The following is a 72,089-nucleotide window of genomic DNA, read 5'->3' as shown; positions in this document are numbered from 1 at the left end:
GAGCGGCCACCGAGACCACATAACACCGGTCTCGAAAGATCTACATTGGCTCCCAGTACATTTCCGAGCACAATTCAAAGTGTTGGTGCTGACCTTTAAAGCCCTAAATGGCCTCAGCCCCATATACCTGAAGGAGCGTCTCCACCCCCATTGTTCAACCCAGACACTGAGGTCCAGCGCCAACGGCCTTCTGGCGGTTCCATCACTGCGAGAAGTGAGGTTACAGGGAACCAGGCAGAGGGGCCTTCTTGGCAGTGGCACCCTCCCTGTCGAATGTCCTCCCATCAGATGTCAAGGAGATTATACAACCTTTCGAAGACATCTGAAGGCAGTCCTGTATCGGGAAGTTTTTAATGTTTGATGTTTTTATATGTGTTAGAAGCCACCCAGAGTGGCTGCGGCAACCCAGCCAGATGGGCGGAATATAAAATGGTTGTTGTTGTTGTTCTTTAGATGCTTCAACACACCATGCAAATTGTATACGTAAGCATGCCCATGCTGAGAGTTTTATGGGCATCAGGAAGATTTTGATGCTTGCCTTGCTGAGAACCAGCCCATCCCGAAGAATTACTCGCATGCATCATCTCAGAATATTTTCACGAATGAGTCCCCTAAGCCGTGTAACAGCACATCATGAAAAATTAAGGGAAGGCACTACATTTGCTGTTCAGCTGGCTAGCCGCAAGAATCCTATAAAATGAGCTGAATAAAGGAATGGAGGGGAATACACGAAATAAGGAGCATGGAGATGGTTTATACAGAAAGGCTGGCTTTTTATTACTATACAAGCCAAAAATTACATGCACTATAAAGGGGCCATGTACAGTATGTGTTTGCTGTAATTTCATTTAATATCCAGGTAGATGAAGACACCCTTAAGCATTTATGTCTTGTTACCATTTTTTAACCTTTAGCTAATTACAGGACAATCCTTTACCAGTCATAATGGTCGACATGAAAGGAACTACTAATAAGATGCCTTTTTCTTCCCATTAAAATTGCCAGATGTAAGTTCTGTTAAATCGTTGTACAGAAGCTTGAAAGAAAAGTCATTTTATGGAGAAATGGCCTTGGTCAAATCGGAGGGGTTTTTTTGTTGCTTTTTTTAATAATAAAAAGAAGAAGAAGAAAAGGTTTGTTTTTAAAAATCCTCACTTGCAATACTTAAAATAAATTTATGGTGGATGTTAACATATGTTGTTGGGTGCTTAAGGAAAAAAATACAGCTAGAAGTGTTGTATAAACATAAGTTAAGCTGTTAATTTGCTTCTTGCTAGTTACTGTATGCCCTCTGGGTGGTTTTGGTTTTCGTTACTGAAACAGCCCCTCGGACCGAATCCAAATACGCAACTTTATGCAAAATTATATATCCATCTTAAATATGGCAATTGCTCAAATGGTAAAAATGTGTGCAAAAGAGCCAAATGTACACGGCAAGAAAAACTTGTAAAAAAAGGAGGGGTTAACTCAGGGGCTGAAATAGCACTTACAATAACATTTTCTGATGATGGTGGTGGTGATGATGATTATTATTAATAATAAATAGGATTATGGGTTCCTACAGGGTTGCCATATCTCAAAAAGTGAAAATCCAGACACAAAAGTTGTTGAGGTTTTTCTTTGCAAAGTTGCTGAGGTTTTTATTTGGGGGGGGGAGGGGAACAAAAGTTGTTGAGCTTTCTTTCGTTTGCCCCAAGTTGTTGAGCTGTTTTTGCAAAAAATCTCTCTCCCCCCCCCTCTCTCAAAAAAGGTAGTTTTTGAGTTATTTTTAAGGAAATTCACCAAAATCTAGATTTCCGACATAGGTTGCCATATGTCCGAATTTTCCCAGACATATGAGCAATTTCCACCTGGACACTGTTTCCGACAGCCGAGTATGTCCGGAAAATTCTGGACATATTGCAACCCTAGTTCCTAGCCATTTTAGCAACCCAGAGAACTGTAAAAAAAGAAAAGAAAAAAGGATTGCAGAAATGAAAGCAGAAAACGAGAATGTGAACTTCATATGAACTCTGGTGCTCAAGGATGTAATTGTCAGTGAAGTCCAGATGTTTTCAAAAAAGGAAATGAAGATCTTCTTCTTAAGGATATAGTTGTCAGTAAGGCCTGGATGTTATAGAAACAGGGAATGAAGAAGCTCATGAGCCAGAGCCCACAACATTGAATGCATGAAGTGTAATCCTAATTTAGGAGGCGTATATACTAGGGGAGTGCACTGTGTTCAGATTAATCCCAAGGCAAAGCGAGGCACCTCAGAGGAATTTTTGGCTTCTCAGAGATGAAGAGGGTTCTATACAACATGTCATGAGTTAAAGCAGTGAGCCCTTGAAGTGCTTTGTGGCAAATCAGCAATCCAGGCATCAAAAAACTGCTACAGACAAATATCTGCTGAAAGCAAGAGGAAGTTTTCTCAATTTACCATATAGGGTAGCCATATTTCAAGATATAAAAATTCAGACATGAAAGTTGTTGTTGAGCTTTTTTTGGGGGGGGGGAATCGCCCAAAACATTGCTGAGCTTTTTTGGGGGGAATTTGGCCAAAAAAGGCAGAGAGTGATACTCAAACACACCCAGACATTGTGCTGATTTTTAGAAAAACAACAACCCTAATTTCGCCCTTTGAATTCCAGACATAGGAATCCACATGAATTCTGGACGTATGGCACAATGAGTGCTATGATGCAGGAAGAGAAATAAAACATCAAAGTTGGGAGGTGAGATGGAGAGAGAGCTTCTAAGATGATCATCAGTGGGAATCATAGGTGCCAGCTCCCTGGGGCCCTGGGTGCCTGAGCACCCACAAAATTCCCCATGAAAGGGCAGGACAACCACAAATTTTGGTGCCAGGGCCATGGACGCTGCATGGCACCCACAGCCTTGGGCACCCATAGTCATGGGGCCAAGTTGGCACTCCTGGTGGGAATGACATTTCCAGGAAAATGAATCCCTTTCCATTCCCCTGCCAAAAACCAACTCGGAGCCTAGCAAATAAGCCCTGGACCTATTTGCCTGCAATTTGACAGGTTTCTCTCTGACATTTGCAATTTTCAGAACAGTGGCCTACAAACGCTGGAAAAGTATGAATGATTTGTTTTCTACCCACCCTACAACTGAGGCAGCTGTCCTTGTGGGAAAGCCACTATAGTGATTCTTCTGAAAGCTGGTGAGATTCATGCTCTCCAAAAGGTTGATCTTGCCTGGAAATTTCATCCAATTCCATCCAGAAATTGTGTGTGTGTGTGTGTGTGTGTGTGTGTGTGTCCTTCAAAAACATATATCAATTTTTAAAACTGAAAGCCCATGAACTATTTATCTGTAAGTTTGCAGGCTTTATCCACACTGAAGAGACTAGCACCCCTGCAGATTTTATCCACTTCTGCCAAAAAGGGGACATTTATAGCTTTTTCAAAGTCATTTCTGAATAAAGAATAGGTTGTGGGTGGAAATGAACCCCCCAAAGTCTAGGGAATATACACACGTGGATTAGGGTGGTGGAGAGGATGAGGCCAGAGGAAATAGAATGCAAAAAAAAAGAACAGGATGTGATATGTAAACACACACAAAAAGTATCAGTTGACAAGGTAGTATTGGTGATAACACTAAAATCCTGACATTGGTTAGATAATTATCACACATAGTGTGATTAAAAGCCATAATCCTGATTCAAGCCACAGATGATGGAACCAAATTTCCTGATGATTCGGTGTGGTTTCACTACTTTGAAGTTTCTTTGTTTGAGAACAAAGGCCAGACCTTAAGGTCAGTTACAGAGTGTCCTGGTTTGTTGAAATGTTCTGATACTGGTTTCTGGGCGTTGCCATTTCCGATGTCAGCATTGCTTGCATCCACTTGCTCTTTTGTGCAGCGAATTGCCGGTTTGCCTTACGTAGCACGCAGAAGAGCATTGCTGGTAAATGATGCCAAATGTCACATGACACAATCAGCAGGTGACTGAGCCCATGATGTTGTGGAGAGCAATATTAGGTTCTATCATAAAGGTAAGGTAAAGGTAAAGGACCCCTGGATGGTGAAGTCCAGTCAAAGGCGACTATGGGGTTGCGGTGCTCATCTCCACTTTCAGGCCGAGGGAGCTGGCATTTGTCCACAGACAGCTTTCTAGGTCATGTGGCCAGCATGACTAAACCGCTTCTGGACCAACGGGACACCATGATGGAATCCAGAGCGCACAGAAACACCATTTACCTTCCTGCCACCTATTTATCTACTTGCACTGGCATGCTTTCGAACTGGTAGGTTGTCAGGAGCTGGGACAGAGAAATGGGAACTCACCCCATTGCGGGGATTTGAACCGCTGACCTTCTGATTGGCAAGCCCAAGAGGCTCAGTGGTTTAGACCACATCGCCACCCGCATCCCATATAGATTCTATCATAGTGATGCGTGAATGGGGACAAAGTTGGCATCTGGATTCCTTGCAGGGTCTGGTCCCTTTATTTGTGTCTTTTATGTGGCCAATAATAATGAGGATGAGGATGATAATAATAATAATAATAATAATAATAATAATAATAATAATAATAATAATTCTTGTATCCTGCGCATCTGACTGAGTTGTCCCAGCCACTTTGGGTGGCTTCCAACAGAATATAAATCAGACATTAAAAGCTTCCCAAAAATGCTTCTGCCATGGGCCACTTCATCCAGTATCCGGTTCCGGTATGAAATGGTATATTATTTTTTTTCTTAAAGGAAACATGAAGCACTGGGAAAAAGTCACCCCATCCAAATAAACCACCTTTTGACCTCCCTACCCTGCTCACCAGGACTGCTTGTCTCCCTTTTACCTGCATTCCCTCTTAAAACCTAAATATCTCTCCCACAGTGATGGAATAATGATGAAGCACTCTGACATCTATAAAGTTCAGACCGCAAACAGCAAAAAACAAAACAAAAACCTGCATTAAGAGTAGGTGGACGATTAGCAATCGTTTCCTGTTGTTGACTTCATTTTTTAAAAAAATTAATCCCCCAAAGTGAAGGGAATTCCGGTTTATATATCCATGCATCACACCCAGCCCTTTGTCAAAGTGTGATTTAATTAAATATTTCTTCCAAAATGCAAACATCCTCTTTGTTCTCAGGAATGTTGATTCAATATTTTTCAGCTGGTGTGAAAATGCCACCTCACAACACCTATAGAATATTTCTTTTCTTTTTTAAAAAAGAAAAAGAAAAACGGGAAGATGTGAATTAGCTGGCAACCAGTCCCTTCCAGCAACTAGTGGGATCATTTCAAGAATCTAGAAAAATTCCTTCTGGTTTTGTTTCGTTGCATTGCTGTTGTTGTTGTTTTTAACTTGAGCAGGTAAGTTAGAAATAAGCACTCCTAAGGAATGCAAAGCCTGCCTTTGTTTCATGCCATTTAAAATGCTTTTATCTATAGATTTCCCTTGAACAAAATCCTGTTCAAATGGTATAAAACCCAAAGATAAATCTTTCCTTTCAGATTCTGTGTTTTTTTTTCCAGCTGAACTCTTGTGCGCTGAAGAGAGAGACCAGGATTCTTGCCTGTTTCAAGAAAACTTCTTTGAGTAATCCCTAGAGCTTGCCTGCGGGGCTTAGATTTCCTAATGGATGCTTTGATGACAGGAGATAAGAGCCAAAAGGTACCTTTATTCTCTTAGAAATTGCTCCAAATAAACAACCTTGATGATTAAGGCTAATAGAAATACCTGGAAGATTGATAGCTTGAAAGCACTGCTGAGTGAATGAATAGCTTCCCCCCTTTAGTTTTCAAGAGCTAATATTTGCCCACATTTGCTGTGCTTAAAGAAAGTGCAACTTTTTTTTTTAAAGTACAGAGTATTATTGGTCAGGAACAAACAAGACACCGGGTCAGCTGTTATTTGAATGCTAAACAAAGTTTGGCTACTTCAGTTATTGGACTTGCCCAGGTAGATTTATTGCAATTCAAACAGAGCAGAAGCTGGGCTGTGAAAGTCCGTGAACATGATCCCATTGTAAAGTCTGTAATGACGTGAATGGCTGCAGTTCTGTGGGCATTCTATATGGAGGTTTTAAATTGCACAAAGGAGCTGCAGTTATTCTGTAATTCTGCACTTGAACACATAGGAGCTGAAGCCGCTTCCCCCTTCCCCACACCCTTTCTGGATTTGCAGTGCTGAAGTCTTAACATGCTGCACCTCAACAGCAGTTTTTTTTTTACTTCTGCTCCACGTCCTGATGAAATCACTGTGTGCCCAAATGCCAAAGAAAACGTTTGGCTGTAAGGGCCTGGCAGTTCAACTCCTGGAACCCGTGGCTTTTAACACATCTGTGAGGATGGAATTTGCTGTGCAACCTATAAAAATGGGGCTGGAGAGAGAGAAACTCTCAGTAACACCTCATAACCCAAACAGTGCACAGTGCCAGAGAAGGGGTTTCCAAAAAACGGGGATATCATATCATTCGCGGTTCCCTTTTAGAGCAAAAGCTGGGAGTTTCCAAACAGCTATTTTTATGCAAACAATGTAGCGTCTGAGATTCTAAGAAGGCACCTGGTGGAGATGCGTTGCCCTCACTCACACTCATTCCTTGAATTCAAAAGTTTAAAAGAAATTAAAAATTTGGCTTGTTTTGCATGGAACGAAACACTGAGCCATTCTGAATCACTGCCTAAAGAAGAGAACTCAGCAAGGGCTGCTGCGGCTGCTCTGCCTGTGAGTATTGGGGAGGACCGATCCCCTTTGAAGCCCATTTTCTGCCCCCTATTCCACCACAGCTTTTAAGGCTCCAAGGAGGCCTCGTGTGTGTGTGGTGGGATGGATGTTTAGTTGGGTGTGGGAAGTTGTTTAATTTTGGTGTGTTTGTAACTTTTGCTGTTTCTGGTTTTTATTGGCTGGGGCAGGTTCCAGGGGGAGGGGGGGATGCACTGGGACAACCAATATCAGTGATCACGGGTAGGAGCAGGAGTTACGCTAAGACCAGACTACGTCATTACCGAGGAGGTAGGCTTAGTCGTTGTTTAAGGACTATCCCTGCCTCCGGGTCTGGTCTTCACTGGACGGATACTGGAATCAGCAAGGGATACTCACACAACCTGAAGGATTTTTTGAAATTTAATATTGTGCTGTGTCTGTCCTTTAGCAGGTCTAAAAGGAGCTTTGAAGCAGCAGCTCTGTTTGGACATACAGTGGGAGGAGAGTTAGGCAAACCCATGCAGCATAATGAAAACTCTCCCAGATCATGAAAAATCCATCTTACGCCAACTAAAAGTCAGGTGGTGGTGGTGGGGAGATGCAGCTGGATTATATCTTTGGGCAGCTGGCTGTATTACGTTGGGCTTTCTCAAGGCAAAGTAAAAGGGGCATGAGAAAACATGAACAGGTTGGCTAAATTTTACTCCCAACTGAGCCAGCCAAGTACAGAAGCAAGCCATGCCTGACTTCAAGCACATTTGAATGAAAAATATTGTCTTTATACTGTACAATTTCCGGCTGCCAACTAAAAGTGGGCATGTTTTAAACCAATTAATCCAGCACTGATCAAGACTGAAGCTGCAGAGTCATTGACTAAGGAGCCAGACCGGGTATCTGACACTGAACCTGTTGCTCAAGCCTGATACTGGTGGCTAGCAGACCAATCAACCCAAGGTTGGAGCCCTGGACCTGTTCCCAGAGCACTGGGGCCCATAGAGCCAGGATCCTCATGGGCACTGTCCTCTGGGCCTGAGGAACCAAGTGCATCCCAACCTTCCTCGCCAGTCCAAGAGCACAAGAAGGATACCTGGTGAGAGGCCAGGAAGTGTGGAAGGAGTTCCCATGTGCAGGCCTGGGAGGCACTGGCCCTTTAAGGACTGCAGTTCTCACAAATGGGGTGGAGCTTAAGAGTGGTGGACTGGAGGCAGAAGCTCAAAAGACCCCAGTCCACTTTTAGCTTTTGATGAACAAGTTGCTCACATGGAGCTCTCCATGGTGCTGCAACATCTGCCTTGCCCAGTGGGCTCCTTCAGCAGAACAGTACATCCAGCCTACCCTGAGTCTACCAGGTGTTTTAGACTGTTAGCATCCATCTGTCTCGAGAGACAATGGAGTGTTGGTCTTATCTGCTCCATCTAGGGTTGCCATATTTCTAAAAATGAAAATTTAGATACAAAACTTGTTGAGCTTTTTTTTTTTAACAAAATCTCAAAAACAAAACAAAACACAAAGAATCTATGCTTCTGATGACATGGGTTGCCATACATCCAGATTTTTCCAGACGTTTGAGATATTCCCGCCCAGACACTGCTTAGGGTGACCAATTCTGTTTAGGTCCAGAAAACTCCGGACGTATGGCAACCCTAGCTCAATCTGCCAGAGCCTGTCTTCACGTGCAGACGAAGTCCCAAATCACTGAGGTTTTGAGACCCATTAGCTATGCTCACCTGGTTTAGCCAGCTAGTCAAAGCCAATTCCCAGGGTGTGGCCCTTGTTGCATGCTGTCAGCTTCTATGAGTAGCAGATGAGAGATGAGTGCAGGATGGGGACCAAAGTGGACAAGTTACCCTAGAAGGAGCATAATGTGTTCTCTACCTGAGGTCCTACCCTTCCCCTAACACCCCATACAACCCAGTTTCCGGCTACAGCTCCCATAATCCCCTACCATTGGCCATGGTGTGTAGATGATGCCATCAGTGGCTGGCTCATAGAAAATGGAATGTATACCTTCTGCTTCATTATAAATTACTCTTGACTGCAACAACTCCCCCCCCCACACACACACATCTACCTTGGGGAGGAGGGGACTCAGTCCCAATCAGTCAATCCTAGGAGACCCCAGCTCCCCTTCTACCCTCATCTGGAGCTCCTTATTCCAGGATCTCATTTATTCACCTTCCACCGCTCTTACCAGCAATAAGCTCAGAGGAGCTAACAGTTTAATGATTACATTTCAGCATCCTCAGCAACTGCTGTGTTAAAATGTAGAGGTAATCAAGTGGGTGCTCAGGGTTTCACAACCTGGGAGTCATGAGCTGCTACCAGGATCTTAGAACAAGTGAAGTAATTGCAGGATGTTGTATTTAAAATATTAGTGGTCACAATATAGCTACTGGCCAGGGTTTCGCTCGTTCCACGGAAAGACCACCACCATGAAGAAACAGGAAACATCTTTGAATGCTGACTCGAATGCAGGGCCTCACCATATCTCGGCAAAACATCTGTGAAAGTGGAAAAGTAAAAAAGTCTGTCAGTGGGAAAGTTGCAATTATGCACAGGATGTGGTCTGCGGGTTGCCACTATTGCTACGAAAGGTGTTTAATTTTAGTGCATGGAACATGGAGGAGGCTGACAATGGGAGGGTTTTTTTATTGCACATTAGTAGCTGAGGTGATCAAGATTAAATGCAGCTGGTGGTGCCCGTTTTAAAGAATATCTTAGCTCCAGTTAATGATGCTCCAGTTAATGATGGCCACTCTTTCTAATGCATATAGTCTTGGGCTTCAGCTGGTGAAATCTGGATCCAAACGAGATCTCAGCAATGAATAAACTGAAGGGTTTCAGGCAAAACACTCTCACACACCTTCATTTCCCATGTCGGTTCTCATGTTACGGCTCCCATAACATTAGTTCCCACAGCATGTGGAATATACTTACCTTATATAGATCACTCTGTTCACCTGAGAATCTTCACACCAGGGGCAGCTGCCTTGTGTTGCTGGAACAGACCGTGTTGGCCAGGAGAAGAGGAGAGGGTCCTGGCTTGTGGACCATACAAGGTCTGTAGCTGGGTTTCTTTAAGTAAGAACTTTCTAACAGTAAGAGCTGTTTGACAGTGGAACAGACTCCCTTGGGAGGTAGTGCATGGAACCTTCCTTGGAGGTTTTAAAGCAAAGGTTGTCTGGCCATTAGTCATGGATGCTTTAATTAGGACTCCTGCATGGCAGGGGTTTGGTCTCGATGACCCTATGCACCCTTTCCAACTCTACAATTCTATGATTCTTATATTCACCTCTCCTTCCCCCTCCGCAGCTGCACCCCGGCCACCCATCAGCTGTTTTGCAGGTCAAAAAGGCTTTGGTGTGCTTAATGTGCAATTGCAGTTCCTTTGCTGCCACTCAGTTGTCAGATCGGACATGGCAATCAGAGCATGTGACACCTGTTCTGTACCCATTTCACTAATTGCTGGTGCATTTCCAGGCCCCAAAAGACTGGTTTTAAGCTTTAAAGCCCTGGCCATAAAGGTTATCTGCCTATATCAGGTATAAGACTGCCTGGACATTAAGATCGGCCTCAGAGGCGCTTTTCATGTGTCCACCTCTTGGGTCAGTTCAGCTGGCAAGCAGAAGAGACAGGGCCTTTTGCATGGTAGCCCCCAGAAAAAGGAATTAATGGTCCTTTCTTTTTTGGGGGAAAGAGATCACCGCTCAGTGATAGAGCACATGTGTTGCACACAAATCCCCAGCATTTCCAGTTCTGGAAGATACACCTGTGTGAAACACTTGAAACTTAAGCTACAAAGTGTGCCAGTAGTTCTCAACTACTCTCAGACCTGAGACTCGCCTTTAGCCCAAATATGCATTTGCAAACCAATTTGTTGCTGTCACAGTGGAGGTGGTGGCTACTCTAGAGTAACGGCTCCTCACAGCTCTGCATTTTTATCCTTTTATTTAGTGCAGTCTATTTACAGTGCTGAAACAGTGCTATGTACATGTTGTCAGTCCGGTGCAGAACCTCCGAATGGAGATTCCCGCGTCTTTCTCCAGCAAAGTAGCCTGGGGATACTAAATCTCCGCCCCCGGCGCTTCTTACGCAATTCCGGGGTTGCTGGGATCGGTCTTTGTCCCGCGTTTCCCCTGCTTCCCCCTTCCTTTCCCAAGCGGCGCCGTGGCTCTGCTACCCTGCCTGAGCCCTGGCTTCTGCTTCCTGATTCCCCGCTAGAAACATCCCCCTCCCCACTCCCACTTGCGCTGGGCGAAGAGCTTGTGTTTAAGATGGGAGGGGGCTGCCTATAGCTTCTGTCCCTCACAGTTACCTTAAAAACAAACAAGCACATGTGTTTGTATGGTGATAATGCTTCTGCTGGGACTTGCCTTAGGTCAGGCTGTCAGCCTGTAACACATTCAAATCCATCAATTGAAGACAGAGTGTAACATTACTTATAAGAAACTTATGACTGTGAGTGTAACGTATTAGATTTTCCTTTTGGTGATCACTTACAACCAAGTAAGACTGTCTTCTGTGAATATGGTCTTAACAGTGTGTCCGTAGCCGACTGTGGAGGCCAATTCTAGATCTGCACATCCTTCCACGATGGGGACATAGGTTTCTGGGCGCCAGTGGCGGAACATATGTCTGTGCTGCCCAGGGCGGGCATGCTCCCAAGGGCAGCGGGCGTTCCTAAGGGGGGCAGGGCGCAGAGGGTGCCCTCCCAGGTGCGGGATAGCCACTCAGGTGTACGGAGTGGCGCACGCGCCCTGCGGCCAAGGGCAGAGCGAGCCGCCCACAGGGGTGGATATTTGGCATGCCACCTGCCCGCAACTCCCAAGCCTCCCCCAGCTGTCAAAAGAAAGGGGGAAGGGGGGAATGCCACCGGCAAAGCAGCGCAGCTCCCCCTTCCCCCGACGGCTCAGCAATAACCACAGCAATATTTCTCCAGATTGTGCCATCTAGAAATCTTGCCGGCAGATAAAAAAACAATACACATTAAAGTTGCGAAGTCATATCTCCCAAAACAACATTGAAAATGCATCAGATCTCTTCTTCAAAGAGTTCTGAGTTACCCTGCTGTGCAATCGAGTTTGTAATGAATCATACCAAATGCTCCGGCAGCAGCGTGCAAGTTCAATTAAGGCAAGAAAATTAAAAATAAGCAGTAAAAAAACAAAACAAAAAAACCCAACAGTCTGAGATCTTATCCTTAAGCCACCTTATTATGCAAATAACAACTAAGCGAGAAAAATCCCCGCAGTGCATAAGAATTAACACAATAGATTAATGCCAGAAACACTCTCTCAGACAAGCTTACTTAGTGTAAATAACACTTCCTAAGACATTAAAACATTCCACATGCAGGTGGCAGAACAGTCTGGGGTTGGGCTGCTGGGTTTTTTTATATATATAAAAGATTTTTAAAAAATAATTAACACTTTTCAAAGCTGTCTCAATTGCCTTTAGCTGAAAAATGTGTCGACACCTTTAAAAAAATGTTTAAAATGTGAAAAGACAAGGAGATATTTTTGCTGTTGTTAAAAATGCATTCATTTCTGTTGGAAACTTTCTCTCTAAAGGATAAGATTATCCTGGTAATCTAGGGCTGCCAAACTGCTGGATAAAAAAGAAATGCTTGCATTGAGTTGCCTGGACTTGGGATAGTAAAAACACTGGAAAGAAATTGATGTTCCACTGATTAGCATCATCATCAACATCGTCGTTGTTACCGTCGCCGTACCCTGTCCATCTGACTGGGTTGCTCCAGCCACTCCGAATGGTTTCCAACAGATATAAAAACATAATAAAACATCAAACAATAAAAAAATTCCCGATATAGGGCTGCCATCAGATATCTTCAAAAAGTTGTGATGGGAGGGCATTCCACAGGGTGGGTGCCACTACTGAGAAGGCCCTCTGCCTGGTTCCCTGTAACTTCATTTCTCCTCTGTGGATTCATGCCAGCCTTTATCCACACACAGTTGTGTTCCCTTGTTACACCTCCTGCCATGGAAAGCCCTTTCCCACTGGCTTCTCACTTAGCCTTCAAAGGCATAAATCTAAGAAATGTTCTGTGGCTATGTGCCTTCCTCTTTCTCACGAGAAGTGGGCAGAGTATTGATGCGAATACAAGGGCGTACCCACCATGCGGCAAGTTAGGGCAGCTGCCCTACTCTAGAAGCAGGGCTGGTGGGCAGAGGCGGAGCACAGCCCGGCGGAGCGCGAGTTCGCCATTCCCGCTGCACCGCGCCGCACCCTCCCTCCAGCTCCCCGGCGCGCCCTCAGGCAAGGCCAAGCGCAGTGGGGAACCAGGGAGCGCGGCGCGGCGGGCGGGAACGCCGAACTCGCGCTGGGCTGGGCTCCGCCTCCGCCTACCAGCCCTGCTGCTAGGGAGGGGCACAGCCCGGCGGAGCGCGAGTTCACCGTTCCCGCCCGCCGCGCTGCGCCCTCCCTCCAGCTCCCCGTCGCGCCCTCTGGCAAGGCGAAGCGCGGCGGGGAACCAGAGAGCGCGGCGCGGCGGGCGGGAACGCTGAACTCGCGCTCCGCTGGGCTGGGCTCCGCCTCCGCCTACCAGCCCTGCTGCTAGGGAGGGGCACAGCCCGGCGGAGCGCCGTTCCCGCCCACTTTGTGGCCCCTCCCCTTCCGTGCCTTGGCCCCTCCCCTTGCCCCCCCTAGTTTTGATCCTGGGTACGCCCATGTGCGAATAGAGCAAGCATGAAGGGAGCCCTTGAATTCTGCGGCCCAATCAATCCAGTCCACACCACGCAGAGGCAAGCAGAATCAACCATGATGGTCTTCTGTACACAATGTCCCAATGTCTGTGAACAGTCAGGCCTGCCTGCCAGGTCCTGCCAAACTGCTTCCCTGGCCTGTGCAGGAAAAGTGCCTCTAGAAAACTGAAGAGGAAAGAGAGGCTAGTAGCATGCTCAATTCAGGGAACATAGCTAACTTCTCATGCAGAGTGCAACCCACCAATCCAACATCCCTGAAGGACAACAGTAAAGAAAAGCCTCTCATATTGCACAGTCAAGAGAGGTGGAGACGTCACCAGCCCTCGCCAACACCTGCTGCTCCATTGGCATGTTTGGAAATTCAGAGCTCGCATGAAAAACTAGCCGGTGTTTCAGATTGTTTTGTGTGTTTCCATCACCTGGCGGGCACCTTGCTAGGAAGGAATTATTTGCTGCATCACCTGGAGGAACACAGAAGAAGGCAACTGGACTTTGTTCCATAATGCTTTCTCCGTAGCACTCAGGTGCCCAAGTCTCCCCTAACCAGAACGCAAGGCAAATAATGAAAGGAAAGAGGTTGGGGGATTAAGGACACGGGTTGGACTTTGGCACAGTATTGGCACTAGCCTCCCTCTGAAGCAAAAACTGAAAGCTGTGCCAACACAGGCTGACTTATTAGGCCAATTTGGAGCTGTTGTTTTAAAAAGCCCACCCTAAAGGACTACAATTATTTTAGTCTGCTGACCCACATCTGAACTCTTTTGGCCGTTTAAAGTCTTGGATCAGCCCCAAACGCAGCACATGGCTAGTTCTTATTATGGAGTACTAATAACTTGCATCATTTTGTTTTTAAATCAAAGTATTTTTAAAAAACTTTTTTTTCTAAGTGTTGGGAAAAAATGTCAACGTCTACCATTTGAACAGCTTTAAAAAGCAGGCCGATCCCATTTTTCCTCCTTAAAAAAAAAAAAGTCTGAACCCGCAATGACTGTCTGCCAAGTTTAGAGCTGGAATCCATTTTTACTGCACTTTTAAGCCACTGAAAAACTAGATTTACAATGGAGGTGCTGACAGACCTTTAACTCTCACAGCTATTCTAATAGCTCAGCTGTATTTATTTTTCATTATCCTTAAATATAATTGGCAGAGTCTTAACCATAGTTCAAGCTGATGAGAACCTTTTTCATTTCAGCATCACTTCTGGAAAACTGGTTCCTTTTGGGATGCCCCACTTCTTTTATTGTGTCTTTACTTTCTTGGCTGCATTTCATAACTCCACACTTGTTAGTGTGTCTGCATCACGATGTCGTTCAAAGGAGCACGCCTAGTGAGGTTTTCAGTTGTAAAATCTGCATCGTTCTCTGGTGAGAAGATCCTCATTTTGGAAACAGAAAAAACCAGAAGAAATTACAACTCCCTTAGCAGGCTTTAATTTGAACTGAGACTGGCCAGCGCAATAAGAAAGAGTGTTATTGAGCATATGCAGAAGGCTTTCCCTTCATCTCATGAGTAAATAGAGCCCACAAAGTTCTAGGATTAGGATTAAAGGATTTCTAGATGGAGGATTTGATTTTGAAGCAGGCTTGAGCATTAGCATGTGCCATTTTCCAAACCGGGTCTGTCCACTAACATATTTTCTTTCTGGCAATGACACTCCTGGCTGCTATAAGCATAAACTCATGTCCTGAACAAGCTGGAGTTTGGAGTTTGTATCTTCTCTACACTAGTCTTTTTTAGCATGGATGTCAGGAGGCCTCTTGGAGACCGGACAGCAATGATTGCTGCTTAACCTCTCCTAATGCTTGCTCATACCCTGACATTTGCAAGGAAACAGGTATTCACACATCTCTTCCTAGATTCCACTTGTGAAGAATGGCAACCGTGCGGGAGCAATCTTCTTCTGCTTTTGTGGAGCAAGACATGCCTGCACCAAGCTGCTCCCAATGTCCCAGAACAACTGCTAGGATGGACCACCACCTCTTTCCATATGAACCCACCCTGGACCCAGAGATCATCTTCTGAGGCCCTTCTTTGTGTGTCACCTTCACGAGAGGTCCAGGAGGTGGCAACACAAGGAGGAGCCTTTTCTGCATTGGCTCCCTGTTTGTGGAATGCTCTCCCCAGGGGGGTTCACCTGGCGTCTTCATCATACACCTTTAGGCACCATGCAAAAAACAATGTTCCTCTTCAACCAGGTCTTTTGCTGATTGACACCAGATGCCCTTTTAAAATGTGTTGTGGAGGGGGGAAGGTTATTGAGTTGCTCTTGTTATTGTTTTTATATTGTGTTTTATGTTTTTATATTGTGATTTTATGTTGTTCCAGCTCAGGCCATATCCTCACCATCCTTTTAAAGCACTCTTGTACCATGTTAACAGACAGCCACAGCTTCTCCAAAGGATCCTGAGAACTGTGGTTTGTTAAGGGTATGGAGCTACAGCTCCCAGCACCCTTAACAAACTACAGTCCCCGAGATCCCCAAGTGGTGTGGATGGGACCTCAAAGTCAGGCACTTATCAGCAACGTGTTCCAGGTGCTTTTCACGTACAGGGTCCCCATCCACGTTACTTTTTTTGCCGGAAAACTTTTAAAGCAAATATGGTATGTGCTTCGGGACATGTGTCCACAGCTACGGAAACCTTATGAGGAGAGAGAGAGCAGCAGCACCAGGAGGAGGGATTTTGCTGCTAGAATTGTGGACATTCTAGCCAAGGCAGAAAGAAGGCTGCGGGGGGGGGGGGGGGAGAAACAAGATAAAAAGATCTCTTTTCCTCGCTGGCTTAAAGCCTTGTCAAATATTTTAGGAATGCTGCTCTCCTTCCAGCTGAGCCGATTCACTTTCGTTTCTAGTGGTTCAGTGTCAACACTCTTAGCCGAGAAGGTTGCCATGGCCTATTAGAAAGTGGCTTGCCCACTTTTCCCAGGAAACAAAAGGTGGCCTCTGTGCTCTTCAGATTGGCAGGAAGCCCTTTTTAGTGCAGGGCGATGCTGTAGCTTTGCCCAAATTCCTGCCAGGTCCAAACTTACAGGAACCAAACATCTATTGGCCATTTCCCTCGATGATTGAGGCATCCAGTCCATGTGTGTTCCTCCAGCTTGTTCACTCGCCCTTTTGCTTGTTTATTTGTTTTCGGTCCTGTTTATTTCGCTAACAAAATTGATATGCCGCCTTACTGCAATAAAACTTCCAAGTGGCACAATGGAAGTACTCGAATGACCGAAGTATCAATAAAAGCAGTCCCAAAGAATTGAAAGATACTTTTATAGAATTTTACAATTTTAGCAAAAAAACCACAAACAAAACCCGAAGTCAAAGAGGAGGGGAAGTGACAGCCTCTCAACAAATGCACCTTGAGAAAAAGATACCAAATTGGATGTTAAAAGGCCACTCTAAAGCACTGCAATCTCAGGGACTGAAAAATGGAAACTTTTATAGCAAAATCAATCAAATTCAAACTACAGTAGTACCTCTGGTTGCGGACATGATCCGTTCCGGGGTGCCGTTCGCACCCCGAAAAGTCCACAACCAGAGCGGCTTCTGTGCACGTGTAAAGCACGATAGAGCACTCCTGCGCATGCACGAACCGTGCAGAAAGCTTTTGCGCACGTGCGCACGGCAAAACCCGGAAGTAAACACGCAAGCTAAAAAGACGCAACCTGAAGTGGACGCAACATGCGGTATGACTGTATTTGTTTTCACGTCTTGGGTGGGTAATACATTAACTTGATGTTTTCTACAGTCCACATCACAGGGTATGTGTCGATGTGGTGGAAACTTTTCCTTTTGGGAAGTGAATTTATCACAGGGCACATATTCCACGAGGCTCTAAAAGGGTTAATGCATATGTTTTAAGAAGCAAACCAGCAACAACTAAAGTCCATTATGCAGGTATTGGCAGGGCTGACTCTCTCATTAGGTAAAAGGTAAAGGTAAAAGACCCCTGGACGGTTAAGTCCAGTCAAAGGCAACTATGGGGTGGTGACGCTCCTCTCGCTTTCAGGCAGAGACCGGTGTTTGTCCGCTTTGTGGGTCATGTGGCCAGAATGACTAAACTGCTTGTGGCACCACAGTACACCATGACGGAAACCAGAGCACATGGAAACACCATTTATTTTTCCGCCACAGCGGAAATATTTATCTACTTGCACTGGCATGCTTTCAGACTGCTAGGCTGGCAGGAGCTGGGACAGAGCAACTGGAGCTCAGCCCGTCGTGCAGATTCGAACCGCCGACCTTATGATCATCAAGTCCAAGAGGCTCAAGTCCACAGTCCCAACTGCTCCCTTTGGCCCTCTCATTAGGCAGAGTGCGGTGGCAACCTCAGGTAGCAGACAATGTTGAGCGGCAGGGAGCAGACAGAGCTGTGTGTGTCACATGGCCTAACCTGTGCCCAACTACGCTAGCCAACTGCCATTAGATGCAATGAAAGACACAGCCAGTGTTAAAATAACATCCAGCTGCCAGTTTCAGTGGCATTTTGTACACAGAATAGGAGAAAGTGCCTGTAATGGATGCGGGTAAAGAACTATTTGCTCCCTTCGTTCTTTAGCAGCCAGTCTGCACTCAAAGCTCTCTGGTAGCTGTCACCACAATCCCTCATATTTCCTCTACCCCCAGACAGGAGTGCTTTCTAGGGATCTCAGGCAAATACTTACAAGGCAGAGCAGAGATGGCATGCAGCTTATCTGCCTCTAGTGAAGTGGCTTGCTTTTTTTCTAGATTATAGTGATGAAATGTACTCTTCAGCGTTTAAAAAGACAACATCCAGGAACATTATTTGTTTATTTGCAGGCCAAGCGCTTTTTTCTGGATGCGGAGATCCCCTTATTTTGTTTTGTTTAAATTTTAATGGGAAAGAAGACATGGAGTGGGGAATCACAGGTCGTATTATATGGTCAATCTATGTTCTCTAAGTGCCCAATTAGAAGTTTTACATTCTCTTTAAGGAATGAGTGTTCAAACTACTAGTTCCTCGCAGGGGCACATTTGAAGTAACACAGATGCAGGGCTTAGAAATTGCACAGCAGTAAAGATCTCCTTTTATGTTGTGGGTGTTCTCATAACCAGTGAATGGAAACCGGAGCCCCCCAAAAGCACAACTCATCCTAGAAACTCATTAATCACATCGTAAATAAGTGCTCAAGCAAAGAAAATGCATGCAGTTCAGCCCCGAGGATTAAAATTCCACAGATCCCCCCCCCCCTTCAGGAGAAGTCTTTGAGGGGTTTGAATTCAATCATAATAGGAGGGTCTTAAGGCATATCAAGGAAAATATGTGTTTTGAAGGCCACTGCAGATAGTAGTTTTCAATTTTGTTTTCATCAATTCATCAATTTTGTTTTCATCAATAGAGAAACAATAGATTGTCTGAGGGTGGTTGGAGGATGGATGGCACTTAACGGATTGAGGTTGAATCCTGACAAGACAGAAGCACTGTTTTGGGGAAACAGGGGACGGGCAGGTGTGGAGGACTCCCTGGTTCTGAATGGGGTAACTGTGCCCCTGAAGGACCAGGTGTGCAGCCTGGGAGTCATTTTGGACTCTCGGCGGTCCATGGAGGCGCAGGTCAGTTCTGTGTCCAGGACAGCTGACTACCAGCTCCACCTGGTATGTCGGCTGAGACCCTACCTGCCCTCAGACTGTCTCACCACAGTGGTGCCTGCTCTGGTTATCTCCCACTTGGATTACTGCTAGTTACAGGTAGGTAGCCGTGTTGGTCTGACGTAGTCAAAACAAAATAAAAAAATTCCTTCCAGCAGTAGCTTAGAGACCAACTAAGTTTGTCATTGGTATGAGCTTTCGTGTGCATGCACACTTCTTCAGATACAGTGGAAATTGGAGTTCTTGGAAGAGTCCAGAAATAAATGATAAATTATAAGAACTCAGGCCAAAGAAGGATGATTTCAAAAGTGTATCTTCACAGAGTTTTAATAAGGATAAATTCCAGTAAACATCAACCTCAGGACAAGGCCCTGTTTCAATTATTCTTCATCAGCTGGAATGTAAAAAGTAAAATACCTTAGAATAGTTCTCCTTGTAATGAAAAATCATTGAACTCTCTAAACATAAGTTTTACCATATATAGAGGACAGAGATTGTATTTAAATGAACATAACTTTCATAATTTTCTAAAGACAAAGATATAATACTTGTAATAAACAAAAGTAGCTTACCACGGGTTTACACTGAGGTCCTCCTCCAAGGGTCTTCTCGCAGTTCCCTCATTGTGAGAAGTAAAGTTACAGGGAACCAGACAGAGGGCCTTCTCGGCAGTGGCGTCCTCCCTGTAGAACACCCTCCCTTCAGATGTCAAGGAAATAAAGAACTACCTGACTTTTAGAAGACATCTGAAGGCAGCCCTCTATTGGGAAGTTTTTAATGCTTGATATTTTACTATGTTCTTATAGTCTGCTTGAATCTGCCCCAAGTGGATGGGGCAACCCAAGCAGATGGGTGGGGCATAAATATTATTATTATTATTATTATTATTATTATTAGGGTATGAATGAAGCAGAATATACTTTCTCCCATGGGTGGAGTGATTTCCTAACTTGGGTATAAATTTAACCCTTGCATTCTTCCAGTTTAGCCAAATCATTTGCCTCCCCTGAAGAAAGTGAGCAGCCACATTGAGATTTTTTATCAAAAAGGCTCCAGTGCCAACCGTTTGAAACAGGGGTGGGGCAGAGTTAGAATTCAAACAATAGTTTGCTTCTGAGCATGTTTTGAGCCTAGGATTTCTCTTCTCCTGTCAGTACCAGAACTAAACTGAGATCAGAGTCCTTTCACACTAAAGTCCACTCCCGTTTAGCTTTACCCATTTTTAATGCGCCACTGGGAGGGCCCTAATTCCACCTAGCATGCAGCTATATTGAGGCAGCACTGGGTGTTGATATTTTGCACCCCCTTCCAATTTTGCAATTGGGGCAACCATTCCTGTGCACCCACACCCACACCCAATGCTATACCACTGATATGGCGGCACTTCCTGTTTCTCCCCAAGCAGCGAAACGGGATGCACCACCCCCATCTAAAGGATGTCTGGTTCCAGGGTGAATGGAGTAGCTGGTAGTTGCAAAGATGACAAGTGTAAGCAAGAGTACCAGGTTGGGGGGGGGGGTAATCAGGTCTGAGTTGGCACCAGGCTGGAGGCCTTGAGCATCACCATACCCAGGTCTTACTGAAGTTTGGTGTTTACCTTGGCAAGTGGTAAGCTGCTGCATCTAAGGATGAGGGACGTGCCTATAGAAAAAAGGGCATGAGGGAGAGTGGGGCGGGGGGGGGGAGAGGAGTTTTTTTCTTCTTCATGTGGATATATAGGAAACATGAAAGTGACCTGGACAGCAGTTGCACAGTGAAAATGCCTGTGTGCATAATCTTATTAATTCTCGCTCTGTCTTACCTCAACACCTTTGAGTACTCATTATCGCCCTTGCATTATCAGCCATTGCGTCCAGAGCTGCGGTTTTCTACATGGGAGCTAAACTTCCACCTTTGTCCTAGAAAGCTTTCTGAGAACATTGGAGATTGTGTATGTATATGTGCGTTGTTAGTAACACAATATTCTAAATGCTCTAACAATCATCAGATGGAAGTGGCTGGTTAACTTCATTATCATAACACGATTATGGTAATGTGTTTCGGAAGCTATTCTAAATCATTTGATGCTAAGTACTTATAAACTGGAATAAAGATGTCCCCTTGATGGTTTTTTTTGTGTGTGTGTGTGTTTTTAAAGGAACAAACCAGGTGGTTCCTATTACAGGACCCACTACATCCTTTGATCCAGAATTCTGACATGAACTTCTTTTGAAGTTTTTAATGAGTCTGGTTAATTCCTCCTGCCCCTCCAACCATCTAGCACACCTCTGTGTTTTCGGGAGCATATACAAAAATAACACAAGAAGGAGCCTTCAGAGGCTAGTTTCTCAGGAGCAGGAACCAGGGATGTCTAATGATGAGCTGGTCTGCCTTTTACAGCACAGTGTAAATGGCCTTAGGGCCATTTAGTCATTTTAATATATATTTTTATATCAACCTTCGACTAAAAAATTCTCACCAAGCTTTCTAAGAAACACAACAAAACAGCAATAAGGAAAACAGGACTGATTGACTGCAGTGCTTATAAAAAAAAGGGGCAGAAATGAAATGAAAATACATCAGAAGTTAAATGCCTGGGACTTAAGAAAAGGACTTTGTGCAGTACCTAAAAGGGCAGATGTGTTTGGGAGTGCCTTAAACTGCACATTGCGATGGGTATCAATAATTCTAAAAGAGGGTTTTCCATCTCACACATTTTAGTCCACTGATGCTACATACCGGTATCACCCATTATCTATCACAGTCACTGCATCTATGGTTGTCTGCACACCGTACATTTAAAGCACATCCCACCTACAAAAAAGAATCCTCGTTTGTAGTTTGTTAAGGGCACTGGGAACTGTATCTCTGTGAGAGATAAATTATGGTTTCCAGGATTCCTCTTTGGAGGGTGTGTGTGTGCTTTAAATGCACGGCAGGCTCGCAGCCTATGAGACAATCTCCACATCCCTTTTGTCACTTCGTGACAGGGATGAGCAGCGGTGCTACTGGGTACTTAAATAACAGGGGACATGGGCCCGTGACGCAAATCTGCGTAGATGTTAAAGAGTGCCTATGGGCACATTTGAGCGAGAATGCGGGTGCAGTATTGCTGGCATTCTACTTTGCAACACATTCAGCCACTCTGCAAGCACATCTCTGTAAGTCAGTGGTTTTCAACCAGTGTGCTGTGAATGATGGTTGGGGTGCCGCGGGCAATACTGGCCTCTTCCCCTCTTTCTTTCTTTCCTTCCTTCCTTCCCTCCTCTGATGCCCTCTTGCATCTCTGCCTCCCAAAGGCTTGCATGGCTGTTTGTCACAGTGGTCCTAGCTACAAGTTCCCCAGGTGAATGGTGCCTCGGGGGCTGGCCATGGTGTGCTGGTTACCAGGAGCTGAGGCAGCCTCGGAGCAAGCAAGCAAGTGGGCGAGGGAGCCCAGCCAGCCCGTCTGCCAACCCTTGCTGTTGGGAATGGACAAGCCCCAAGCCCCTGTGGAGCAGTGTGAGGAGGCATCTTTCTTTGGGGTGGGGGTGGGGGGCAGTTCAGAGACCAGGGATGGCAGAAGCAGCTGCCCAGAGGACTCCCTAGGAGAGGAGAGAGGAGAGGATGCTGAGGGAACGCTCCACAAGGGAGGGTATTTGAAAAGGGGTGAGAGGCTGCCAGCTCTGCAGGCAAGGGGGACATAACTGGGCTCCTGAGCCCCACAAGGGAGCTGCAGAAAGAAGGTAGTTGGTCAAGGGAGACTCCAAAAGCTTGAAAACCTCTGCTGTAAGTAATCTCTGCTTAAGAGATGCTCGAGGAATTCAAGCCTTGGAAATCCCAGTAAAAACTGACATGATCCACACCTTCTGGACTAATGTTGGATCCACTGGCTTTCGCGCCTCCTGAGTGTTCCAACACAGTTCTTGGCTTAGGAAACACATCCAAATATTGTAAGTGCAAGTTTTCGTGAGTTCTTTTTTTAAAAAAAAATTAGCTGCATTAAAATGAGGAAACAGGAGAGAACTGGATCTCATGAGCTAACACACGTGAAAGTGACAAGGACCTGAAATAGAGTATGAAATAGACTTTGACTTGGTCACAACTTCTACTTCAAAGTTCCATGGCAACTCACTTGTGACACCTTAGCTTCCCACCATCATGTCTGCTTTGACTCTCAGAAAATTGCATGAGATAAGTCACATGATGTGTGTTGACATCTCTGCCCCTTGGCATGCATCTGGGAAACTCTGAGCTCGGCAGGTCTTTAGCAATGGCTGAGTGGAGACATGCCCAAGGGTGGCACAGATCTCAAGGAGCTTTAAGGGGATCTGCGATGATTCGGGTTAAAGAATAGCCCAGTTGATTAGAGTGTGGTGATGATAATACCAAGGTTGCAGGTGCAATCCCCATAAGGGACAGCTTCATATTATTCCTCCATTGTAAAGGGCAGGACTAGATGGTCCACAGAGTCCCTTCCAACTCTATGATTCTAGGATTCAAGAATGCTTCAAGAGAATACTTGGGTTTTGGGTTCTTCCAGATGGGCATTTCTTGTGGGATGAATGTTCCTCATGCATGAAGATTTTTTTCACAGCATCCACACCACTACATAGTTGGCATCAAACGCATGTATTCTCACCCCACCCTCCCCCAGATTTACCTTTTCTGGGGGAAATCTGATAGACAGACAGACAGACAGACAAGCAAACACCCTGTGGCCAACAGCCCATTTGCCATATCTGTTTACAACCAGTTTACTATATTAAGCCCCTGTCTAGAAGTTATGCAGAAATTATGCAGTTGAGTTTCCTGCATTCGGGGAAGTCACAGTTGTCAGCTCACCCAGAATGCAATAAGTGAGCCTCATCTTGGAAAAACCATGTGATCGTGATCATACATCAAGTGGACAGGGCATGGCTGCCACAGAAATCTCTGAGGAAAGTTAGGGCACATAACCTGGGTTATTTCAGGAGTGTTGAAGCTGGGTTACTGGACTACAGCTCCCATCACCCCTGACCATTGGCTATGCTTGCTGGTGCTGATGGGCATTGAAATTCAACAACTTCTGAAGGGCCAGCGGTTCCCAATCCCTGCTGTATATTAAGGAGATTCACGTCTTTAATATACAGCAGCATGGAGTCTGCTGCTCCAGAGAAGCGGACACGGAGCAATGGATTCAAACTACAAGAAAGAAGATTCCACCTAAACATTAGGAAGAACTTCCTGACAGTAAGAGCTGTTCAGCAGTGGAATTTGCTGCCAATGAGTGTGGTGGAGTCTCCTTCTTTGGAGGTCTTTAAGCAGAGGCTTGACAGCCATCTGTCAGGAATGCTTTGATGGTGTTTCCTGCTTGGCAGGGGGCTGGACTGGATGGCCCTCTTCCAACTCTATGATTCTAAGTCACACACCATAACACAATGTATGAAGGGGTGTGTTTAGGTGCTTTGCCAGTTGGGTGGTGCTGAGCATTGTCTGCTTGTCCTCAGTGAAATAGGTGTTTTCTGCTGCTTGGGATAGTTTCTTAGATTTCCAGATTTCTTAGATTTTTAGATTTTCCTAAAGTATCAAGGACCCCTGCTCCTACTCTTTGTTCAGTTTGGTGTAGAAAAGGAAGACGGTCAGTAGCTCATTTCCTCACTTCGGTGCTTCCTTCCCCCACCCCCCAAATTCTGAAGTGATACATTTTGATGACATTTAAATAGTGCCATTTTGATTAAAATGTCATGTAATTGGATGTCTTTGGAGATTCATCTCAATATCCCTTGTCCTTAGGGTGGAAGGGGTTCCGCTGACTCCCTAAGAATGTGACTGTATTACTGAATAGGGCAGAAGAGCTTTTAAAAAAAGGAAAAGAAAGCTCACTCCTACATTTAATGCGCCTAATAACTCATCGCACAAGATGCCAGGCACAATTACCATTATATCAATTGTTTCCATTTCAGCCTCAGCAGTTCTCCCAGAATCAGTGGCACGAGTCATGTAAAATTAAGTTGGGGCTCATCTGGTTTCACAGGATCGAGATGGCAGTGAGTCTAGACCTCGGCAAATGTCACCCGCAATCAGTGGAATATGGGACGCTGTAGGCTTGGGGAGCGGGTGCTTTATTATAACCGAGGGCCACATTCCTTTCAGAGCAGGCCTGTGGCCAGAGGTGGGTACTGGGATGTACAGGGGCAGGGGTGCCCCTGCCTTCACCCTATGCCAAACCGGGGGAGCAGAAGTGCTACCGCAGGGACATCCCACCTGGAATACCTTAGGTGTCAGCAAACAAGCACTCCAAGGAAGGCACTTACAGGTAATGTTTGAAGGTCATTCATCATAGTTCCATTCTCCAAAAGAGGGACAGCCCCTCTTCACTTCATTCATCTCCTATGCTTCACTTCAGTATCTCCTCTTACTGATCAGTAAAATCTGATTTTACCAGGTCGATTGCGCAATGAAGTCTCTAGATTTAGGGTTGTGCATCTCCTCCTGCACGTTTGCCATCAGCAGAAGAGCTTGGCCTCTGTGAGCCCATGCCCAAATAAGGTAAAGGTAAAGGTCCATTAGGTCTAGCCACGAATGACTCTGGGGTTGGGGCACTCATCTCTCTCTATAGGCCGAGGGAGCTGGCGTTTGTCTGCAGACAGCTTCCGGGTCATGTGGCCAGCATGACTGAGCCGCTTCTGGCGAACCAGAGCTGCACATGGAAACACCGTTTACCTTCCCGCCGGAGCGGTGCCTATTTATCTACTTGTACTTTGACGTGCTTTCAAACTGCTAGGTGGGCAGGAGCTGGGACCGAATAACGGGAGCTCACCCCGTCACGGGGATTCGAACCGCCAACCTTCCGATCGGCAAGCCCTAGGCTCTGTGGTTTAGACCACAGCGCCACACGCGTCCCTATAGCTGCCATGTGCTCTATAGGGTGCCCAGGAAGAGTATGTGCCAGGTAGAGTTCAGGGCACTCTGATTGGAGTTGTTAGGTCTTGAAGAGCTAGGAACAGGTAGTGTGAGTCCAGGAGTTCAAACTCACCAGTCAAAGGCAAGGCAAACAGAGGTTGCTGAACAGGACCCTGGAGAGCTCCCCTCATGGCCAGAGCTGGTGAGAGCTGTTTGAGAGGGAGAGGTTGCCCCTGCAGCATGCTGCAGGCTCCTAAGGCAGGGGTGGGGAGTTTGAACTGACTGATGAACTAAATTTGTTGGTGGGTGGGGCTACCCACCTGTCAATCACCAGACACTACAATGCTGCCAGGTGACTATTATTGGGATTTGAAGCCAACATGCCGGACTTCCTTTGTGCTTTGAAGTGCCACTGGTCATCAGGCCTGAAGTCACTGCCCATTAGCTGGTGGATGAAGACATCAAGCTTATTTCCTACAGGGTTTCCCCTATATTTTGTCCCCCGCCCCAATGAACTCAGTTGTGCAGCTGAACCAGCCATGTTTTGCCGCACATCTGACATCAGCTGGGCATGGTTTGGGCGAAATGTCCTGGTCACCAGATTAGGAACCATGCCAGGCAAAATTTGGCACATGGCATGGAAGCTCCACACCCCTGTTCTATGGCCTTATGAAGTCCAGCTTGTCTGACAACACCTTGCGAGGGCCAGAAGCAGCAACAAGGTATAAGGAAAAGGAGAAATACTGAGATTCTGCAGAGGTTGAATTATGTGCCCACCATGAACTTGTGTGGTATTTGTACTGAACTGCGGAATAAGAATAGCTCTAGGTATGATCTAACCCAGCAGAAAGGCTGGAATGTAATAAGTTGGTGTCGGTTCCGGTTCAAAATGAACAATTCCAGTGAGTTAAATTTAACATGAAAACTTGCTCTCTTTTAAAATCTAAGTATAGAGAGTAGAGCAAATACCGTGGCAAAAGTAAATACCTCAGTGCAGTAAACGTTAATGACACACTGTACATAGGCTGCCAGTATTTTCCACTTTCCATATACCACAGTCCCATGGAAAATTATTACAGAAAGTTATTCATGGGATTTTTAAATAAATAAAAAACCAGTGTTTCCAAAAACACACCGTGACAGAAACACAGCTTTAGTTGGGATCCTTCTACAGGAGCATCACATAATCTATTAACTTAAGCATAAACTGCAAAAATAAAAAAATAAAATAAAAATTGCAGGGGCAATTAGAATAAGATCTATTATTTGATTGACTTTCTAACATTTCTCAGCTTTATTTTTAAAAATCAAAATAAAGACTATTGATTCACATGTTTTATCTGTGGCTAAAGGATCATGTATCAGTTCTGTCATTTGTATTGATGTAAACTTCCAGAACATATTTTGTATAGCTAACTATTTAGCTCTATCCCCAGTATATTTAATCTTATTGCTATGGCTTGTGGCTAATGCAAACTATTTATCTCTCCATCTATCTAATTTAAGCACACAAAATTTAGCTTGCAGCAGCAAGGTAGGTGGCATCTCCTTGTTTTACACCAGACACATGAGTAGGGGGCATGATCAGCTCGACACCCACCACAGATTCACTTTCCTGTCTGCTTTTTGCTTTTGTTTTGTTTCGTTCAAAGCATGTGCTTTCAAACGATTGATACAGTCAACACACACAACTCATGGTATTTCCTGCCATCACAATTTTGTGAGATCCAGTATGAAAAGTGGTGGATATGACTGGACTGCCGTTTGTATCCTTGTGGTATTGGAAACTCCCAAAACATAGTGATTTGTGCTGGTTAATCATAGAATCATAGAGTTAGAAGAGACCACAAGGGCCATCCAGTCCACCCCCTGCCGAGCAGGAAACACCATCAAAGCATTCCTGACAGATGGCTGTCAAGCCTCTGCTTAAAGACCTCCAAAGAAGAAGACTCCTTGGTAGCAAATTCCACTGCCGAACAGCTCTTACTGTCAGGAAGTTCTTCCTAATGTTTAGGTGATCCAACACACTTTATGCAAAAATAAATAAATACCCAAGTAATGTCTTTTTTCAACAGGTTCTCTGTAACCATCAACTTTTTCACATCCAGAATGCAAATGTGTCTGTGGGGTTTTCTTCTTCTATTTCCCCCCTTTCTGAAATATGAGCGGGAAATAATGGAAACATTTCAACATATTTGGATGTATAAAATGGTTTTTGTAGCAGAACCAGTGAGCTTTTATTGAACTGTTTCTCCTCAACTAGCACAGGGCTCTGGCAGAATCAAAGAGCAGTGAGGGACCCCACCACCCATAAGGCCTAATATGGCAAATACTTGTGAGACACCACTGTCCCACTTCAGAGGTGAGAGGAACACGGCATTCAGCAGATTATGACAATCCACCCCTTCTAAACAACATTGCCGCTTATAATAATTGCATGTGGCACTCCTTGACATACAGATGACATCTCTTGTTGAAAGGTGGAAGAAAGATGTCTTTGGGATACTGTCACACATCACTCCAGAAAAGGTACTCTAGCTAGACAGAATGAGCATGGAATCTTTGACCTTCTTGCTAACCTAAATACAGGTAGTCTCAGGGAAAAACTTGGTGGGGGAGATTCAACACAATGCTCAAAAGCTCACAGTGAAAACATACCCTCCAACATTTCTCCAACGAAAATAGGGACATCCTATTCCATAATAACACACACACACACACACACACACACACACACACCCTGTCCATCTGACTTGGTTTCCCTGGCCACTCTGGGCAGCTTCTAGCATATATAAAAACATTATTAAAACATTAAGCATTAAAAACTTCCCTATACAGGGCTGCCTTCAGATGTCTTCTAAAGGTTGTATAGTTACCTTGGCTCGTGTGTGTGTGTGTGTGTGTGTGTGTGTGTGTGTATCACATAACTCCATACCCTCCAATATTTCTCCGATGAAAATGGGGGTGTCCTACCATACCCTCCAACATTTTGCTGATGAAAATAGGGACATCCTAAGGAGAAGCAGGACACTCCAAGATCAAATCAGAAACTGTGACAGCTTCTGTAAATCCGGGAACATCCTTGGAAAATAGGGACACTTGGAGGGTCTATGAACCATGAATTACATCACATGTTAGAGAAGAGGGCTGAGCCTTTCCCCCTTCATCCTCCTTTCCTGATACTTCTGCCAAAAGCATCCCCTCCAACCTTTCTCCAATGAAAATAGAGATGTTCCCTCCAACGTTTTTCTGATGAAAATAGGGACATCCTAAGGAAAAGCGGGACATTCCAGAATCAAATCAGAAACCGGGACGGCTTCTGTAGATCCGGGACTGTCCCTGGACTGTCCCTGGAGGGTCCGCCAAAAGATCTCAATGGCAAACCCCAGGTCATTTTTTAAAAAATGAGATAAAAAGGCCAAAAATTCAAGGGATAATTCAATGTATATTAAGCACCTTTTTAAAAAAAAGAAAAGAAAAAGAAAAGGAGAAGAGAAAGACAGATGCAAAATTTAAAGAGTTTAACAAAGACCAGGCCACTCTGCGCTTTCTTTGCCTCAGTGTGAGAACTTCAGTGTCCCCCATACCTCTTAAAGTATTTGATGAGAGACTAATAGCCTGACAGGCTAACACTTCACTTCCTTCCAATTAGGAGCCTTTAACATCAAAGCCAAGGTCCTCCACTCAACAAGGGCTTACTTGAATGAATTATAGGAGAGAATAAGTCCAGGAGTTTCTTGTTCCTCTCCCCCCGCCTCTCCCTTGTGGAAGCATAGTTCAGCATAGGCTTTAATAAGATGCTTGAGGTCAAAAGGTTTAGATCCCTCACTGGAAGTGCTGGAAAACTGCCGGAATGCTTCAATATCTGTGGTGTGTGTAATGTAATCAGGCAAAGCGGAAAACTCTGTTACAGAATGTTGTGCCACTGACTTCCACCTGGAATGCTCCTGTGTGCTGTTAAAAAGCCAAGGATATGGCAGGGGTTTTTTTTGTTTTTGTTTTTTAGCACACCATGAATCTTACCTGTTGCCGTTTTGAGTGTGCTGAAAACTAAATGTGCTTGCCATCCTTTGGAGACGAAACGAGGGGAACTGGAGGGAACTGGTAGAGAATATTTATCAGCTGGTTCTATGGAGGCCGGCAACGTAGATTCAAATCTCAGAGGTGCGCAGTGTGAAAATCATAAAGACGGTTGTTGTTCCGTTGTGTTTTATGCTTGTTCTCAGAAAGGGTAACAAAGCTAAACACAAACTAAGAGGAAGAGCTGAATATATTTCTGACGTAGAAAATAAAAGAATCATTCACCCCACTCCACCCTGCAGCACTACCCCAGAGCTAATTTGTGGTTTGCATTAGCATGAATAGTTTGTCTTGTTCCCCAAAAGAAACATAAAACTGTAACCTAATGAACGCTGCTCCATTTGGGTGAATAGGGTGCTGCCCCACCAATCTCAACCTGCACTCAAGCAGCTCCCACCAGCTGGACATTTTGCTTTCAGCTGGCCCTGACTGTCAGCTTCCTCCTCCCTAGTTTCACTGTTGCTTTCATAAAACTCAGCAGGGAGGAGGATGTGGGCAAAACCAGAACTGGTTAACTCTGCCGGTCTCTGTCTCTGTCTCCACCTACTCAGGTGTTCCCTGTTTTCTGCCCTCTGAATCTCATTGGACACCAGCCAGCACTGCCACTCGTGGTTTGTTGAGAGTGAGCAAACTGCAAGACTGGGCTCCCTGATTGATAACGCTAAGCCAAACCGTGTCTTGATGTCACGGATTGACTGGACACGGTGTAGGAGGCACCAGCTGTGGAACCCTCAAGGGAGAAAGGCTTAGAGCCTGTGGATTGGTGGTGGGACAATGGCAAGTGGTCAGAGGGAGAAGAGGGAGAAGACTGGGAGGAGGAGGAGGAGGAAGCTGGAGAGGTACTAGGGTTTAGGGAGCAGGGAGCAAGGGTGCCAATGATAGGGGGTTCTGGGTGCCCAAGCACCCACAGTGTTTTTGTTGTGGGTGCTCAGAACCCACACGGCAGGGCCCCCAAGCACCCTCCGAGGTCTTGCAAGGCCTTCAACAGCATCTCTGGCACCGGAATTCCAGAGATGCCCCCAGAGATGCTTTCTGAGGTCTCGTGAGAGCTTCTGGTGGCACCGGAAGTCAGATTCCAAGGCCGGTGGGTGTGATGTCATGATGTCATGATGTCATGCTGCAACATGACATCATGACGTCACACACACTGGTACCCATAACCTGGGGCCCATGTCAGCTCCCCTGGCAGGGAGAGTCTGTTTCAGAGAGCAAATCAGCATACGAAGTGGAAGCAGGAGCGGAGGGAGACCAAGAGGCAGAGGTGAGTCAGGCTGGTGAAGAAGCAGGGGTGTCTCCCCCTCCTGCTGCGATAAGATCCCTTCCAACCTGGTCTTTCAAGACCAGGTGAAGTATGAAGTGGGACGAGCAAACACAGGCATGCCAGCATAGCCTCAGATTGCTTGGGACGGATCCAGGAGAGGAGAAGAGTTAGGCAGCTTTGGAAACTGCCACATGGGGGCAAGACCTACCAAAGAAGAGTTGCTGTGCTCATTAGGTCTGGCACTCCTGAGCAGACCCTGTTTTTTTCTTCTAATAAAGAGTTCACTTACTTACAACCTGTGAAGAAGGTTGGCTGAGAGGCTGTGATGGGTCAATGGCTGAGTAGGGATTTGAACTCTGGTCTTCTACGTCCTTGTCAGACACTCTAACTACAACACCATACAATCTCTCAGTTGCCATCAAACCTAGTCAACATAGGCATTATGGGAGTTGTAATTCAAGAACATGTGGAAGGTATAGTGTTAGCTATCACTGACCTCTATCCACACGGGCACACAAACATTATGATCCCCCTTTTGCATATTGAATGGGCAGTTTCCAGGGTGTTCCAAGAGTGCTCTCAATCTCTGGATGTGGGCATATTAAAAGATGGGAGGGAGAGAGGGAGGTTTTGCCATCTAAAATACCTGTTTTACAGCCAGTTATTGCTGTAATCAGGCTGGGTTCATTAGATATTATTAATGTGTCTGTCGTAAGTGCTTTAAGGCGATCAGCTCAGTAATTCAGACGGAATTAACAACATCATTATTTTAAAGAGTTATCGGTAAATCTCCTTTTCAGGAGCCACATTAAGCCAATGAAATTTACATAGAAATTGAAAAGGGGGCCTGTAAAAAGATATCTCTGCGGTCTGTGCTTGTAGTAAAACATGTCATCAAGCCGTTGGGTGTTTTTCTTGCTTCCTTGCTGGAGCTGGATGAAAAGATCACTCTGAGAATTATTCTCTGCCTCCCTTGGTTAGCCTTTCGATGCCACCCCACCAAAAGAAATCACCACTTCCCAGAGGTAAAACATAATAATTCTCATGCTGAAAACAGGAAGCGAGGCATAATTTTTGAAGGAGCGTGACATGATATCACAACAACAACTCCTCTTCCAATTTCTTAAACCATTTTTGGGAAAGGTGTTAATGCTTGGCAGGAAGGCTACAGAAGTGCCATAATGAAAGGAGTTGGTTCGGGGTGTTGCCTGCCACATCTCCTCCTCTCCTGGGCACTCAGTTGCCTCTCCCCCTCCTTTTTTAAATCTCTCATTCCCTCCTCAAGGGCTATACCCAGCAGCCAAAGGAGTGAGTTGCAATCTCACATGTCCAGCTGGTGCTCTCTTTCAACAGATCCCAAGATCAGATAACTTTGCAGAACCGTGGGGCTAGCGTTACAGCCAAAGGAATCCAAAAGGCCACGTCCTGCAAAAAGGAAAAAGGAAAGTCCCGCTAATTACTGGATTATTAATGTAGACATCAAAACAGCTTGGTAGCTTACCCCAGCTGACAACCGCCAGGAGAAGCACACATTTGATACACGAGGAATTATAATCAGCAGAGACAGGGAGCATCTAGAAGCGACTCAAGCTTGGCTGGGCTGGAGACAGAGGAAGGGAACGCTTTCACATGGCCGACTAAACTCTACAACTATGTCACCGAGCCGATACATACGAACCTGGGAGCAAGGGCACAACTGGACAACCTGTGTACTGAGCAGTCATCCAAATTTGTCTGCAGGGAGATCAGACCACATTGGCTGTTTAAGGAGCATTCTTTCTGTTTTCTTGTGCAGAGATGTCCTCAAAGCAATACCCCACACTTTCCAGTGCAATTGCCCATCACATTTCATTATTGCAAAAAGTCCGATCTTTTGGGAAAGCACGTTTGCTTCGCAAGAACTCCCAGTCAACTATATATTATGCAACCTGAATTTGTTGGTATATGGTTGAATCCCACCCTGAAATGGCATCAGTCTGATGATGCCCTGTTTATCTGTTTGTTTGTTTGTTTGTTAAATTTGCATGCTGCCCTGCATCTGGAGATTACAGAGTGGTTCACAACATAAAATACAAAATGAGAACTTGACATACTTCTGAGTAGACGTGTATAGGTAAAAATATCTAAAGGACCCCTGGACAGTCACATCCAGTCGAAGGCGACGATGGGGTTGCGGCGCCCATCTCACTTCAGGCCGAGGGAGCCGCCGTTTGTCCACGGACAGCTTTCTGGGTCATGTGACCAGCATGACTAAATTGCCTCTGGCACAATGGAACACTGTGACGGAAGCCAGAGAGCACAGAAATGCCTTTCACTTTCCCGCTGTAGCGGTCCCTATTTATCTACTTGCACTGCCGTGCTTTCAAACTGCTAGGTTGGCAGAAGCTGGGACAGAGCAACGGGAGTTCATCCCGCCTTGCAATGTCAGTGTCATTGTTTTAAATAAAAGAATCCCGGTTCTAGGGCAGTGCATATGGCAGAGGTGGGGGAGAAATTTGGTTTGGTTTGTATTTCAATGAAATTTACATGATATTTGCATTTCCTGAAATAATACACAAACCCAAACACAGCTATGCTTTGAAATTAAATACCAATGCATGTCAAATGTGGTTATTAAGTATTCTGCAAATCTTCAGGTATGTAGCGATATGTGGGAAATCTCTGACAACAGAGTATGACACAGAGAATTTTGAGGATAATTTTTCAAAGTGAATTTGTTCAATCAACTTCTTTGTGCTATGGTTTTTTTAGGGGGGAGGGGCAGTATAGTTTAGCCATCATATTGCTAAACTATTTGACCTAAGCTGTCTTTGGTCAAAACCAGTTTCTTGTGCCAGAGCTACATATAAGATTTGAAGTATTTGAATTACTTTCAGATATCAACCAGGACTGCCTGGTAAAAAAATGAGCGAACAGGGGATGTCAATTTCAGAGGAAAGTGGTTTAAAACACAGCTACATCATTCTTTTTTTTTTCAATTTGGATTAAAGCTAGTTTTGGGGAAAGCACATCAAAATGCAGTATTTCCTAAGAAATGACAGAATAGATGCAGGACATATGTGGATTGTGACTAATGCCATGTGTTCAATGCTTCCCAATCAAACCAGCAGTGGCTGTAAACATTTTAATGCATTTTATTCTTGCATTGCTAATTTAAAGTTTCCCGTTGCCTAGATTGCAAAAGGACCACTGTTAAAATAGGTCTACCACGGCATGTCTTATCTGGTACAATTTAAACGGGGGAGGAGATAATTTTAGGTACATATGAAATGTAAAAACTAAAGTTATCTATCCATCTATAAAGGCACCCAGGAAATATAATAGCTAAAGTTGACGTCAGATTACCCCACAATCACGAATCTTACCACCACAGGGGACGAATCAGCTGTCTAAAATGGTAAGAACTTGTTCAGGCATCAGCATCAGATAAGAAAGGCAACTGGTGTGCTCCTACCTGCTTGCAGTTAAGTGATCTGACATACTGCCGAGACACAAAACATTCTCAGTCTGAGCACCCTGACACCTAGATGAATGGGAGAGGAAATGAGCTATAAACCGAACTAGCCCTTTAGACTCCGTTCAAGAGCAAAGACTAAAAGAAAACACTTTGGAACGTTCTCATACCACCAACATTTTGTCGCTCGGCTTCACTTGTGCATTTTGGTTATCATCAATCAAGTGGATTGACAATGAATAAAGAAAAAGACGGCTTAGGCTGCAATGTTCTATACACTTAGATTGCCTTATTGAACTTACATACCCTCCAACATTTCTCCAATGAAAATGGGGACATCCTATTCCATTATTATTATTATTATTATTATTATTATTATTATTATTATTATTATTATTATTCCCCCATCCATCTGACTGGGTGGCCTCAGCCACTCTGGGCAGCTTTCAACATATATAAAAAGAATAAACTTTTATTTTTTAAACTTTCTCTATACAGGGCTGCCTTTAGATGTCTTATCAAGGTTTATAGTTACTTACCTCCTTGGCTTGGGGGTCGCATAATTCCCTACCCTCCAACATTTCTCAGATGGGAATAGGGACGTCCTAAGGAAAAGTGGGACATTCTGGTATCCAATCAGAAACCAGTTTGGCTTCTGTAAATCCAAGATTGTCCCTAGAAAACAGGGACATTGGAGGGTCTGTATTTAATTTTAAGAACATATATATAGAGCATTGCACTGTTTAACTTGTTTGTTTGTTATGCTTGGTTTTGAAAGCATTAATATGGCATGGGGGGGGGGGAAGGATGCATACAAAGGGAAATTGGATTTGTGGGCATCAAATAGTCTCACTCTTCCACAACCCTTTCGAAATACAGTGGTACCTCGGGTTACAAATGCTTCGGGTTACAAACGCTTCAGGTTACAGACTCTGCTAACCCGGAAGTAGTACCTCGGGTTAAGAACTTTGCTTCAGGATGAGAACAGAAATCGCGCGGCGGCGGCAGGAGGCCCCTTTAGCTAAAGTGGTACCTCAGGTTAAGAACAGTTTCAGGTTAAGAACGGACCTCCAGAACGAATTAAGTTCTTAACCAGAGGTACCACTGTAGCAAGATATTTGTGGGGAGTTTCTCATTTTAATCTGGGGCCCAATCCTGCAAGTGCTGCTTATTAATTGCTTCCCACCCCACCCGGAATACTCCTGCAGGTGTTCAGCCTCCTCTGCAAAACTAGACCATGAAGCAGCAGTTGCCGTAGCAACTAAATGCAAAAGAACAAAATGCAAAAGAACAGTAATGATAATAATAAAATCTGTGTCCTGAAGAAACTTCACAGCACGTCTCAGCAGCGCTTCGCAAAACTGCAATTAGGCTTGTGTTGAAACATATCTCTCTCTCTTTTTGCTGTGAATGGTAGGCTGAAACCTTTGTGATTTCTCTTCTATATTTCCTCTGACAAATTCTGTTTTCGTGTGTGCGTGCAGGCATGCAAGCACGCACGGGATTCAAACTGGTTCAAAATAGTGTCTCCGCAAAGGGCTGCTGTGCGACAAATTTGCAAAATGATATACGGAAGTTGCCAACAGACAACTTATATTGTCTGCTATATACGCCAACAGACAACATCCTCTGAGAGATGCCAGAATCACAGTACACATCGAAGGCCTTGGCTTTGATAACACAGCAGCCGGAACAGAGCAAAACAGAAGAGTTAAAAGGAAAGCTGTACACAGAAACAGGTTTTTGGCTTTTTGTTGTAGGCGATTGCTGTTCAATTGACTATGACCAAAGACTCAGTGGGACATAAAGCACAGCCAGAAAGGGATTGGATGTCCTTTCTAGGTAGGTGTGAGCTGAACAATCCCATTGGATCCTTTTCAGCTCCTTGTCCTTGATTCTGTTACCCCTGCTGAACCCTCCCCTTCAGGTTACTACCAAATCCATGTAATGAGTAAGCTTCCTCAGCTGTTCCTATCCCCCAGGTTCATGGATAGGAACTCTGCCGGTAGAAGCTTGTTCCACTGTAGCTAATGCAGTCTCTTATTCAAGGGAGCATCTTAGCTCTATTCTACTTGAAGTGTTTCTATCTTGCCTGGATTAAGCTTCACTTCATCTAAGCACCTTACGTGGCTGTCATCTGAAAAAGTAAGCCTGAAACCCGAACTTTATATAAATCATAGGGTCTCCCTCCCCACCCCCGTAACAGTGGAGGGGAAGTTGTCTGATGAACCTGAAAAGCAGCAGCGTTCATGGTTTTCTGAGCTGCGCTACAGTTTTATCTGCTTCTTCAAAGTGCTACAAATCTGAATCTAACTGAAAGACAGGAAGTGGAAGAGATACAAGATGAGTTGGATTCATTCATATATATATATATATATATATATATATATATATATATATATATATGCATGCTGCGGAGGATTTCAGAGACAAGGGCATTGAAATTTGTACTGACAGTCTTTGCTAATTATCTGATGTAGGAAGTAAGATGTCTGCTTTGCCCCAGGTAGTCGTCTTTGCCATTGCGATGAAGTACAAAAGATAATGATATCGGATTCCTGTAATCATTTCTAATGTACCCCCGTCTCCATCACTCACCTTTTATAATCAGCAGGAAATCTCTGCATTCCTTCCCTAAAAGGGCCTACAGCCTTTTCTTTTAAAAAAAAGTGTGAGAAGGGGGGGGGAGAGAGGAAGGTGTTTTTTGGTTTCTGGTTGATAAACAGAACTGTAGTCTTGCTTCCAGTCAATGGAAAATTTGATGACTTTTAAGACAGAGTACTATTGGCAGACATGTTCAGATGTGTTTTGCTGTAGCTTTGATGCACATTTAAAAAAACAAATGGTATGTTCTTTATGTTAACATTTCTTTGTGCATAGGGGATGTTCATTTCCTGCTATACTATTAGCAATCATGTGTTTGCCTTGTGCAATGAACGATTTCCTCAAATTCGTTTGCTTTCCTTCAGAGGTTCTAGTTTCTCGCCAGCCGAACAACAAGAAGATAGGAAGAAACCTCAGGTGACCTTTGCCGCACCAACTATCCGGATCAGCTCTCAAGTCAGAGGCCATCCAGTTCTTTGTTGTCCCTGTTTATCTCATCCATATTCTTCCTGACAGGTTTGCACACCTGCCGGTGGAATGTGGGCTGATGCATCTGATTGACTGGCAATCACTTTTGTTTCCTGTAGGTCATTCATAGGTTTCGCAGATAGGAAAGACTGTGGTGTTACAAGGGGGCTGAATCTCTGTTATTTCCCTCATTTATGGCCACACTCCTTCCTTGCATCCCATCCACTGACCTTCTCACTGGTCAGGTGCCCCACTTGGAAAAGAATGAGGGTAGAGAGTTGTTCTACAGGAAGACAAGGGAGTCACTAACTTAGTTAGCCCCAAACAGCCATTTCATCCTATCCCCTGGTTCTCACCTGTGGGCTAGTTTAGTGGCAATAGATATTCCACGACCGCAATGAAAACCCAAGCCACCTTGGATTGTTCTATGAAATACTTCTGGCCTTTGTCAATTTCCCTATTTCTAACAATAAGATCAATAACCTTTGTGAGGCATTCAGTTCAAGGATTCGAAAAGCACATTGTAGAGCAAGCGTGGAGAACCTTTGGCCTTCCAGCTTTTACTAGACTGCCATTCCCATCAGCCCCAGCAAGCATGGCCAACGGCCAGGTATGATGGAAGTTTCAGTGGCGAACCAGAGGCATACTGCAAAGATCTCTTGGGATGATGCCATTTCAGGATACTGGTGGGAATCAACACATCTCAACGCTTCCCCAAACAACAACAACTACTTCCTGGAAAGTTGAGAGTAGGGCTTTACCTCAGCTTTTCTTTCTGATGTACTACGGTACCAGCTTTCCATTTGGAGGGGCTCTAGGGAGAGGTTGTTGCTCCTTTAGATGGGACAGCATTCAAACTTGCAATCCCTCACCTGCTTTCTGGAGTAGCGAAATCCTCTGCATCATCTGTCCTTACAACAATGTGCTTCCACCCAAGCGCTCCATAGTTATCAATGCAAAGAGCTTTGAAGCAGCTCATATCAGTCACTATTGAATATGAACTGTAACAAAGATACAGTCATACCTCAACAACCGAAGGCATGCGCCGAAGCAGTGCTTCGAGAACCGAAAACCTCGACTTACGAAGACGGCCGCGGAACAGATCGTCTTCATAAGTCGAGGTACCACTGTATTTAAGTTACAGGTAGGTAGCCATGTTCGACTGGCGTAGTCGAAACAAAATAAAAAAATTCCTTCCAGTAGCACCTTATAGACCAACTAAGTTTGTCATTCATATGAGCTTTCGTGTGCATGCACACTTCTTCAGATACTTAAGCTAAAAGATATTTAACTTAATTTAGTAACAGGAAGACAGAAGATAAATCCACAGGACCCAGACTAGCTTTCTCATTTGCTAGTTTTCATTACAGAGCGACCTGGCACTATGAGATCCACTGGTAATTTGGCAGATCAGATCAGGTCCCTATGGCTATGTGGTAGACCGGAAGAGGGAATAGCCTGTAAACACAATCCCTCTTCCATCTAGCCAGTCCACTCGCTGCCACCATATATCCCCTGTCTACAATTACCATGACTAGGCCACTCCTTTCGAATGTTTCCAGCAGAATTTTGCATCAGCAAATGGCTCCTGCTTCCCTAGGCTTTCCTTACCTGTTTGTGTATCAGCTGTCAGTGACTTCCTCCCTTCTTTAAAAAATGCTGAGACCTCCAGTGTTTCCCCCAGGTGCACAGGCACTGAGGAAGAATGCTAAGATTTGTCAATTCCTCTAGCATCCATTTAGGATTATTGTCAACGTCTATAAATCCATAAGCAAGCTATTCCTTTGAGACTAATTCTCTTTGATGGGTGATGCAGCCGGGTCACCCAGCAGGAAGAAATCTTGTTGGTCCGTATTATAGATGTGGCAGCTCAGGCACATTCTGGCTTTCTGTGATCTTCCTGTTATTCATTTGCTGCTAGGAAGGATAAACCTTTTTCTTTGCCTTCGTATGTTGGAGAAGACATCCACTCTCTACCCCATCTTTGGATTCCTTCGCCCCTCACCACCTGGGTACAAAATGTTATGTCACAAGGCAACTGTGGGGATGGCAAGCTTCTCTTTAGCAGTTTATAGAGCATTCATTTTTTTAAAAAAAAAACCCTCTATCTTAAAAAAAACAAAAACTGGAAATGCCAATAATCAAATCGTATTGGGGAGAAAATGAAGCTAGCATCTAAAAAAACCAGCTTGGGAAATGGTCAGTGGAAAGGGTTCGGATGTTGATGGTGAGAATTTTGTGTTCCTACAAACATGCTACAGTAGGTCGAATCCAAGTAAAAGTAGACTCACTCATAGTCCTGAATTTGAGTAACAGACCGAACCAAATCCCGGTGGGGTGTGGCAGAGCATTGGAGCTACCATGGCAGTAATAGTCCTGTTGCTCATACGGACTAAAGCAGAAGGCAGAGGATGCTCTAGGCCAGGGGTCAGCAACCTTTTCCAGCCATGGGCCGGTCCACCGTCCCTCAGACCATGTGGTGGGCCGGGCTATATTTTTTGGGGGGAAATGAACGAATTCCTATGCCCCACAAATAACCCAGAGATGCATTTTAAATAAAAGCACACATTCTACTCATGTAAAAACACGCTGATTCCCAGACCGTCCACGGGCCGGATTGAGAAGGCGATTGGGCCGCATCCGGCCCCCGGGCCTTAGGTTGCCTACCCCTGCTCTAGGCCGGTGTTTTCCAACCGTGGCCCTCCTTCTGACCTAGTTTCCTTCCTGTGGCTCCCCTGTCCTACTGGGAGAAAGGTAGGCTATTCAAATGTTTTGTTTGCAAATAGAACATGTTTTATTTATAATTTTTATAATTTATACAAAATATATATACTTTAAGTATTTCTTGATCAATGGGACCTTTGTGCTTGATGACCAGAAACAAGCTTTTTAAAATCTGGTTCTATTGCTGTGAGGGATGACCAAAGATCACCTCTGTGTCCATTATGTTCACCTTGGTCCAGTTTACCTTGGTCCAGTACCTATTTATCTACTTGTACTTTGACATGCTTTCGAACTGCTAGGTTGGCAGGAGATGGGACTGAGCAATGGGAACTCACCCCATCGCAGGGATTCAAACCGCTGACCTTCTGATCGGCAAGCCCTAGGCTCTGTGGTTTAACCCACAGCGCCACCTGCATCCCACCTTTACCTTAGATACCTTATATAAGCCATTCACTGGTTGATCACGTGCCAAACAGTGGCTGATGGGATGCATTCAGCTTGGTGGGTCACAAACTATGAAAACCTGTTCTAGGTGTTCACTCTCTGCCCTTCTGAGAAGTTGTAAACAGGATACAACCTAAGATGTATCAATGTAAATAAATAAGGAAATAGAGAAGTAAACTGACAGGCATAGTCTGGGAATGTAGATGCCCCTCCCTCTGAACCGCAAGCACACCTCTATTCTGCAAGCTGAGTCGGCTAGCTCTTCTGACATCACAAACCTTCAGAATTCATGATGTCATAAGAGCTAGCCAGTCAGTGGCTGCTGCAGCAAGCTAGCAAAGGATTAGTACAGGTGACAAGTATGCTTGTGAGGCCCTTCGGAAAAGAGCTATTTTTCATTTCGTGCCAAATTGTGTTGCGCAATTCCAGCCTCTTGGCTTTGGGGGTGATGTGGGTTGTAAACATGAAGAAATAAAAATGGACTCAGATTACACAGAGAGGTTCCACAGAGACGTGCAGCACGTTGCAGGAGAAGTTACCTTGCCTTAGGTTGAACATGACGATTCTTCATTCTGACACACCCTTTTCTGTTGAATTGCAAGTCTGTCTCCTTCCCTTTGCAGACTCCTGGGTATTAGGATGAGAGAATACACAAAGAGGAAAAAGATCAATCTCATTCCACAGATAATGGGGCTGGTGCAGATGGTCACTGGGCTCCAGGGGTTCGATGACAGTCTTTTGCTGAAATGTAGCAGTGAATTCCCCCAGGAAAGATGAACACACAGAGAATGCTGTTTTGTTTGCCTAAGGAGTTGGCTTCTTCTTGTTTCAGCATTAGCTAGGTAGCCTGCTCTCTTTCTCTTTTGGACTCATTCACAATGTCTGCAGACCCTCCAAGTGTCCCTATTTTCCAGGGACAGTCCTGTATTAACACAAGCTGCCCCAGTTTTTTTATTTGAACCCGGAACATCCCACTTTTCCTTAGGACACCCCTACTTTCAATCATCACAGAAATGTCGGACAGTATGGTAGGACATCCCTATTGGAGTTACGTCAAGGAAATAAGCAACTTTTTCGAAATGCAATTGGGGATTTGAACCCTGGCATCCCAGGTCCCGGTCCGGCACTCCAAGCACTTTCCCACACTGAGCGCAACCCTTTCAGGTAACCCTAAAGGTCAACGAGTTTGGACCTGATGACCGAGCTTCTTCAGATGGGTATTCCCTGAAACAGACATTGCCAGTGAAGTATAAATGAAATGCAGCCATACAGAAGCTGCCTTGTGCCGGGTGAGACCAGCAGTCCAGCAGTGGCACTGGTTCTCTAGGGTCGACAGGGGTTGGAGATAACCGGGGATTGAACCTGGGACCTTGTGTACGCATAGCAAAAGTGCAGAAGGAAAACCAAATGTATACCATTTGGCGCAGTTCATCCTGACAGAGGGATGAACTCGAGCAGCTGTTGCAGAAGAGTCAGAGAGAGAGAAAGAGAGAGAGAGAGCCTGTCAAGTGAAGAAAAGCAATGACTGATGTTTCTGGCATGTGAGTTCTCCGAGCAACCAGATCAGGAAATGAGGTCACTTGTATACAACTTGACTTAGAAATAACTGTTTGTCAGCTCACCAAAGTGTGCGGTACAAATAGCACGATTCCCATGATACGACTCGGGCGAGGGCGCGGAATTAATCTCGCAGGAAGTGTTCCATGAATATTTCCACATCTCCGTCCAGGGTCAAAGCAAGTTAATTAAAGCTGTTTGCAGTGGAAGAACCATTTTAAGTTGCTTTCCTTCGACCCCCACCCCACCCCGATCATGCTCCGCCCAGCTTCCCAAAGTGCATAGCAAGAGAAGTCTGAGCACTTAAGGAAACCGATCGATAAGCAAGTATATGCTAGGGACTCTAAAAGCCTGCTTTTAAAGGTGGGGGGGGGAAGCTGAACAGGATACGCTGCTAGTTTTATGTGACAAAGGTAGGATTTGGGAGAAATCCTGATAATTATCGAGCCCTTTATCACATCAGGGGATAACTACTGTTGGTGCTACAATTGACAGAAAGCTTTTGCTGTTTAGTCTCTATCTCTAAACGTCTATTAATTAACGTTGGGTTTAGCTTTCTTTCTTAAGGTAAAATTAGATTTAGGCAAGTGCCACTGAAAAATAGCCTCTGTGCATATATTACATTTAGGAGCACTAGATGTCATGGGGAGTGATGTCATCATCATCATCATCATCACCCTGTGAGTTTCTCCTGATCCGCTCTTAGGCAGAACAAGGTAGCTGCCTCAGGTGGCAGATATTGAGAGGCAGGGTGGCTCCCTCTTCCCCCAGCTGTTCTCCCCGAGGCCCCCCAGGCTGTTCTCATTCTCTCAAGCTGGTACCCTGGCAGGTGCCTCGAATGACTTTTAATCCTGAACCTGCGTGTTTTGGAACAAATCCGTCCTCAGGGTCACATCCTTAGCAGCAATTCTCACCGGATGCCTGGGACATGTTCCCCTGGATATTGGGCTTAGAATACATTTCATTTCAAGGGATAGAAGTGGTTTGTTGAGTATTTACAAACAACTGGAAACAGATTAAGACGTTGGCGGGATTATTGTAAAAACCTGCAGGTGTTTTTTTTTTTAATAAAAAAGATATGAGATATATCTTAGAATAGACGAATAAAAGAATAAAAGAATTTGGAATATGCAGGAAAGGACAGAAATAAATGCAAGGGACCTCAGAAAGAGAGGGAAGGGAGTAGAAATGGAAGATGCTAGAACTTGGCAGAATAATTGTTGTAATGTATATAAATGAAAATTATAAACAACAACAACAACAACATTTCAAGTACCAGGGCCTTATTTCTCTAGTAGCCCCACCCCCACCACTGTTATTACACCAGTGCTCCAGAATTTCTACTTTTGTCTTAAACTCGAAAGTGCCAAGGAGGTTACTTTCTTCCTTATGCTCTGTACAAGGCTCTGTGACCAACAGCCCATCAAACCCCGCCATGCAACAAAGTGAAGCAGGTTTCTTTAAGTGTTGGAATTAATGTTGTCTGGTCTTGTGAATCCATGGCGCACAGGGCCGGTTTTGATGCCTCTGAATGTCACCCCATTTGGTGGGGAGCTTTCTGAGACTGAGGAGCAGGTTTTGGTCTCTGTTTGGAAATGTTTTTGGTGGTGGTGCATTAGGGGACCTGAAGCACACCAAGCCAGGACAGGTTGAGGGCAACAACGCGGGAGTTGGGGACATCACAATGGGCAGTCCAAGCAGGTATGGCACAGCAGCTGAACACAGGAAATGGGTGCCAAATGTGCAGTCCCGCTGGCTGCTGGGGGCTGCTTTGCCAGCATTCACCCCACAGGGAATGCATTGTCAAAGCAGCATGGAGCAGCCCTGAACCTTCCTGAGGTTCAGAGGAAGGGGGAAAGGAAACAGTGTCTCGTCCCCCCCCCACCTCCTCCAGATCATACAGGGTTCAAAAAACCCCAATTAAACATTTCCCCAAACTAATTTGGGGCCGGAACAGGGTCGGTTGGCATCCTGTGCCAGAGGGCATTTGGGGACCGTGCAGTGCCTCCACAGCAACAAATGACATTATCCATTTGCAAACCTCCATATTTGTTGGTTTCTTAGAATTCCTGGGCAATGCCAAGTCCTTCCAGCGAGTAATTAATATCCCAACCTAAAGTCAGCAGGCGTCCTTTGCTTTTCTATTTGGTGAACCACAGCTTCTCGCCCACAGAGGAATGAAAAATATTCAGAAGGGACCAGGTGATGTTAAAAGCGGCAAAGGATTCCTTTTGTTCCCTTCTATCACGATTGGCTTTTGACTGTAATAATATTTGCTGGGAGAGTGAAAATGACCCACTCTTTGCTGTAGTTCACATTCAGTGCGTCCAATCTGCAGTCCCTGGAGGAAGCAAGTCGGGGAGGGGGGGGGGGCGGAGGAAGCAAGTCTGTATTGCAGCTGCCGGTGTTTGTGATCAAACTCATCAGAGAGCTGCCCAGCCAGATCCAGTGTCCAGATAAACATGGTATTCATGCTAACCATCTGCCTACGGGTCAATAGGGACAAAGATTTAAAATAATTACCCCTAATGAATGAATATACAATGACGCTCCTATGTGATGTAGAGTATCATCAGTCAGCACACAGACCCAGTGTTTAAAAGAGCAGTTGTTTTTTAACCCAGCCTTAGACTCAACCACTTCTAAATATGACTAGCATATGTTGCCTCAGTTCTGTATTGGGTACGTCAGCCATAGTGCTTGTTTCAAAATGCTCCCAATGGACACTTCTAATCATAGTTATTTATCACCATCAATTTTGATAGAGTTAGCAGTATTTGTAGGTCCGCCATGGACTTTATTCAACAGCTGTATACAGTAGTAGAAAAGCAAGGCGTGTTGGCACACTACTAAGAAGCCTATTCAACACTACATAAACACTAGATGCAGTGTCTCCAGCTGTTGTTGGACTACTACAACAACCATCATTCCTGGTCCTGCTAGCTAACCTCGGCTGGGGAGCCCAAGTTGAGAAACCCGGCACTAGATGCAGGCTTGGTCCATCAGAAAAATTCCAAAAGCTGAAGCAGGACAATGTTCTATTCGGACAAACCAGTGTGTCACAAAACAGTGAGCAAACTTTGGGGTTTCCCATTATTTCGAATGTTAAGTAACACTGGGGAGGGCAAGGGAGGATATGCCACATCTTCAATTCTCCAAACTGAGGACTCTAGTTGAGGGCCAAGACCCCTGGAATTCTGTGCTCCGCTCAGCAGGGATTGGGGTGGCCTATAGGACGAGATGGTTGGACAGTGTTCTCAAAGCTATGAACATGAGTTTGACCAAGCTGCAGGAGGCAGTGGAAGACAGGAGTGCCTGGCGTGCTCTGGTCCAGGGGGTCATGAAGAGTCGGACATGACTAAACAACAAATAACAATATATTCATCAGAGATGTACAAGTATCCTTATTTAACTTCAACAAATTTAGAAATAATCCACTGTGGTTTACCACTGCCCTGCCCTGAATATTTCCACTATTCCTATTCAGCTACCCAATACATAGCCAGTTGCTCAGCTTAAAGCACGCTTTCTATGTGCAAACTGCTTCCCTGCCTCATTCATTCCCCTGCTATCGCTCGAATTATCAATTACGTTTTCAGCATAAGAATAAAGGCAGGCTACTTTTGCTGTCTCCCTGGGGTTTATTCCACCATGTGTTCCATTGAGAAACTCAGCTGTCGAACTGTAAGGCTGCACTCCTCTGGAACCTTGCCCACTGTTTTGGAAAATGGAAAACATGTGCTCGGGCTCCAGCAGCCGTAATCTTTATTCACATTGTGTATTCATCTAGTTAGTGATTTCTGGACCAGCAGTGCCCACAGCCAACACTTTACTTGTTGCACAAGATCCAGTATCCTGGTGGCGTTCATAAATTTCTCATCTGTTCTTTGCCATGCAAGCTGTCGCCTCAACAGCCAGTAATGATATGCGCCTGCTTTTCCTTGCTATTTCAGGTATCTCCATATTGAAAGGGATCTCTCTCTCTCTCCTTAGTGGTGTCTGTACCAAACTGTGATTAAGCAGTTTGTTTCCCAGCTGCTAGTATTCCTGTCCTGGCATAGGACAGGATGCTGAACACATTTCACATAGTGTCATGCTGGCTACCCATCTAAAGCCTATTGTTACTCAGGACTAATGCCCAGAACAAAAGGTTTGGCTAGTTTATACTTGGGCACCAGTCCATCTCAACAGATGGGTATCAGTGCAGACAATCAAGAGAGTATATTTGCTCATCAAATTAGAAAGTGGGGGCATTTTTCCCAACTGAGTTGGTCAAAACAGCTGCCTTCGTGAAACATGTGTGCCTATGGTTAAAAGGTCTTGTGGTTACAGGAATCTATGGATGCTTTCACACTTAGAACATCAACATGGGCCAAAGGGAGCCGTGATACTAAACTACACTGTCGGGCTGTACAAGGTAAAGAGGAGATATGACAGCCATCTTCAAATATCTCAAGGACTGTCACAGGGAAGAGGGAACAAGCTTGGTTTCTCCTGCTCTCGTGGGTAGGACATGAACCAATGGCTGCAAGTTACAAGAAAGGAGATTCTGACTAAACATTGGGAAGAACTTTCTGACAGTAAGAGCTATTCAACAGTGGAACGGTCTACCTCAGGAAGTCGTGGACTCTCCTTCCTTAGAAGTTTTGAAGCAGAGGTTTGACTAGATGACCCTTGGGGTCCCTTCCAACTCTGAGGTTCTATGATTCTAAGCTCTAAGCATAGCTGCCAAGTCTCCCGTATTCCCCGGGAAACCCCCGTTTTTCCAGCCGTTTCCCACTGGCAGCCCGGATTTTAAAAACCCCTGTAAATCCCCCGGATTCTTACCGGCCCGGGGAGGCTCCTTCTGCGCATGTCTGGAGTCTCTGGACATGCACAGAAGTGATTTCTGGTGCTGTGGCCATTTTGGAAATGGGCAGAGCATGTGTAGAAGTGACTTCCGGTGCCGCTCTGCCCAGTTCCAAAATGGCCACAGCGTGACTTCCGGCGCTGCAGCCATTTTGGAAATGGGCAGAGAGAAAATTATGAACAGAAGATTTGGTTTGCCAATCAATGTGAATATTAAAGTCCCCAAAAGCTAAGGTAGGGTGAATAAGCTAAGATACGCTTGCCATGTATCAAAAAGAAAAAATCCGGAGCTTTTTTTTTTTTGCAAAATTGCAAAAAAGTAACAAATAAAATTTACTTTTTAAAGGGAAATCGGCAAAAACAATACTGCTGGCATTGGTTGCCATAAATCCGGATTTTCCTGGACATTTTGCCAATTTCCGCCTGGACACTCCTTCCAGCTGCAGTATTCTGGGTACGTCCAGGAAATTCTGGACATATAGCGACCCTAGCAAAGACAGTATCAGAAAGGAAGGTTAAGGAAAGAACCAGGGGAATAATAAATCATAGCAATCCCTAGACTGCAAGGAGCTGATAAACGAAGGGTGTGGACTTTAAAACATAAGAAGGAAAAAGGGCTTGGGTAGGGCCTCTTTTGACTAAATTATTCACTGCCATGCAGAACTTGCTATTCATTTGCCTCACATTGATCAGCCCATTTGTGAGCCCTTACTGGAGAAGAGGTAAACCGTAGTAGAGAAAACAGTTCTAGTTGACTTGAACAAACAAACCTGTTCAGAAAAGTGGGGTGAGCTAATCTGATCCAAAAGGAAATGTTCTGCTGGGTATATTCTCAGCTCATTCACCTAATCTTCACTGAGTCCCAGGTTCAGCTGGGTCCCTTACCTCTTTTAGGGTCTTTCCTTGATCATTTGCTTTTCTTTGATAGCAGCTTGGCCACTAAGGCAGTAATTCAGAAAACCATGTCAATTCGATCTGCTTCTGTATCAAAACCGTTGGGTCTCCTATGCAGTTCTCTAATAGAAACCACTTCAATTGCCTAAAATGACCAGCCCTAGGAGAATTCCCTCCTTTCATATGCCAGAGTAATACAAGAAAGGAAATATAATCCAATTAAGAGATTGCGAAACTTTTTGATGCTTGAATTTCAGCTCTCCCTCTAACAGAGCCTATGCCTAAAACTCTAAACCCATGTCTTTCATTGGGGGGCGGAAATAGACTATGTGAATCAAATATCTTGACAATGACCATATGATTCATATGTAATTAACTGTATGTGTATGGTGCTTTTTTATTTCTTTGTGTTTGTTATTTGGACATCTTCAAACATGGAGCATATAACATAGTCATTCCTGGGAAGCAACTGTGGTCTACAAACAGGAGAGAAAGAATTCACTCAGCAAACCAGAACAATAAATGTGGTGGGGCAGTTTTGTGGGCCTAAGAGTGAGCTGTATATTTTTTTAATGCACAAAACATGGCAATTTGTGGCAGTCAGATTGCTTCTGTAACCATAATTGCAGTGGTTTTGCTCAAATTTATTTGTTTATATTTCTAACTAGAGGGAGGAAGTTCAGGCAAGCCTTGCACATACTCTTAGAGGTGAGCTGCATGTTCAGAAATACCATGCGGTGCAGACTTTCTTCGATTTTACCACTTTGGGTTTCAGAGAGGTAGAAAGAATCTTTGAATGCTATAACCATTGTTTTGAAAAGCAGCAATAGCTCTGCGGGGAGGCAGACAGTTTTGTAGCCTCTGCCTTTTGGGGATAATCACAAGTTGAACTGGAGTGATTTGGGGGTTCTTTCACATTAACTTATCAATCCCCTCCCATTAGAGCAGGGCACCTGGCAAAGCCTCGTGTCGTTCTTTTAACGTTGCCTCCTATCCTGCTGCTCATCTTCTGGTCCTAATGCTAGGATCAGCCCCACCTTAACTCTCCTCTCACTAATGTGGTGAGACTCTTGAGACACCCCCCCCACTCTCTCATCAATCTGATTTTCCTACCTAAAATAACCTGCCTGTTGAAATCCGCCGTTTCCGGGAAAATGTAATCCTTCAGTCATGAGTGCGTGCGACTGAGAATCTTGGCAAAAGCACACAAGCCCAAAGAAAGGAGATGCCAACAAAGCCCTCTCTCTAGCATGCCAGCACTCAGCTTCATAACCCACCCAGAACTCTAGAATGAAGGGAACGCTTTGCCAGACTCATCAACCATCGGATGTCAGGGGCCCACCCACGGTGCCCTCAGCCACTACCCCTCACCACATGAAGGAAAACAAACAAACACAAAGTTTCCCTTCTGGTCTTCTCCTTTCTCCGAAGGTCACGAGGGTTCAGAGAACCTGCCCTCTTCTGCCTATGGACAGTCTCACCTTCTGAATAGCCTCTCCTAGGGGAATCAAAACATGGAAGAAGGTGTCAAACTTTGATCTCATGGGTTTCTTTCCTTATGTTGGATTTTTATCTTGAATTCTGGAAACTGGCATGGCATGAAGGAGAAAGCCTGCAGGCACTGAGTAAAATCTGAACAAGAGGCAACCTCTATGAAGTGGAACTGTGTTCCTCTGGTGGATGTTTCAGAGCATGAACTTCTTTTAAATATAATTTGAGTCATTTTAGACTACGTTCAGGAATCAAATGTGGAGGCTGCTGAATCTCGCTAGATTGGCGCCATGCCTCCTTGCCGATGCCCATCTCTCCTGCTAGTTCTTCCCCATTTTCTCTTTCTTTCTTTCTTCTTATACTTTTTATCCAATATCCCAACCACGAACAATAAAACTGGTGCTATTTTTATAGAAGAGGTGCCAGAACTCGCCACGAACGCCTCCCTTGTTCTCTTATAATGGCAATGGTGCCCACCTGAGAGGCGCCAGAACTGAGTTCCGGCAAGTTCCAGCTGAAAAAAGCCCTGAATAAAACTATACAAAATACATTAAGTGCCTCCACTTTTTTTTAAGGTTCAAGGCAGGCATGCGAAACAATCTCTCTGTGCAGAACAGAATACTACGTTTTAATTTTTTTTAAAAAAAAAAAACAACCCGCAGGTACAGGAGATAGTGAGTTTTAAGGCTGCATACAAACTATACTTTTAAAGCACGTTTGAAGCATTCTTTGCCTCAGAGAATTCTGGGAACGGCAGTGTATTAAGCATTGCTGGGAACTGTAACTCTGTGCCCAGAATTCTCTGAGGGAAAGCATGTCCCTCAAATGTGGCTCACTCTGCCTATTGATAGGGCCGGCCCTGAGGGAAGTTGTCACAGCTATGAGAGCCACTCAGTCCACTAGTGCAAAGATTTAGCTTCCTCCCTCTCCTTCTCCCACTCTCCAGATCTGCTCCTGAGGGTCAGGGGAACCCAAAAACAAATTTGGGGGTTTCAGGAGCCAGGACAGATGGGATTTCATTACACAAGCATAAATCCTTGTGTTAATGGAACAAGCTGTTTAGTTGCTACATTGGATACAACTCAGAGTCCTAGCAGTTACCTACCACTGTCTTAAAGAATGCTAAAATGGTTTGGCAGTCTGTATTAATACTAGCATGCAGGGCCCAAACTAGGCATTATTTCACCCAGGTCAAAGACCCAGTTTGGCAGTCCCTGTATGTGCATTTGCACACACACACACACAGAGGCTGGGAGCCTCAGTGGTGGTGACACACACGAGCCAACGTGGTGTAGTGGTTAAGAGCGGTGGACTCATAATCTGGTGAACCGGGTTCATTTCCTTGCTCCTCCACATGCAACTGCTGGGTGACCTTGGGCTAGTCACACTTCTCTGAAGTCTCTCAGCCTTATTCACCTCACAGAGTGTTTGTTGTGGGGGAGGAAGGGAAAGGAGATGGTGAGCCGCTTTGAGACTCCTTAAGGGGAGTGAAAGGCAGGATATCAAGTCCAGACTCTTCTTCTTCATCTTCATCATCATCTTCATCAGGAACAGTCTATCTTGCATGTGCAATCTCATTGTTTCTTCAGCCATACTATTTTCATGGCAGTACACAAGGTTCATTTTTTAAAGATATACAGAGCTTTCCAACTACCTGAACAAGCATATAAAATACCTAGCATGGAATTGTATCTGTGAATATTAATATTATCATTCCATGAAGTAGGAATTCCAGATGTTTTTGGACTGAAGCTGTCATAATCCTTAACTGTTGGCCCTGCTGGCTAGGGTTGATGGCAACTGGATTCCAACATCTGGGGTCCACAGGATCCCCACCTCTGCCCTACATGGTGTCTGCATTTCCACATGTTCCTCATCCATTTCACCTCCTGCTCCCGCTGTTGTCTACCTCTACTGAGTTTACAGTGGAAGCTTCTCAGGGCAAAGACCTTCCTTTTGTTTACATTGCACTATAAGCAACCATTTCCATTGATGGTTCTGTATACACCATCACCCTGATGTCTTGCTGAAGGAGTAGCTTTCTGGTGTGTGAAACGTTTGGTGCTCCTTTTTGAACCGAAATTAACAAGTTGCCACTTGAACTGGTTTTGCAATGCCACTCTCTGCTAATCTCGACTTCCAAAGCAGTGAAACTTGCTTCATGCTCATTACGTCTGAGCATTTAATGTGCGGCGCTTGTCCCGATCAGAAATGGCCCATATGCAGCGGCGAGGGGGTTTATTTTAAAGACAAACAACAGAAAACTTCAAAGTCACTGAGCAAATCTCCACAAAGGTTTGGCTTCTGTTCAGTTCTAGGAACGGAGGATGGTTCTCGTTAGTTTAATTGTACTTAAAACACATGTATAATTAAAGAGGCAACAGGACACCACCCAGGGTGATTATTTTAGAATTAAAACGCCACAGATTAGAGAGTGCATTTGCTCCATGTCTCATTGCAAACATGAGCCACTCGTTCTCGTTCTGAGAAGGTCATAGAGTCAGAGGAAGAATAATCTTGTGGTAAGGCATGAATATGGGAGACAGGAGATACACCCTCATTTTCTGGCTCTGCCACAAACATCCTGTCTGACCCAGGCTAAATCACCTAAATTGTGTGCCTTTGTTCAGTATCTCAAAAACACAGACTACAAACCTTCACTTATCTTTATTAAAGGCTAAGCAGAGTATACCCTTCAAGGGATGGGCCACAATGACACTGTGGTAGTGCACCTGCTTTGCACGCACAAGGCCCAAGGTTCAATCCTGGGCAATCCCTGTTGGAAAGCTGGAGAGCCTCGGCCCATCAGGGTAGACCAGGGGTAGGCAACCTAAGGCCCGTGCAGGGCCGGCTCTACATAGCCCCCCGGTGGCGCAGGGCACCATGGCGCCGGCCCGCCAGGAGGGCGCCGCGAGCTGCGCCTGCCCGCTGGCCGGCCGGTCCGCCGGTCCGCTGCGCAGCTGTGCGCGGCGCCCACCTGCCCACCGCGCTGGGAAACGGGGCGGGAGGGCACCGGAGAGATCGCACTGTGCCTGCCCGCCCGCCGCGCAGCAGCGCCGCGCCCACCCGCCCACCGCGCTGGGAAACGGGGCGGAAGGGCGCCGGAGAGATCCGGCGCACCATGGCGACAGGGGCGCTTAAGACGGCGCTGGGCCCGTGGGCTGGATACGGCCCAATCGCCTTCTCAATCCGGCCCGCGGATGGTCCGGGAATCAGCATGTTTTTTACATAAGTAGAATGTGTCCCTTTATTTAAAATGCATCTCTGGGTTATTTGTGGGGGCTGCCTGGTGTTTTTACATGAGTAGAATGTGTGCTTTTATTTAAAACGCATCTCTGGGTTATTTGTGGGGCAGAGGAATTTGTTTATTTTTTCCCTCCAAAATATAGTCTGGCCCACCACATGGTCTGCGGGATGGTGGACCGGCCCACGGCTGAAAAAGGTTGCTGACCCCTGGGGTAGACAATATGGAGTGAAACGGACAAATGTTCTGATTCATGTAAGCCTCTTCCCTATGGAAGTAAGTCCTGCTGAGTTGAGTGGGGCTTCCTGCTCAGTCAGAATGTAAGAAGAACCTTCAGATCAGGCCAAAGGCCCATCTAGTCCAGCATCCTCTTCTCACAACAGCCAACCAGATTCCTGTGGAAAACCCACAAGCAGGATCTGAGGTCTTCAGTACTCTCCCCTTCTTCAGTTTCCAGAAACTGGCATTCAGAAGCGTTTCTGCCTCTGACTGTTAAGGGGTTAGTAGCCACTGCAATAGCCTTATCCCCCAAAGGTAAGGATCCTTTTTTTAAAAAAACTGTAATAGGTTTATTGCAGCAGCAGCTTTCATTGACAACAGCTCACCTCATCAGATACACGTAGTCTTAGCCTATATAAAGTGCTACAAAATTCTTTGTTGGTTTTGCTGCCCAGGCTCATTTTCTTCTATCTGTCCTGAATCTTCCAACATTCAGCTTCATTGGATGTCCCTGAATTCTTCTGTTGCGAGAGCGGGAGAAAAGCTTCTCTCTCCACTTTCTCTACGCCACGCATGATTTTATAAACGTCGGTCGTGCCACCTCCTGCTTGCCTTTTCTCTAAATTAAAAAGTCCGAAATGCTGCAACCTTTCTTCATAGAGAATTGCCCCACCCGCTTGGTCATTTTGTTTGCCCATTTCCACCCTATCCTTTTCGAGGTGCGGCCATCTCAAATGAACACTCAGCAATTCGGCTTCCTCAACTAGAACCGTCCATTGGTGCAAACGCAGCGCGGCTCCAAACGGGGGTCCTTTGGGCACTTTGCTTGTTTGGCTCCCCCAAACCATTTGACTGGGGTTCTCCTGGCAGAAATATGGAAACAGTCGAGCTCTGACGGGCCCTTCTGGAAACGTGGCTCAAAGAAGAGGGGAGAGAAGGGCCAGAACCATCCACGTGGCTTCCTTTTCCCCTCCTCCCTTCCCTCTCCTCCTCTGTCTCTTCCTCCCTCTTAGCCCAGCTATTTCCAAAGGTAAGGATACGTAACGGTTGAAGTTGTAAGTCTTATATTTCTCCTATACGTTTCAACACAAGGACAGGAATTATACCCTGTTATAGAACTCTTGTTGGCAAGTCTCCCAACAGCTCCCAACAGCCACAGCCAGAATGGACAATGATGAAGGATGATAGGAATTATAGTTCAACAACATCTGAGGACCACCATGTTGGCTTGCCCTGCCATACAGCAGTGGGTCTGCAACATTCCTCTGAAAGGGTCCACATTTCTCGGAAGATGTCTATCCGCACTGCCCTTGATTGCCCTCCTGTATCTGGTGAGACACAGAGACATTGCTATGTCCCAGAAACTTATTCCACTGGCTCTCATAACTGTCTCTTTGAAGTGCATCCTGGACCTCTTTGCAAAGTCCTTAATGGCATTCATGTTGAGCTGGTGCCATACTGTATCTCAGCTATGATCTTGCTGACAGCTGTCTGTGGTAGGCAGCTGCCTCCACTTGTTCCTTTGGCTTACCATTCCACTTGTTACCAATTCACTTGAGAAACGTCTAGTGTAGCTGTCCCATAGGGCCCTAGGGAAATAAGGTATTTCTTGCTATGGGTAGCCTGGGGTCATTGGCTTGTCTGCAGAGGGTGAAAGTGCGCATCCTGGGAGTTGGTGTGCATGTGTGTGCCCTCAGAACAGAGGAGGCTGCCTTATACATACTCAGACCAATGATCCACCCAGCTGAAAATTGCTTATTTGACTGGCAGTGGTTTTCCAGGATTTCAGAAACGGTGATACCAGGGATTGAACCTGGGACCTTCTGCATGCAGAGCAGAAGCTCTACCATGGAGCTAGAGAGATCTGCTATGTCAGCCAAGAGTTATAGAAAGCCATAGGTTGAGGTATACAAACCAAGTCCAACAGTGTTCATACTATAGCACTGAGAATTTTTCTTATCTTTTGACCTTCTGTGAAATGCTCACTTTTCATCATTGTTCCCATTGCAGTAGAGATCACAACCTGATTTTTCCCCCTCTCTCCTTCTCTGGGAACCTTCCTGTCTAGCTATCACTGGAGAGTTCACCCCTGAGATATTCTCATTCCTGCTGAGAGTAGATACTCACAACAGCTCCTTACAGGTCCACCCACTTCCACAGGAAATGTCATGAGAAAAAATGTTTTCTTAGGCCTTCCCCCATTAAAATGCTATGAGAATGTTAGCTATCCATTTTGCATTTTTATAGCATTTTGGCTGGAAGTAATGTGAGAATGTTTAGTTTCTCCCCGCTCCCATTATTTCCAGTAGAAAGATCATGAGAATATTGTAAGATGTGACTCTTCAGCAATGGAAATAGTTCCACGATGGCCGTGGCTCACAGAATACTAAAACATGCCTCTGGTTGACATTTGGGAGACGTACAACCTGTCTTCCCCGGGATGTTAATGGAAATAGCTTAACATGAAATCTCGTTCACATTTGAGTTAACTGAAACCTTGATTGATTGAAATAGCCAATTCATTTCCTCGACGCCTCAAGACATACGCGCTGTGAAACAATCCAGATTAGGGTCTATTGCCGTTATGACATTTGTCTGATTTACGCAGAGCCATGAGTTGTTCTGGCTGCCCTTTCTCTGTCGCCCTGGACCACAGAGGGAGGCGAATTGAAGCTGTGGTGCCAAAGCTCACAGATAGCATGGCAAACGCAATCCACTTACCATGATGCAAGAAAAAGAGAAGTTAGCCAACCAAAATGGAAAAGAAAGCACAACAAGGGCATCCTCTATTTACAAGCAAGCAACACAAGAAGGCCTACACTTTCACATGTTGCATGTTGCTCTTGCATGTTAGTTGGCAGCACACAGATAATGGCCAGGAGACACAGATCTCTGACAGAGCCCCCCGTTCTTCAGCGCATTCATTGGGACTTTGCCACTTTCTGTTATCTACAGCTACTGCTTTTAGAGATCGCTCCATGAAGTCCCCTGGCATTTCCCCCCGTTCTGTGGTGGGAGAAGACCTGAGAAACCCTAATCTCCAAGAAGAAGCTCCCTGTGTAGCATAGGTGCCAATTCTATGGGCTGAAGGCAGCTCAGCCCCCCTTCCCATATGCGGGGATGGGACTGAGACCCCCAGACTTGAGGGGCTGGGTTCGGCTGGACCTCCCCACAATGGAGGAGGGCCTCTTCCCAACATTTGTGATGTCACACGTGTTTGTTGCACATGTGACGTCACACCCATGTGATGAGCCCCCTCAATGTCGCACAGAACTCGGCACCACTGCTGTGCAACAGGTACTTGTGGGCATGCATACATAAGGGCATATGCCCTCAAGTTCTCTCTGCTCACCAGCACCCAACCACACACCCCACATTAGCCCCCTACAGCAGGCATCCCCAAATTCGGCCCTCCATATGTTTTGGGACTACAACTCCCATCATCCCTACCTAACAGGAACAGGGGTCAGGGATGATGGGAATTGTAGTCCCAAAGCATCTGGGGGGCCGAGTTTGGGGATGCCTGCCCTACAGCTTCCACTTCTCCCCGTCATGCAACTAAGACCCCCTCCTTTCACTTTCCCGATCCTATTTTTGAAGCCACTTTTATTCTGCATACCCCCAGCCCCTCCACATTATTCGATTCCGGGTTTTCCCCTGCCCCAATCCTCTGGAACGTATTTCTTTGGGAGGTGGGGAAACAGGGAGAGGAAGGACTGGGGAAGTCCTTATGCTAACGCAATGACTTTGTTAGAGACAACCGTTACTGTTTCCAAATACCGTTTCCTTGTGGCTTAATTTCGTCCTTCAGGTCACCCACTCACCATCGTTGCATGTTCTAACCTGCGATGGGGACATAGCAACAAGTCTCTAAGTTGCGAGAAGTTCCAAAAGTGCAGCATTTATCTGGGCCAAATTTCCCTTCGAGGGAAATGGAGCGGATGGGGCAAACCAGTCAGATGAATGGGGTACAAATAATAAAAGTTATTGTTGTGGCAAACTATTAAAGAAGGCGTATAATACACTGTTGCAATGGGAAACCAAAGATGAAGAAGTCAAATCCGTAATGATTATGTGGGCACAGGATGTAGGCCATAATATACAGTTTGAGGATTGGATAAGACTTTGGAAAGTGAATTTGAAATTTATGGATTGCATACTGCTGAAGGAGAATTACATGAAGATGATGTACAGATGGTATACCACACCAGTAAAACTGGCAAAAATGTATAAAACAGGACAAAAGAACTGTTGGGGCTGTGAAGAAGGGGAAGGTACATTTTATCATATGTGGTGGGATAGCAAGATTATTTTTAAAAATTGGGAAATGATATACAATGAACTGAAAAAAATGTTTAAAATAACATTTGTTTAAAAACCAGAAGCGTTTTTGTTAGGTATTTTAGGAAAAGAGCTGTTGAAATAAAAAGGAACACTATTTATATATACTACAACAGCAGCAAAAATTCTAATAGCACAAAGTTGGAATACTGGAGAAGTACCATCTAAAGAGCAATGGCAAGAAAAACTTATGAACTATGCAGAGTTAGCAAAGTTAACCTTTTACAATATATTTGCAGAAACAAAAAAAAACATGGACTCATTGGCAGGATTTAAATAAACATTTACAACTTTATTTACACAAAACAAGAAATATAACAATGTGATAACATATACAAACAGCAGAATGTATCATTTAATGTAATAAACCAGAAATGGAAGCTGAGGGAAGTCAACAGGGAGGGGGGTGAATTGAAAAATGAATGTCTAGTATTGATATTGGAAAATTGGTTTGGAAAATATAAAATCAATTTTTAAAATTAACCAAAAAAAGTTGTTGTGGCATTTATGTAATATTTATGTTTATTTACAGTTACACAGGTTGAGCCCAGATGATCCTCTTCCTTTACAGAGCCCTCAGAAATCTCAGCCTGGCTTTCTTTTTTGTCTCTCCCAAACTGTATTCCCACCTCAAACTGCATTTTCTATTTACAGGGAGGTAGCCGTGTTGGTCTGCCGTAGTCGAAACAAAACAAAATAAAAAACCTTAGAGACCAATTAAGTTTGTTACTGGTATGAGCTTTCGTGTACACGCACACTTCTTGCAGTTTCTATTGTTTCTTTTCATACACAGATCTAGATTTAATCTTCCTTAGCAGTGGAGATACACTGCTTCTATTCAGAACAACAAAGCTGGTCATGTATCAAGAAGCATTAACAATTAAGAATTTCATGGAAACAGATTACCTGATTATTCTGGGCTACTGACGGTCCTTCCTCAAGTCCAAGTATCTGGTCAGGGTATTGCCTTGATGCAACCCTCAATGACAGTCCTCTTCACAGAATCTGATAGGAAACCCACCTCAATATTCCACATTATCTATCTATCTATCTATCTATCTATCTATCTATCTATCTATCTATCTATCATCTATCTATCTATCTATCTATCTATCTATCATCTATCTATCATCTATCTATCTATCTATAATCTATCTATCTATAATCTATAATCTATCATCTATCTATCTATCTATCTATCTATCTATCTATCTATCTATCTATCTATCTATCTATCTATCTATCTATCATCTATCTATCGTCATCATCATCTATCTTCTATCATCATCTATCATCTCTACTATATCTAATATATTGATCTATCAATAAAGCAGAGTGTTTTAAATCTAGTACAGTCATACCTCGGGTTAAGTACGCTTCAGGTTGAGTACTCTGCGGACCCGTCTGGAACGGATTAATCCACTTTCCATTACTTTCAATGGGAAAGTTCGCTTCGGGTTAAGTACGCTTCAGGTTAAGTATGAATTTCCAGAACCAATTACACTCATACTTCGGGTTAAGTACGCTTCAGGTTGAGTACTCTGCGGACCGTCTGGAATGGATTAATCCACTTTCCATTACTTTCAATGGGAAAGTTCGCTTCAGGTTAAGTATGCTTCAGTTTAAGTACTCCACGGACTGTCTGGAACAGATTAATCCACTTTCCATTACTTTGAATGGGAAAGTTTGCTTCAGGTTAAGTACGCTTCAGGTTAAGTACAGACTTCCGGAACCAATTGTGTACTTAAACCGAGGTACCACTGTACAGTAATTGTTTTCTGATTAACCTATGTTTACCATCTGTGGCTATGGAAAAAGAACAGTAATGATGTTTCCATATTAATTTTGCACCACGACACAGAATTTTAGGAAGAGCTTCTGTTTGTGGGTGTTGCAGATTGCAGATCACAAAAAAGTTTCTCAATAACCAGAAGATGGCACTGCACTGTAAAGCAGTTAGAACCACTGCTAGCTGGAACTGGAGATCTGGGAAGTCATTCTTTTTGATGCTGTCTTATTAAATGATAAGAACAAAACTGAGATGTTTTGCAATCAAAAATGCACTTCAGGAATGTCAATCAACAAAGCAGAAAAACAAAACCTAGCATTTGGATTCCTAATACATACAAAGCTGCCCGCTGCCTAATGGTGCCTTCTCTCCTTTTTTGAAACAGGCTTTCTCAGACACTTGTCATTGTCCTGGGGAAACGGTGTGGCCAGCATCACTCCACTCAGAAGATCCTGCCCATTTTGGGGAAATTACATTTTCCTACCGCTCCAATTGCAAAATGCAGTTGCTGGAAAACTAACAGTTCTCACGTCAGCAAGCAGAACGATTGCACCATGTTGCTGTTGGGATGACCATACTAAAAGAAGAACATCCTACCTGAACACACCATGTTGTGTGCCTACTGTTGCCCTGTAGGTTTTGCCCTTACCTTTCGCTTTACTCGGCTTGCCACACAGGGCATCAGCCTGTAGTTCCTGACAGGTTGGCTGGTTCAGAGAAGCCTGACATGGTTGCTGTGAAATTTGCAAGACTTTGGCGAAGTGTTTTGAGTCGCATGAGTACACTGTCATGCACAACAGCATAGATGTCACTGGCAACAGAGGAAAATAAAAAAGGCAGGCATTGTTTAATGGTTTAATAATAGGATGCTTTAAAATGGCTTACTCTTTTTTGGTTATGGACACTTTTCCAGCTGACCAGCCTAACCATAAACCATCAAGGTTCACTTAGCTGTTCTGAGGCTTGGCCAGTGATTCTGCGATTCGGTGTTCTATTGCACCAAAAGCGGTTTAGTCCTGCTGGACACATGACCCGAAAAGCTGTCTGTAGACAAACACCGGCTCCCTCAACGTGAAGTCAGATGAGCGCCACACCCCATAGTCACTTTTGACTGGACTTAACCATCCAGGGTTCCTTTGCCTTTTCTTTTACCTTTGAAAAGTGCACTCTACCTTTGGGAAGGAACACAGAGGAAATATCAGCAGCAGTGCCATATTTATGTATAGGCTAAGTAGGCTGAAGCCTAGAGCCTCTAAATCTAGGGGGCCTTGCCAGCCTGCCTGCTCCCCACTGCCACAGACTCCCCTCTCCCAAAATTGTAAACCCAAGACTTCATGAAAGCAGTGGGGTGCAACTTGAATTATTTTTTTGTAGGGCCCTAGTTCACAGCCAAAGTCTGCAAAATCTTATAGATTTGCCTGCCATCTAGATTGCCCTGGTGCAGGGGCCCCATTAGGAGAGGCCCATGGGGCCCAATTTGGCTAAATTGTTTCAATTGCCTTAAGGTCAGCCCTGATGAGACTGTGCAGGGGTTGGACTGACAAGCCCTGCACCTTCTAGGTCCCTGGTGTCACCATTCAGAGCACAGACTCAATGACTTGCTAGGGAAATAAAGGGGGGCACCTATTGGAAATCAGTTTTGTCACCTCTTCCCCCCATATGAGCCCAGCCACCTTTTATTCACAGTCGCATAAGCACTACACTACAGCATGGCCATAAACCTGTACGTTCAACTGCTGAAATACACACCCAATATGTAGCAATGGAGATTTATGTTACTGCTTTATGAATGAACACTGTGTTTTATGAATGTACTCTGTATTTTGTGAATTACCTAAGAGCCACTAATAGGGAGCTCTAGAATCTGACAGCTAACCATTTGGGTACTACCAAACAGCGACCCCTATTGCTGAAAGCAGGTAACCAGCAGGAAACGCTTCAGCTCAGCCTTTGCACTGTTGACTGAACACCACCTACTGTGCAGATAATGGAGAAAGCTCATAAATTGTATCCCTTCTGGCATCCTGACCAACTCTATTATGCTGGTGTAAACCCTGGTGCACCAGAAGACCAGAATAGCAGCAAATAAAATCCGCTCATGCGTCAGTGACTGATAAGACTTGTCAACCAGTTCTTCCAAAGTCTTCCTAAATGATAAAGCTCCAAAATACAGGCCAAAAGAGAGCAGGTCTAGGAAGAGCGAGGCATACAATGGCACCACTAGTGAAAAGGTCCTGCTCTGTGTAGCTCCTGCCCTGTCATTTGATAGGGTGCCCACTTGCCCTCCTCCTTGACATGGAATGTTCTCTACTGGAGTCTCCAGGTCTAGTACAAAGACCATAAGAAGGGAAAGCAGGGACCTTGAAGTTACCAACAGCTGTTAATCAACCAAGCAAGCACACAGGTCACCTTTGTCACAGTCAGGATGCCTATGTCCTGGCCAGGCCTGCACCCAATCTTGTTTTTGTACAATCTTATTTGTTCTTAGTAACCAAAATTATATTATCAACATATGCAAGCAGAAAAGTTGTTTTCCTTCATTTGCAAGGAATCGTGCAAAACAAAGTGGGACTAATAAAGAAAAGTTCCAGGGTGGCAACAGAAAGCAAACTAAAAATGCTTTTGCAGTTCATCAAAACTATCCACCAATATCAAGTTATAGGAAAACTGGTGCTATTAACAGTAATCCTTCTAGTTGATTAATTGGTTTGGCAACTTCCATGCACATGATGTGCGATGCTAATTATTTTGCCCAAGAGTTAAATGATAACTAATCAGAGGCAGTTACAGTTGCAAATGGCAACAAAATATCTGTGAAAGGAAGAGGAGCAGGTTTGCTCAAGTGTGTTGGAGGTAAAAATACTGTTTGTAATGAAGTGAGAGCAATAGTTTACTTGCTCGAATTAACAAATAAGAAAGTTTTGAGAATTTAAATTCTAGATTAAAATTGATTACTTAATTGAGAAGGGAATTGTAACAAAAACACTGGGGCCTAATTTGAATAGTAGAATGCCTGGTATCTGGTTGTCAATCTCATTGTTTATTTCTACACTGTGGCTGCAGACCAAAGCACTCCTCAGGAGACCTATGAGATTCAGGTGAGGGTCAGATGCCTTGTCAATCCCAACAGGTATATAACAGGATGAGCTGGCCTGCCCAGGCCACAAAAGGTTTACAAAGTTCAATTGCTTTAGAATTGGGCAGAACATTGTGATCAAGCTCTGTTAACATTGCCAGTCTAGGTGCACTTTTGAAAGTCCCTATTAGTATAGAATCATACAGTAGAGTTGGAAGGGTCATCAAGTTGCAGGAATCTCAGCTAAAGCATCCAAGACAGATGGCCAGACAACCTCTGCTTCAAATCCTCCCAGGAAGGAGAGTCCATAACCTCCCGAGGGAGACACTTCTGCTGCCTAACAGCTCTTACTGTCCGAAAGTTTTTTCGTGTTTTTCGTCGAAGTCTCCTTTTCTTGTAACTTGAAGCTGTTCGTTCCTGGCGCTCTTACGGCCTTGTGTCCATTTAAATTAAAATTGTGCATCCTTTGCACACATAGAAACGAACTCGTCTCAAAGAAGCTGTCTAATATTTGATAGCATAATTAGAGCTAATAAGACTATCTCCGTTTCATATTTGACTTATTATGCCAACTCATTGCGACCAATTGTTGGTTTATAGAAAGACATTATTTGTGCTATCTAAAGGAGGGTATTTAAGCATAGAATTGCAGGTTTCTAAGACAGGAATTCACGTGAAATAATAATCTGCTGTCTCGATATTGGCTTTAACGTACCTAATGAGATTTCCTGCATTAATATAATTGGCTATAAAATTAGACTGCATCTCAATGAACGCTTTAAGTTCACCAGCACAAAACTTCCCACTGGATTATTATTTGCAGGCTTGTCAATCAGGTGCTCACCGTTCCTTTAAAGTTTAAGCCTTATTAACCTACACACTGGATTTGACTGATGATAGGCCATAACAAACAAAGAGAGCCCACTCTCCAGTTCCAAATCCTGTCATCCCAGTTCAGAGGGTCTCCACAAACCCCTCTGGAAGAGATGAAAGGATCACTCAAATGTCTGATTATTCAGACATACAAGCTATGAGGGGACATTGTGTTGTTGGTTTTTTTGTTATTAAAAAAAAGTTTGCAGAGTTCCTTGAGGAATGAAATACATCTCCTTTGGGGTGGGGTGGGGGTGCAATTGCTCTGTATGAATCGCAGCACAAAGCTAGCCTTGGTTTTTTGTTTTGTTTTTAGCTTTGGTCTTCACGGACAGTGTCAAATGCACGCTGGGAACACCATATGCAAGATCTGAATTTAACACACGGTTGGCAAAAGCAGCAAGATTCAAATTGCACCATGCCAAGGTTGCCCAGATACGGGTAGAAAGCCGGATGGCTTTCCGCTGGTTTATCAGCTATGTTAGAGAATCTCCAGAAACTGGTGAAGTTTTGTTATGAAGTCCAAACAGAGTTTCATCTGGGTACTCTGAAGATGCACAGATTTTCAAGGAGGATACATACATTGCTATATGTGCCTTTGTGCACTGCATGTGAGCCTTGGATCTAGATGTTCAGTCACTGGATTACTGGCATTCCCTCCCAATGATCCAGTAGCCTGACCCGAGAGACAAAGCACCTTCTCTTTGTAGGCCTGATTCTAATTGGATCTCTTTTGGCTTCCCAGAGAAGCACCTGAAGTTGTCTGTAGGGTAGTTATGCATTCTGCTTCAGAGAGGACATCACTTTAAAGATAAAGAACCATAGAATCTTAGAGTTGGAAGGGACCCTAAGGGTCATCTAGTTCAACCACCAGTAATGCAGGAATCACAACTAAAGCATCCATGACAGAAGGCATCCAACCTCTGTTTAAAAACCTTCAAGGAAGGAGAGTTCACCACCTCTCGTGGGAATCTCTTCCACTTCCAAACAGCTCTTACTGTCAGACAGTGTTTCCGAACATTTAGCCAGAATCTCCTTTCTTCTGACTTGAAGCCATTGGTCCAAGTCCTACCCTCGAGAGCAGGAGAAACCAAGCTTGTTCCCTCTTCCCTGCGACAGCCCTTGAGATATTTGAAGAGATATTATCTCCTCTCCTCCTCTTTTCCTTGTACAGCCCGACAGTCTATTTTAGTATCACGGCTCCCTTTGGCCCGTGTTGATGTTCTAAGTGTGAAAGCATCCATAGATTCCTGTAACCACAGACCTTCTAACCATAGGCACACGTGTTTCACGAAGGCAGTTGTTTTGACTAACTCAGTGACAGCCCTTAAGATATTTGAAGATGGCTATCATAACTCTTCTCCATCTCCTGTTTTCCAGGCTAAACATACCCAGCTCCTTCGAGCTTTCCTTGTAGGGCTTAGTTTCCAGACCATGAGTAGGCAAACTAGGGTCCAGGGACCGGATCCGGCCCAATCACCTTCTAAATCCGGCCCGCGGATGGCCTGGGAATCAGCGTGTTTTCACATGAGTAGAAGTGTGCTTTTATTTAAAATGCATCTCTGGGTTATTTGTGGCACATACGAATTCATTCCCCCCCCCCAAAAAAAATAGTCCGGCCCCCCACAAGGTCTGAGGGACAGTGGACCCTGCAGAAAAAGTTTGCTGACCCCTGTTCCAGTCCATAAAAAAGAGAGCAAGGGCTTTGAAACTGCCTATCCACAGTAAGCAGTAGCAGTCACATAGGTTCACCAGATCATAGTCTTCCCCACTATGGTGAAAGGCATTGCATCTCTATTTTAGATTATGACAATTATTTCTGGATTTGTGTTTATACCTATAAATTAACACATGCAATTTTTATGCAAACCTGTGTCTTTTCTTAAAAAGTGAAGAATCTTGTCCTTTTTGCTGATATGTATGTGGCTAAGGTGGCAGGCAGCAGGTCTAACATTGGGATACATTGTCGTCCTGCCATGTGGTCATGATAATGTAGCCATCTTCGAATATGTCAAGGGCTGTCGCCCGCCGCCCGCTGCTGCCTGATGTGTTGGCGTGGCGCCGCAGTGTATCCCTCCTGTGCGCACATGCGTCGTGATGCATGCATCATGTCTTGTGCATCATGACACATGCGGCGTGTCTTTTAAAAATAGGATAGCTGCTTATTTCCTTGACATCTGATGCTAGGGCGTTCCACAGAGGGGCGCCACTACCGACAAGGCCCTCTGCCTGGTTCCCTGTAACCTCACTTCTTGCAATGAGGGAACCGCTAGAAGGCCCTCGGCGCTGGACCTCAGTGTCCGGGCTGAACAATGGGGGTGGAGACGCTCCTTCAGGTATACAGGACCGAGGCTGTTTAGGGCTTTAAAGGTCAGCACCAACACTTTGAATTGTCCCATGATCAGAAGAACCCATTGCTAGCCCAGCCCTTCCAATTCATTGGGATTTCCTCTGTTTGGCAATACATCACCCTAATCTCAAGATTCTTGGACTGCGATTAAAGACTCTTTTTAAAAAAAATCAGGAAGAAAATTAACTTCATATTAAAATACCTTTTAAAAGTAACGTTGCTTTTATCCAAACGGTAGCTGACCAAGTGGCATCCTGGAAAGGTAGTTAGGGGGAAACGATCTTTCACAGGACACAACATACAAAGCTTGTGTTGTTGAAAGGCAAAGGGTGTAATCAGCTAAGGAATGCCTGAGAAAAGTCCAAGGGCAGCAGATACCCAAACCTTGAACTTCCCCTGCTCCACTGCATTTTTCACATGCCTCCAAAGGAAAGAGGCCACCAAGGGAACTTATTAACTTTTAACTTAATTAGGTACATGGGCATAGCCGGGGGGAGGGGCAGGGAGGGGCAGCTGCCCCCCCCATCGATAAAAAATTGTAAAAATACATACCGTAGCAAACTGAGGTTCTGCCCCCCTTCCAACAAAAGGTTTGCTCTCCCAACAAAGATCGTGGCTACACCCATGATTAGGTAGACACCAAATATCAATGTCTTGCCCTAAAATAGGCTGCTCCTTAGTTCTTTTCTAACCAAAGATTCTTCAGATTTCGAAGAGGAAAAGGAAACCTCCAAAGCACTGTAACTCTAGTGGGGATTTTCCAAAGAGGTAATATGAATCCCTTATCTTTTCAATTTAGATCAGGACATTGTTTATGGGGAAACTCCCATAAAGAGATTGGCCTGCAGATGCATTGGGGAGAATAATTCTTACAGTATACAGAGGCACCCTTGTATTATTCCTTTGATTCCTTTCTAAGGCGAGGTGAGGTAAATAAATAACTAAAAAGATAGGAGTAAACCCCAGAACCTTATGGGACTCAGCTACACACCTGCAAATAAAACGTTTTAAATGGGTTGTAAAGTGCAATGTACAAATGTGACACTAGATGGCAAGAATGAGCTATGCCAAGATCAATGTATTTTTCAAAACATTTTTTTTATTTTAAAAAACGCATTTTCACAGCATTTTTTATATGTATGTAGGGTGTCTCTTGTGTCTCTTGTGAAAAGTGTCTCTTGTGAAAAGATGTTAGCACAACAATAGATCGGGAAGCTGCAGTTGACAGCAGCGGTGCAATTTCCAAGGCAAAATCATTGCAAGCACACAGAACCCCAAAATCACAGGACACAATAAGCTGCTTCTGTTAAAGAACCTCTTATTCCAGTGCTCTGCACCATAGATGGGGAATGTGTGTCCCTCGAGATGTTGTCGGACTCCATCTCTCACCAGCCCCAGCCAGCATGGCCAAAAGTCATTTGAAGGGCCCCACACACCCCTGTTCTACACAGTTGAAACAGAAACTTGTTTTCCCTTCCTGATGATGTGAGCACAGACACACTCAGTTCAAAACGACCATGGGTGTAATGTATTTTCCAGGGACAGTCCCAGATTTAGAGAAATCCCCATTTCTGATTTGATTCCGGAATGTCCCACTTTTCTTAGGACGTCTCTATTTTCATCGGAGAAATGTTGGAGGGTATGGAGTTATGTGACCCCGAAGCCAAGGAGACAAGTAACTAGACAACCTTTAGATAGGGTTGCCATACATCTGGACATACCCAGGATTCGCCCTTTGGGAATAGAGCCCAGGTGGAAATCACTGAAATGTCCGGGGAAATCTGGACGTATGGCACCCATATCAGAAGTGGCGATAAAATAGCTCTAAAACCTCAATTTTCGTGTTTTGATCAACAACACTGCCTTAAAAAGCTCAACAACTTTTATGTCTGGATTTTCACTTTCTGACCATCACCCTGTGTGCACCTGACCCTCACATGCCACTGCCCCTCTCTGCCCCTCAGGTCAGGCTTGACCTGGGAACAGAGCAGCTATAGCCAGTGGTGTAGCTAGCTGCCTGGCCGCCCAGGACAGCAAACCCAAAGGCACCCCACTGGGGGGGCGGGGTGTCCGCCGTGCGCATGCATCGCACGCACACGTCACGACGCATGTGCGCACAGGAGGGATACGCCATGGCACTGCGGCGACACAGCAGGCAGCGGCAGACGGCAGACGGCAGGCCTCCTTCTCTCCCTCTGGCCCTCCCTCCGCCCATCCTTACCACGCTCGAGGCGGTTCTCCTCACAGCCAGTTTGCGTCCTGCTCGCCCTCCACCTGGCTTTCTTCAGGGTCATCGTGGAGGCAGGCGAGGGCTGCACTGCCAGCGGAGGGCGTCTTCCCCCACAGGGAGTAGACGCCGTGGAGGAGCCGGGCTCGGAAGCCACCGGAGCTCTTTCTGCAGCGCACACTGGGCTCGCCTTCACGTGGGTGGCGAGGGGTGATTGCAGCGGCGGCGGTAGCCATCGGAGGTGGTCACCCCCATCCAGCCTGCTGCCCCCCACCCAGCCTGCCGCCCGGGGCGGCACACCCCCGCCCCCCCCATTACTACGCCACTGCATGCAGTGCAGGCTATTTGAGGAAGCAGGTGCCAGCTCTCTGCTGCCAACTCTCAACTGCAAGGAAGCTGCCTTGGCAGCTCCCTCGCATGCTGGAGCCAGGCTCCAATGGGATCCTGCCGGGGGGGGGGTGCCTGGTCTCCACCTCCATAAAATGTGCCAGGTGGATGGCGGGTTGAGTGGTCTGTCTGGGTTGGCGGGGCATCATGCATGTTCGGTGCAACTCAACATGCCTGACATACCACTCAGACATGAACTTGGTCACTGTACTAGCAAACCCGTTTTTAGCCAGAAATATAGGATATAAAAGTTTCCCATAAATCACCTATGTGGGAGGCATCATACTCTTCTAAAAACAGTAGTTGGGGGCAAAGCAAAAGGTAGGTGGGCCAGGACCTGTAATTTGCTCCACTTGTGATTTGGATACTGAAAAAAATGTGTGCGTGTGCCAATGTAGATGCATACTACCAGCTGGATATATAGTCTCTATGTCTCCCTAAAATTGTCACTTGCTGGATTTGGCACCCAGCTCTCTCACACAGGACTCTCACAAGGCGTGTGTTTGCACATGTGTACCTGCAATAGGTCTCTATGCACCAAAGGTAACAGAAAATCCCGTACTCCAATTATGCAAGGCATTTTGCTGGCTTTAATGTAAACAAGCAAGTCAGTGCCTTTTAAAATTCAATATGCTTATGGTGGCAAATCTGGGGGCAGCTTCAGCTGCTTTGCATCTTATCCAAATTTACTCAACCTGAATGAATTGTGTTGTCCTTCAGTGGGAAGGTACTGCTTGCATTTATGGCGAGGCTCCACTGGGAAGCATAGTTAAGTGAATGATTCCCAGAAAGTTAGTCATAAAGATAAAACTGTAATTGATTTCCTCTGGAATTGGTCAGCTGCGGATTCAAAAAGAACTCTCTCTCTCTCTCTTTTTCTTTAGTTCTGCCAGATGTCCCCTTTTTATGTGAATGTCTCATCTTACTTCGGAATATTTCACTGTTGGACTGCCTGAGCAAAAAACGTCACACTTCCCTCATTCTTGTGGTGCTGATCTGCTGAGCTCTTGCTTTACTTCCTATATCCTAAGAAATGGAGAATCCCTGGATCTCTAAATGTTGTGGACTACAACTCCAATCACCCATGACCAGTGGGCTGATGGGAGTTGGAGTCGAGCAACAACTGGAAGGCTACAGATTATCCGAGTCTTGTGGATAATTTAACTCCTACTCTGTTTGTGGTGGCTACTCCTTACCCTTTACCTTGGAATCTGTTGGCAAATATTTGCAGCTTGATGTCAAATTAAAGAATATATCATATACTATAAATAGTTAGCTAGGCAAAGCACTTTGCCTGTGGAATATCAACAATCCTTAATAATGCCATGTAAGGTAGTTTAATATTGTGATCCTCATAGAGAAGATGAAGTTCAGAGATAATGACTCACCTACATGTGTTTATGGCCGAGATGAGATTTAGATCAGGAATTGTCTGGCACACTCTTCAATCTCTTACCATCTACACTTCCACCGTAAGAAAAGTTTTGGCTGGAATATTCTCCCCAAAAATATTTGGGAAGCACCATTTGTTGAGATGGGGTGTGTGTGTGTGTGGCCCTAACATTAGGCAGAGTGAGGCTGGCACTTGGGAGAAGGGCAGTGTTGGAGAATTTAGGGAACTGAATTTGAAAAACAAATCCCTTGTGGGGACTGAATTGGGAAGGATTGGAATATGGAAAGGTTCATCTTCAAATCTAAGATAAAATGTATTAGGAAGCCCTTGTACATCCTAATATAGCTGGCAACCTGTAGGTCCAGTAAAGGACATGGAGATCTTGCCCACATCAAAGTAAGAGTCCAATGCTAGTTGTGGGAGCAGGTGGCGCTGTGGTCTAAACCACTGAGCCTCTTGGGCTTGCTGATCAGAAGGTTGGCGGTTCGATTCTGTCCCAGCTCCTGCCAACCTAGCAGTTTGAAAGCATACCAGCACAAGTAGATAAATAGGTACCATTGTGGCAGGAAGGTAAACGGCATTTCCGTGCACTCTGGCACTCGTCACGGTGTTCCGTTGCACCAGAAGCGGTTCAGTCATGCTGGCCACATGACCAGAAAAGCTGTCTGTAGACAAACACTGGCTCTCTTGGTCTGAAGCGAGATGAGCGCCACAACGCCATAGTCGCCTTTGACTGGACTTAACTGTCCTTTACCTTTTTTCACCTTTTACCCAATGCCAGTCTGGTTGGCTTCTGTATGTGGAACTTGGTGGAACAGGGACAGAGAAAATAATAATAATAATAATAATAATAATAATAATAATAATAATAATAATAATAATAATAATAATTTATTATTTATACCCTGCCCATCTGGCCGGGTTCCCCCCCCCCGCCACTCTGGGCAGCTTCCAACACACATTAAAATACATTAAAATATCACAGATTAAAAACTTCCCTAAACAGGGCTGCCTTTAGGTATTTTCTAAATGCCAGGTAGTTGTTTATCTCTCTTTCCTCTGATGGGAGGGCATTCCACAGAGTGGGTGCCACTACCGAGAAGGCCCCTCTGCCTGGTTCCCTGTAGCTTTGCTTCTCGCAGTGAGAGAACTGCCAGAAGGCCCTCAGCGCTGGATCTCAGTGTCTGGGCTGAATGATGGGGGTGGAGACACTCCTTCAGGTATACAGGATCTTGCCTTCAGACAACAGTTTTGGCTGGATGCTTCAAAATGTCTTCTAAAAACTCAGTTGTTTGACCCAGGCCTATTTGGATGCTTGAGAGTGTTATATTGTCTTGAATGCTTGAGCGTGGTGCAGATTTGCTGCCCTAAATTTTGGATTTGAATTCTGACCTTTATTTGTATTGTTTCGTTGTATTTACTGCAAAGTATATTTTAAATTATTTTATAACTTCTGTAAACTATTTGTGGATTTTTGCCCACAACTTCAAGCGGGATATAAAATTTCCAAATCAATCAGAGCATGGTCTTCGGTTGAGGACTGGACACCAAGATTTCTCAATGCCTTGAGAAATATTTAATTCAACAGGTATCTTTCTAGGCTGCTCCTATCAGGAAAATCCAATACGAACATACAGATCAGAAAAGCTCAGCTCATGTCATTTTATATTCACTGCTGAAGTGGTAGAATAAATTCAGTCCTTGCTGATGACCTGGAAATGAAAACAGTTTCCTTCATGCCATGAGTTCTTCCTTGTGGCATTGCTTGCAAGTAGCTCAAAATAGTATTTCTCTCCTATTTTCACAAGGCAAGAACTTTGGCTTTCGGGATTAAGTGAACAGTTGTCTCTTGTCCTCCAATATTTCCTTGCTCATTGGAAACATGATGGCATTGGCTGTTCATACCATCCTCCGATTTCACTTCTTTCTCTCCCCGCCCCCTCCATCTGTGTAATTCTCCCCTCCAACTATTCTTGGCTAAAAAAAAGAAAGAAAGATTGCTCCTCTAATCAGGTCCTGCCTTCTCTTTGTATTGGAATTCTTCATCATATGGCACTAATTCAGGCCTGTAATGTGAATAAGGTTTGGTATTTATCATACCTGCTCTAAAAGGAAGTGCCTTTAAAAGGGAAAGCATCAAGAAATTCCCTGCCCTTCACTTTCTCCTCAACCTTTGACCTTTTAATCAGTAGCTGTAACCTGAGGAGATCACACAATGGAAAGTTAATTATGAGGTCATGAAGATGAAAGAGTCAAACTTGCATTTCCAAAGGTACTTTGCTTTAAAATTATCCGTGATTTACCTGCATGAAAGGGAAGGAAGTTCCAAAAGATTATTCTAATTGGGGCAGACTTTTCAAATCATTCAAATGCCAGCGTTTCCAAAGGGGGAGGCAATCTTTTCAAACAGCTCATTGGGTAATTCCCTAGGAACAAGGGAATGGGAGGCAGCCTTTTAATTTACCAAGGTGACCTGATCTGTGTATATATACATGCTCACGGTGGGATATGAAAAAGGATGCGAGGTCATGCACTTCCTA

General features: G+C 44.8%; 1 long non-coding RNA gene across 1 annotated transcript; it reads right to left on the bottom strand.

Moving 5' to 3' along the window:
- Nucleotides 1–38,072: 38,072 nt before the first annotated feature.
- Nucleotides 38,073–65,813, bottom strand: LOC118082862 (uncharacterized). Its single transcript, XR_004692309.2, has 3 exons — nucleotides 65,745–65,813; nucleotides 41,400–41,487; nucleotides 38,073–39,700 (listed from the first exon to the last, which is right to left on the bottom strand). It is a non-coding gene; the product is annotated as an uncharacterized LOC118082862 (long non-coding RNA).
- Between the last annotated feature and the right edge of the window lie 6,276 nt (nucleotides 65,814–72,089).

The sequence above is a fragment of the Zootoca vivipara genome, chromosome 3 (genome assembly GCF_963506605.1).
Source record: "Zootoca vivipara chromosome 3, rZooViv1.1, whole genome shotgun sequence".
Lineage (NCBI taxonomy): Eukaryota > Metazoa > Chordata > Lepidosauria > Squamata > Lacertidae > Zootoca > Zootoca vivipara.
The sequence above is the reverse complement of the archived record's forward strand: the minus strand, read 5'-3'. Positions and strand labels throughout refer to the sequence as shown.